This window comes from Bos grunniens, chromosome 10, assembly GCF_055505025.1.
Source record: "Bos grunniens cultivar Pamir isolate PY7600 chromosome 10, Bosgru_T2T1.0, whole genome shotgun sequence".
NCBI classification, from domain to species: Eukaryota; Metazoa; Chordata; class Mammalia; order Artiodactyla; family Bovidae; genus Bos; species Bos grunniens.
Window position 1 is genome coordinate 30,916,359 of NC_141174.1, and position 72,089 is coordinate 30,988,447.

Genomic DNA, 72,089 nt, shown 5'->3' on the forward strand with positions numbered 1-72,089 from the left:
ACCAAACATCAATTCTGGCAACAAATGCAACAAGCTAATCCATTTTTTCATGGCAGTTATGTTTAAAAGAAATCTCATAATCCTGTACATTGGTGGCTGTACGTTAGATCCTGTTTTAAAATTCTGTATCAGTAAATACCTAATTCCTCAGAATTTGAAGTGAATTAAATACTTAATAAACTCTGACACAAGGAAGCTTGAAATCTTAAAACCTGAGTGAGATCTGACAGTCAAATGTGCTGTTTGTGAATATATTAAATCTATACTACACAGGTCAGAAATGTTCCATAAACATTTGTTTTACCTCTTGTCTGTTGAGATTCAAAAGTGGCAAATTTAGAAATGATGTTATCCTCCAAAACTAGCCCGGATACTAATCATTCTCTTTCCAGCCCTCAAGATACAAATTTTTTAAAGAATATGTTAATACTGATATTAACATAATTAATATCAATTAATCCTAGCCTAGACTCCTGTCTACCTCTTCTACCTTTTAAATATGGAAACTATTCTTTAAAATAGACTCAAATTATTTTGACATCCTTGATGTATTTTTTATGGGCTTTGAAGGAGAAAGGCTGATGTGCCCTGTTGTATTGTAGTATAGGGTCTCAACCAGGAGCCCATGAACCACTACAATACTGGAAACTTTGAGGAGTTATTTGCATTCTATGCATTTTCCTGGGTGACAAATTCCTAGGATTATTCATTCTCAAAGGGCCTGTGACCCTAAAAGGTTTAGAAGCATTGCGATAATTTGTGCCATTCATTATACCTAATTAAAATAGTACTAACTTTGTTCTGCAGCTACCCAATTTCTTACACAAATCTAACTTCAGATAGTACCTTACAAATACGAATGTTACTAAAAGTTCTTTACTGGATGAGGAGGACTATGTTAAAAAAAAATGTTTTTTAACAATTTTCCTAAACATTCAGTTCAGTGAGAAAGCTATTATAGAACACTGGCTTTTGGAACAATGAAAAGAACTGAAAGACTTCTTTTTCTCAGTTGTTTCTATGCTGGAGAAGCAGTATTTTTTTTATCATCTAACTTGCTAGAAAAATCAAACAATCTGCAAAAGCAAAGATTGGTTCTTGCTGGTTTATGTGATGCAACAGTTCTTATTAATATAAGCTAGGTCCAAGGAAGACTTTTCTATGGCTTTTTAAATAATTAAGAGTAATCTTCCTCTGTCCTCCTCACTGGCATCTTCCCACTCCTTTTCCCACATTTTCCCATTTTCAGCCCACGTTTACACAGTTATTAATTGGCTTGGTGAGGTAATGCACTAAGCTTTCTTGCTCAAGAAAATGGAATTGGCCTGTTTTGGTTTGAAAAAAAAAAAAGAAGCCACCAAGAGGGTAGTAGAGGAAATGAAGCAACATTTCCATAGGGGAGTGACATAAAAATGTCACTCTGTTGTTATATCAAGTTAACCTTTTCCCCCACTTTTATAAAAGTGTAAGCTGTCAACTACAATTTCAGTTTTAATAAGAGTGTTTCTAACTGGCAAACTCCTACCTGCTGGTAATATAATTAGGAAAATATGAGAGCAGAGGACACTAAATACATAAAACAGGGAAAAGGGAAAGAATCTGTGTCAAAGGGAACAAAAGTGGAGCCAAATGCCTTCCATCATCTTTGTGTAGCATTCTATTGGTAATAACACATAACTGAGACTTACTGTTCTGACCCAATGAAAAAATACAGTATTATTCTCATAATATTTAGAAAATGTATTCTTAAATCTTTCAAGCATATTCTGAAGTATTGTGTATAAAAATTAAATACAACTCTAAACTCATACCACATTATAGAAAGAAGTAAAATTAAGCTTAAGTTTTAAACTATAAAGTCTTTCTAATGCCTAAAAGAAAAACTTAATTAGAAGACTAGATCACTTAATTTAAAAATGGTCATCTCACCAGCAGTATTTGAAAGCAAAAGTATATGCAACTCTGAAAGTTTGCTTTGAAGAAAAATCTAATGAGAAACATTTATATATGGAAATATTTACATAATATTTTCTAATTCCAAATCCTAACATAATACTGTACAAATGGCAATCAAAACATTAAAGGTTTAAACCTCTCATTCAAACTTTATGAATTAGAAGTATACAACACCATGAAATTCAAAATTAAAACAAAAAAACCCTGTAACCAGTTTCATCAGTTCCTTCAGAAACTACAAATAGAATTTCTATATGAATTTGTTCTGTAAAGATGGTCAGTAAAATTATTTAGAAAAAATTAAAACACAGTAATCACTTAGCTAAAATTAGATATTAACACTGGCAGTGTTTTTTCAAGAAAATACAGATTTTTGGTAAAATAAGGTTAGATAGATGTTTTTACTTTTTATTTTTTTAACTTTTTTGTCTGCACCATGTAGCATGTGGAATCTTAGTTCCCTGACCAGGGATTGAACCCACGCACCCTGCATTGGAAGCCTGGAATCTTTCTTAACTACTGGACCACCAGGGAAGTCCTAGATATATGTTTTCAAATGCCTTAAACTCCTATTCCCAGGGTTGGATACTTCTAAGAAATACATTAACCTTATTTCTATGATTTGCTGCTGTCAGCAGGAAGTCTAAGCCATTCGTTAAAGGCAGTCAAGCACACTGAAGAGACATGAGCCTCATCAATCCAATTTTATTTCTATGCAAAGTAAAATTTTCTTTTGAATAAGATTTTTAACTCTGAGGAGAATAAAACAAAAGGGTTTTCAAGTGACTAAGGAACTGCAGATAAGCTCTTCGGGCAGACCCACCTTGTTCAGGAAAGTATCTGGCAGAGAGCAGGTGGGCAGTAGCTATTTCTTGGATGAGTGATCCAGTTATGATACTAACATACATTAGATTATAAATTCTATTCAAATGTAAACTCCTTGAGAGCAAGGACCTGTTCATTTCTTGATAGTTCCAAGGTGCTTACCCTAGAAGAGCATGTTGCAATTAATACTTAATTTTGTAGAAAAGGTGAATGGATGGATGATCACTGAAAGTACTGCTATAATTCACATTATTTGAATTACATAGTTGATTTGTTCTTTAACCCAAATTTCTTAATTTTATGAAGTTAGTAAAAAAAAAAATTAAGTGAGCAGTACACTAATTGCACAGAACTCTAATAACAAATTAATGCATCATAATTAAAAATGAGTTTGAAACAGTTCTAAAGCTGAGTAAGAAAAATACCACTTAGATTTTTAAAATTAATGCTAATATTAAGAACTGCTTCTGTTATCTGTAAAAGTATACTCCCTAAGAAAGTGGAAATTAAGAGAGCCTACCTTGCTAAAATATAGCAAGAGATCAGTGAAATTATTAATGTTATTAGGGTAGCAAGAATCTGCTATACAAAATGAATGTCCTATTAAAAGCAGCAAAGTTAAAACATTTAAATGAAAGTACATTTGAATAGTATGTTATCATCACACAAGAACTTTTTCCCTCCAAAGAAAATATCAAACATATAAAAAAATAGAGGCATTGCCCTGAGTCGCTAATTAGCACACAAAAGGGGATAGGAGGTCAAAAATTTAAGTGGTACAAAAGGGAAATGCACGACAGAGGTGCAAAAGTGCCTTTAAAAAGTGTGCTGGTTCCCCACACACCATGAGCCCCAGGAATCAAGAAAACACACACTCTGCCGTTATAATGCTTACTTCCTTCCTGTACTTTTATAATGAAAAATTCTATCTAGTATGGCAATGTTGACTCACATGGAAAAGATTTAGTCTTCTTAGATCATGTTTAACACAGTTTTCTCTCACTTCCAGGCCTAATTTCAGTACTAATAATTCTAAGAGAGGAATTTTTAACCTCCTCTTTTTAAAAGACTCTCAAATTAAAAAGTCACTAAATATACTACAATGGTTTGAAATATAGCTTTCCATCACATATTTCAGTTATGATTTAAGATTTTGCATCTCAAAATCCTGTTCAAGTTTTTGAAATTTCCATAACTAAAAACTTGAGTCTACTTAAAAAATTAAGGAATTATAACAGGAATTTAATTTTCAGTACTCGTAATCTATACTAGAAGCACTGGTGTTCATTAAATGTACATTAGGATGCTTACAAAGTTGTAACTTAGAACATTATCATACTTTGTACCCTACCACAGATTTAGACATTAAGCATTTATGTGTAAGTAAAGTACAGAATTGCATCTGTAATTTCAACTGTTACGGATTTCTAAATATAAATAATACTTGTTTTTCTTCATGCTGGCTTAAGACATAAATTAAATACAATTAAGTTACATTTAATCACCTCACAAATAAGATGGATAATGGAAAGATTTTGCTGGTATGTAACTACTTAAGTCTGAGACATATCACATTATTGTTTCCAACACTTCTCTAACCTTACATTAGTTTTGAAGGTTATATATACAAATATGTATATTTCCAAGTTAGGAAAAAAAACAAATATAACAAAATTATACTACTTTTTATATACAGTTTTGATTTTATATTTGGTGTTGTATTTAAATCTTACATTTTAAGAGGTTTGTAGTGGGGAATCTGGGAAAGATTGAGGGAAGGAGGAGAAGGGGACGGCAGAGGATGAGATGGTTGGATGGCATCACTGACTCAATGGACACGGGTTTGGATAGACTCCGGCAGTTGGTGATGGATAGGGAGGCCTGGCGTGCTGTGGTTCATGGGGTCGCAAAGAGTCAGACACGACTGAGCGACTGAACTGAACTGAGTGGGGAGTCTGCTTACTGAATGATTAAATTAAATGGTGAGTACATACAATATTCAACCCAAAGAGACAAAAATACAGAAGAGCACAGAGCAGTAGTCTTTTCAATGTGACAGATTTTAAAACGTACTTTCACATGCTTAATCAGAGGAATTGAAACCTAAATTAGGTTATTTTTATATCTACAACTCTTTAAGCTGTTGGAACTTATTTTTAAAGGCCAACTGCTAATTATCATCAACATGCAGTATTTCAAATCACTAAATACATCTTAACTACCTGGATTCTAAAGACATGGGCCACTTAAAGTCACAGGCACGCGTGCGCACACACACACACACAAACGCACACGCCCCTACCACTGTTAGATTGTCAAGCTTTGACAATTATTTTAATTATACAGTAGGCAAATTCAAGCTGATACACATCTTAATGAAAAAATAAGTAGCCAGAAAGAAACCCACTTAAAAATAGATCAAGGAACAACATAGACTTAAATCTTTTATAGTCTTTCTAATAGAAGGGAACCAGTTCCATCTATGCCTTGAGTAACAGTATTTTCCAATTAAGAGACTAACATCTTTCCCCATAAGAAACTTCTCATTTACAATGGTATGGTGTTTTAAAATAAGGGCGGAGTAAAGGAGGAATTACACATACATGATTAAATTTCTTGTTTGTTAAATCAAGCTTTATTGATAAAATGGAATTCAGAATATCTTACTAGGAACAGCAGCAGGCCCAGCCAATCATGATAGCAAAAATGTGGCAGTCTCCTACTATTTGTAGGAAGCTGCTGCTTATCAATTAGTAATTAAATGTAAGGACTTGTAAAAGAGGTGCAAAGAATCAAGGCATTTTAGCCCCAAGATTGATATTCTTATGAATATATTCTATTACCTGCAATACTCATGGCAACAAGGAGAGAACCTAAAAGACAGTTAAATGAAGGGATCAACTTTATCAACAATTCCAATCCCACTGCCAAGAACATTAAAATAGTTTGCAATTAACTCCCTGGATATTCAGCTTTGTAATAATATTCTGGAATAATTCTCCATAATCAGGTGCACATGTGAGTGTCTAGCTGACACGGCTGCTGCTCTTCCTGTCCCAACCCCAAGTCCAAACACAACATGACTTGAAAGGGCTATATATCTGTTGCATCACACAATAAGCCAAATATTTCTTATAACTTCGATAGTGATTTAAAGCAGTTCATAATTAAATATGAGCATTTTGTACAAGGACAATTACACTTTACAAAAAACAAAATCATACAACAAAAATTGCTGGAGTCTGATTTACAACATATGAATTATGGTTTGAAATCACGTTTACATAAGTCTCAAATTTACAACAACAAAAAAAATCAGTTCTGGGCTAGCTGTTGTACTGCTGAAGTTCTCTGGTGTAATCATTCTCACCCATGTCATATATGCCCTTCTTTAAAGTTGAGGATGGATGTTTAAAAGGTTCAATGAAGTTGAGCTGTACTCTCCTTTGGAGGTGAAGGTAAACTCCATGGCTAGATGAGCAGTTTTACCACATATCATCAGTTGATGTAGAGTCCTTTATTGAAGGAAACAAAGCAAAACAATGAACTAAATTAAAACTTAAAGATGCATTATTTTCTGGGTAATGCAGAAAGATAAGGTTTTGTAAGACTGATCTTTAGAATATAAATGTTTTCTATAGTATATATGTACATGTGTTTATGAAATATCAATATATAATCTGTTCCAAGAATTGTTACAAGGCAAAAGAATTGGACACAACTTAGAGACTAAACAACAAGAACCTTTTGGTTTGGTTTTGGAGTAAAATATTTAATATAAGATTTTACGATGAGGTTGACCAAATGTATTTCTAAACCAATAAATTACCAGAAAGAATTTTATTTTTCTCTTCAATAAACCCAATTTATTTTTAGAATATTATCTTTATAAATTTTTATTGCATGAAAACCTCAAGTAACAAGAGATTTGAGGATGCTTCATAATGCAGTATATAAAATATTTCAGAGCCAGGCTGAAATGATTTTAAGTTACCAGTTTTTTGTAATCACAACAGTACAATCGAATTGTAATAGAAAACTTAATTGAAGAATGTTGCTGTTGTTTAGTCACTCAGTCATGTCTGACTCTTTTGCAACCCCATGGACTACAGCCCATCAGGCTCCTCTGTCCATGGGATTTCCCAGGCAAGAATGCTGGAGTGGGTTGCCATTTCCTTCTCCAATAGATCTTCCCAACCCAGGGATCAAACCTGCATCTCCTGCATTGGCAGGCAGATTCTTTACTGCTGAGCCACCAGGGAAGCCCTAATTGGAGAATACAGCATTCTAAACATCTTTATATAAACAGAATTCTCTACTTTAGTATTTAAATGGAATGTGTAGGGTTCTTGGCAAAGAATGGGTATTAATGGAGATGGGCATTCTGAGGTTCTGTTGCAGCTGCTTACAAAACTCAGAATCAATTCAAGAAACTGAGCAGAGATACTCCCAACTTCAAAAAAATATTTAGTGGGAAAAAACTTCTGAAGTTGATTGCTTGAAGAGGCTTAAAAAAATAATTAAAAGGGACTTTCCTCCTGTTTGAGTTAAATGGCCACTCACCATGATTAATGTCCTCAAGCACTAGGACTGTGATACAGGCAGAGTTTAGAGCAATCAATCAGGGGTGTGTGTAAGAGAATGGGTGCAATAAACAGCTCTGCAAAAATAGGTAGCAAGGATATGCATTTAGAGTGGAAGGGAAGGGAAAGCAGAGGAGCTAAAATGTTACTTACGGTGTCATCATTTTTGTATGGATTCAGTCTATTGTAAACGGCTTCAATTACATTCCGCCTAAATTTAGAAAAAAAAAATACAGAAAGTTAATTCTTCAGAGCACAAGACTGCTTAATAACTCATAGCCAGGTGTTTATTAAAATGTCAAGGATAATCATTCACAAATTATTTTACTTATATTTCTTACTGCCAATAACTGAACCTTATCTTAAGATATTTGGGCCCCATTGTTAAAATACAGGTGAATTTATTCTAAAATGTACCATTCTACTAATACAATTAATAGAAGAAAAAAGTCATGGCTTGGGGGAAAAAAATCAGTCTATATGGTCTATGTCTATTTGAACTGGCATTTAGTTTTTTATAAGTCAAAAATGATGATACATTTCTTAAAAAATAATATATTCTGGTTAAGAGTTGAATGTTTTGAAGTAGATATAACTTCAACGTCTGTTATAGTAAAATAATTTAGATATTTTACATATAGGTTTCTGCTTTTCATAATGCCCCTTTAAAAAAGCTCTATTAAAACTGAAATGTCAAATATGACATTTCCCTGGCAAGTCTAGTAATTACTTTTTGAATAATATTTTATTAGAAATAAGAATCGGTAGTGGTACTTCTGAATTATAGCCTCCCCACTTACAAAACTGACTTGAAGCAATTTTATATTCAATCATTTCACAGAATATCTTATTGGAAGAAACAATTTCCAAGATATAAATGCTTCAAACAGGAAGTTTTGAACAATTACATGATATTTTTAAAAACATGGCTACACTCACAGAACAAGTAGAGAAACAAGGAAATTTGTCAATATATCTTTGTAGATCAATTACATGGATATCTGAGGTAAAAATGTCTTAAGCCTTGAATTGTAAAACTGTGTAAAGTCTCCACTGCAGTTTACAAAGATGTAAGGTTAATATTTAACACAGATTAAGTCCAGTTCTATGAACTAAAGTGCAGAGAGAAAAAAAACAAGAAATGCATCTACCTATCTTCCTTCACACCAAAACCCAAGCAACCAGCATCGACATCCAAAAACATCAGGAAAATCAGATACAGAGAAATGGTCCAGGTGCAGGAAGAGACAGATGCTCATCCATGGGGTATTCAGTTATCCAGGGATTAACAAAATCAAATTATAGTAGGAATAATACTGACACCTGGAATTTTATAGTACTATGCAATTTAGTTTAAAATTTTATTTTACTGTATTATCTCATTTACACTATTATGAAATAATCAGTGTAATCTAAGCCTCCACTGAAGACAGTCTTCAGTATAATTAGTTACAATGATATTCTGATATCTATTCTAGATAAGCACCATATATCATTAACACTGAAAAGCAATGAACCACAAGTTAAACATTCTAAAGTCACTTTAGAAATTATGTAAATACAAATCTGACCTACGGACGCCAAACATTTTCATGTACTGAGACAAATGCTATGAGTATTCAAAATGTAACTTACTTGCTTGCCAGTTCACCCCCTGGTGGGAGGCTGGGTATGTTCTCACTCGCTAATGTGCGCATCACATGGACTAAGTCAGGGACGCCTTCCCCCTGCTTCTTTATGATTTCTGGGAATCAGAAGTACTTTTTTTGTAAGTGTTATTCAAACTTAATAATAATAATAAAATGAAACAAAGATAACTTAGGTTTTTAAAGATGGCATATACCACATCTGAGATTTTCTAAACTAGTACAAGGAAAGAAAAATCAAATTGAACTTTGAAAATTGATGACAAAAGGATGTATAAAACGATACAAGAGATACAATACTTTCCAGATTAACTTCAAAGACCAAATATAAACAAGATTAAAAATGTGAAAAAATTTCGTATTAAAATCAATAAAGTACATAATCGGGGATACGTGTGTACACATGAGGATATTCCTCTTAAGATGCCAGCTAGTTACTTCTGAGGAGATTAACTCCTCTAATTAGACTGGAAACATGTTTCCTGAATTTTGCTCTGAAAATACAATACACAGATTAAAAAAAAATAAACAATTTCAAGATCTTAAAAAAGAAAAAAGAAACCCTATAAGTATGTGGGATTTACTGATGATACACTAACACAAATCATATTTACATGTTTATATTTACAAAATGATACTTAAGTAGCATGGGCAGAATAGGTCATACACTTGAACACTACTCGCAGCTTAACTTCTGTCTAAAGTATCTTTAAGCAATAAACAGATAAATACCATTTCCTGTTGATTATCTGAACAAAGCCTACAGAATGGAAAAAAGTCTAAATTTCATGGTAAGTTTTTTTAAAAACAAAAAATTTGATAAACCATACAACTGTATTTAAAATTGTTAATTTTAAAACATTGTTATTAAATGGGAGAGTGATATGATCTACAGTATTGCCACGCAGATGCATATTGTCATTCATACCACAGAATACCAACCCATTGTGCACAACTTAAAGAGTGCTCAAATTATTCACTTTAAGTCCAAGAAGTCTTTACCTGGAGTTTTAGCATATTTATTCTAAACATAAGATCATGCCAAGAGTATTTGTGGTTATATGTTCGATTTTTTGTTTTCCATTATTTACACTAAGAAATTTTCTTTGTTATCATTGGATATCGTTCTCGTTCTCAATCTGTAAATACCGTTGAAAATAACAATGCATGTAAAGATCTTTCATTCTTCTATCAAGTTTCAAAATATTAATTCATCATTAAAGGCACATATTAAAAGACAGACGCTGCTACCCATACTTCTTTAAATGGCTCAAATTGTCCTTTTTAGGATTAAGGCCAAATTTTACCATCTCTTTTTTTAAACCAGTCTTAAATCTGAACAAAAAGCAAGGATCTCAGATTTGGTTTGCCAAGTTCCTTTATTGTATAATCTTTAACATCTAGTATATTTATTCTACAAGATTCTAATGCTGGAAATTTGCTGTACAAAAATAAAGGAATTTGATGTTTACCTAAACTGCACAATTTCACAATCTAAAGCTGTAATACACTTAACATACAGTCTCTGCTAAGCCAGTACAATTATTGGACAGATAACTAGATACAATATAAATGAACACTGATGATAAATTCAACTGATGTTTTCAAATCTAAAAACATTACCTTGAATCATCTATATTTGATGTATTATATACCTTCTTTGTTAAAATATAAAAGTTAGGATATTTTAACTGTGAAGAAAATTACAGGAAGACAAATTCTTTAAAAAAATAAGACTTTAAAAACAGTCATATCTCCTATTTCACATGGGACAATATATTTAAACTATCTGAGCATTTAACACTACACTAGCCTTACTTCTTTCTGCTTTAAAAAATAAAGAAAAAGGAATTTTTAAGAAATAGTCCTTTAACTGTTCTTGGACCATACATTTCAATTAGAATTGTAAAAAGACAGAATGCTTTTATTAAAGAATATATGTGTACAGAAGATCTACGTTTCACATGCTCATATATGCTGCTCCTCCTCACTTCCCTCTGCCAAGTCTGAGAAATTTTATCAGTTATCTCCAAATTAGAAACTTTAAAGCTTGTGTAGTCAGTAGCAAATAAAAATATATAAACAACACAGATATCCTCTTAAATTGGCTTAGAAGGACCACAGCCTTAAGTGGTATGGTTTAAATTATGAGCTACATCTTTTCACAACCCTAGAGAATCAAATATATTTCGTAGATCATAGGAGGAGAGCTTTTAAGCCTTTGTCCTTTTCTGTGGTGTGGACAGAGAAGCCAAAAGTATTCAATGCAAATAAAATGAGGTTTAGTAGGTCACAGCAATTTAGTGAAGGCATGTATTTAAAGAAAGAAAAATAGAAAAAGATATTCAGTGCCTGTTTTAAAAGCTGACTGCAGTATTTATCACTTTTTAAGACACAAAACAATTTTTACAATGCAAATAGCTACATTCTTTCTACGTTTTTAAATATAGTAGTGATTTTAATTAATATAATATTTAGATGCAGTCTCATCAAATCTACCTTGGTAAAGAATATTGTATTTCTGACATAATAATCTCCAATTGAACAGTACAAATATAACAAAACTTCAGCATACCCAAATATTGAGTATTAATGTAAATTTTGTTCAGATGGCAATTCTTGCTTGATAATAGGCAATATAAAACTTCACATTATAACATAAAATTACCTATCTAAAGCAATTATTTATAATTGCATCAAACTTAAGAGTGCACACTAAAGAGAAAAAGCAGCAATTCATTTCTAAAATTTGACTCGATTTCTTAGTAAATAAAACTAAAGTCGGTATTTCTTTAAATCAATAAGAAAACATGTACACTCAAGTTAAAGTGCCAATAAATTAAATATCAACATATCCCAATATATATTCCTCTTCAGATTTTGTATTTTTCTAAGAACAAGCAGTGTGAACCAATGTGCTGTAACTTGGTAGCATTCTAAATATTTTCTTACTGTATTATGTATAAATAACTCAAACTGATATGAATTATTTAAAACCAAGAATTTCCAAGACCCTTGGTAATAGTGAGGAGACAAACTCATTGAATAGTATGCTCAGTAAGTGAAATACTAAATACTACATATATACTATTAATAGATATATCACTATCAAGTAGGGGAGAGAAGTAAAAAACAAAATAGCAACTCTAAGACAGTACTGGAAATCAAAACCAATCACCATTCTAACACCAGACTAATTATAACTGGTATCAAACAGTAAAAAGAGAGAAAACAAAATTAAAGTGCATATTAATTTTAATAATGCAGGCACAACAGGATTTAAGTATATAGTATATCAATGTTTACATGGTATTAAAGGTCTTTAATAGTGTATCAATGTTTACATGCTATTAAAGGTCTTTAACGTGCAAAGTAATAACATTAGAAGCCCCCCCCAAAAATGCATTTTAACACTATCATAGGCATGTCAAGTTTTTCCTGCTTAAAGAAACTGTATAATCTACATACTTATTGCATATATGCAATAAACTGTAATTCTCTGGGGATACTTAATATTTATACCAAATAGCAGCTGCATCAATAATTATTTTAACACTTTTCAAATATTTGAAGGCAGCCTTTCTAATTGTCTCAAAGTAATCTGCAGAATTATGATAAATACACTTCTGTAATTTCCAACTTAATTTCTTGATTTTATTCAGTATTTACATTTCTGCCAGGTAGAGACCTAGTATGTCTTCTATTCAGGTTTATGTTGTCTAGGTGAGGCAGTTTATGGCTTAGGCAAGAAGCTTTGAAATAGTTTAAAATAAATTTTTAAAAGCTGTGGCACATGAAAGGTATTAATAACCAGGCTATGATCTTCAAGTTCTTATTTTAAAAGTCCCAAAGATGTTAAATTCATAAACACAGCTTTACACAAAAGATGGCATTCAAATTATCACCATCATAAATAATCTATTTATAATAAACCATAAATCAGACTTTCCTGGCATAAAATTATTCATGCCAGTGAATTAATCAAGAATTTGAAAGCATACAAACACTTTACCAAGTATCCTGAACAGAATGTACTGGGCCATACTTGTTATTTCTAATATAACTGTAATAGGACAGTAACAAATACCTCAACAGCTACTACAGAAACGCCCTTTCCACTTCTGTACACTAAACACCAAATGTCGAAGTCACGTACGTAAAGACCTAAAAGTTAACACGTTATAAAAGTTTGATTATGCTGAGGTTTTTCTTTAATAAAGCTACTTATTTTTTGTTAAATGATCCACCTTCTACTCTGCTTTCCAGGTATTTGTCCAACTCTTCCTCCTTCTTCACTGCTTCTGGCGATACTTTGGGTGCATTTGGAAAACAGATCAATATCACACTCATGTTGTCTCGACTTCCCTGGGAAGAAAAAAGTTTGAGAAAACATTTTGTTTCCTTTTTGCTCTTCAAAGCCTTGAGAACCTTTACAGCCATGTCAATTATGCTTGTTCTAGTGAAAACATATATTGTTTATAAGGAGAGAAAAATATATATGCACATGTGGAAGGGCACCCCCCCAAATACATATGTAGTACCTATGGTATATAGAATAACCAACACTCCAAAAGACAGGAAAGAAACACTACAGGTTAAACTCTACTGCAACAATAATTTTTTAAAGTTCTATAAAATAAATATTTCTGAACATTTACTGGTGGCCTACTTAACATGAAGTGATACCTAACACAAATACACATACACACATACATTGAATTCAACAAGGTAGAAAATACTAGTGATATTCTTTACAACATGATTTCATCTGTAGTTACACATATACCTGACAAATTTACATTTAAAATAAATTGTGAGACTAATTGATTTGCTTCATAATAAGTAGAAATATAGAATTAGAAATAAAACTACATATATAAAGTTTATAAACCAACTTTTAATTTTCATAATTAAAAAAAAAAGGCTTAACTTTTAGGAAGTACATTCATTTAGACACCTACATATTCAAAATACTATAATTACAATACTTGAATCAATTTTGGCCTCCCCACAAATCAGACTTTTCCTATTATTAATAATAACTGGGAGTTACCTTCTATAGAGCATAATGCAGAACAGATAAAGTGGAATCTGAGTCATAATTTACTAATATCTGAATCTGATAAGTCTCTTAAGAAAACAGCTTTTAATTTAGTTAACAAAGTATTGAATTCTCAAGTGCTAAAGGATAAACCTAACAAATGAATGCTACTTTGTCCCTTTTTTATAGTAAAAGGGACAAAGAACATAAGTGGCATTGTATTGTTCCTCCTAAATTCAGAAATTAACAGTGTGCACTATCAAGTTGTCGTTCTATTGATTTTTTTAAAACATATTTGTTAGATGTTACATAAACTTGATTTGTGTTGGATGTTACATAAACCTGATTTTTAATTAAGATTTTAAGTATAGCTGGCAGTTGTGCATATAAAACTACGAACAGTATTATGTTGACTTACTATTTCTGAGTTTTAAAAGAAAATCAAATATATAGCCTCCAAAGTTTTAGAAAATCAGCATTTTTTAAACAAACAAAAGAAAACCCACAAAGAATTAGTACGCATTATTGACAAAATACAACAGTGTGGCAGAAAGAACACGGCAGCCAAGTCAAGGGCTTGCATTCTAGTGCTAGTGCTGCAGCTAAAGGAGTAAGCTGTGTAACATTTTAACCTTCTTAAAAAGGGAGCAGCATGTTTATATGTATACATTAGCTCATTAATTTCATTCCCCAGTCTTATGAGTTAGATACTATTTTTCTCCATTCAAATAGCTGAGAGGGGCTGAACAATTTGTTCAAGACTGTACAGTACAAAAGTAACAGAGGTAAGATTTGATTCCATGTCTGACTCAAGGGGCTTCCCTGGTGGCTCAGAGGGTAAAGCGTCTGCCTGCAATGCAGGAGACCTGGGTTCGATTCCTGGGTTGGGAAGATCCCCTGGAGAAGGAAATGGCAACCCACTGCAGTATTCTTGCCTGGAGAATCCCATGGACAGAGAAGCCTGGTGGGCTACAGTCCACGGGGTCACACACGAGTCGGACACGACTGAGCAACTTCACTTTCACCTTCTGACTCTTAAGTCTGCAGAACCTTCTGTTGCTCATCTACACAATCCCATTTGATTATCCAGACAACCCCATAAGACAGGGTAATAATATCTCTCTCTTGAACAATTAAAGAAACTGATTTTCCAGATAGTTTAAAGAGCTTACCTGAAGTCATACACAGTCTCATACCAAGTTCTTCTGACTCCATGTCCAAGGCTATTTCTATTACATAACACCAAATCATCACTAAATCCTCTCTGTTGGTGCTACGGATTCATTAGAGCAGTCTCAAAGTATTTCCATAAATATACTGAGATATCACATGGTAAAATATTAAAATTCTAAAATGCCTTTCATTTACAGACAATGAGGCTTAACTCTCCCCATTCCTCTTTTGAAAACATTCACTTTGATACAGTCTTTTTACCTTTGATAATATTCCATATCAAAAAACTCAAGTAATTATGGTTACTAAAAAAGATTAAACATCCAGATAACTCTTGCATTTATGGTAACTGGATAATTTATTTCTAAGAAGTATTCCTATATTATTTTTGTAATTGATGAAAAGTATCCTGCAACTGTACCAAAAACTTATTTCTGAGCTATAGGCTCTAAGATGATTTTATACTATAGTAGTAATTAAGATGCCATAAAATCATTTTGTCTTTAAAAAAAAAAAAGTCTAGCTACCTTATACAAACAGGTGTCGACTACTTCATTGCAAACTTTCTCAAGGTCATCAGTGACTTCAAGTCTGGATCTTACAAAATCACAGAGCTCTTCATTTCCCATGACATCCCAAATACCATCACATGCAAGAATAATGAATTGATCATCTTCTTCAGATCTTTCAATATCATGGACTTCAGGCTCTGGTGAAACAAGCTGCTCTGTAGGACCTTTTCCATGGACACATTTGTAATCAAAGTCCCCAAGGGCCCTCGACACAGCCAGAGAGCCGTTCACACGCTGAATCATTACAGAACCACCTGCATTCTGAATTCGTTCTTTTTCCAGCGGATTACTTGGTTTGTGATCTTGTGTGAAGAAGTAAACTTTCCTGTTCCTACAAAGTAAACCTCTTGAGTCTCCACAGTTAATGAAATACGTGTGTTGAGGAGAAATTAAGACACCCACAGCTGTTGACCCACTCCTATCAGCACCATGTTTCTTCTCTGACATAACTCTCATATGTTCATCAATCTCCAGGAAGCCTGTTCTGATTCCATTCTTTACATTTTCCACAGAAGGTGCTCCTGCAGACCCTTTAAAATCCTGGTTATTGGTGATGTGATCTAACAAATGCTCACAGCAGTATTTGGCAACCTGAGAACCAGCATGCCCATCATACACAGCAAAGAATGACCATGTTTCAAGTCCACTTGGCAGACCGATCACAGCAGTATGTGCATCCTCCATTTCAACTCGCCAGCCTTGCATGCTGCTTAGCCCATATCGCAACCCATTACCCTGCCCCTGGGCATTATGTTTTTCCATCTTTGGTTTGTCTAAAAATGCTCCCATTATGTCTTGATTCTCTAGGTCTGCAAAGGAAGAGAAACAAAAAAGTTAATAACTGTCTTATAAACAAACTATCAATACATATCCAACAACCTTTAAGAATGAAGGAAATACAAATAAAGTTTAAATATTAGTTGAGTATTCAGGATTTTCCAAAGTTTGGTTCCAAATATCTAGTTTTATTCCTATTACACAAACCTCTGAAAAAGTTAAAAAAAAAAAAAAATCTACTTACAAGGATCCAAATTTGCATGCTCCTTCCCTTAAACCTTTCCTCCTGTCAGTGCCCTTAACCGGGATTTCCTGCCTTTCCTCCTTCCTTATATAAGTAAGTATACCCGTCCTTTATATTCTAGCTCAAATTCTGTTTTCCATAGGTTTTTCAGTCTTTGATAAGCCAATAAGTTATTAAATTACTGTAAGTGGTTCATCCTCAATTTTCAAGCTGCAAAGCCATTATACACACTTTATCTATTGTAACCTAACCTAGTGGTAATAACACGTATCATTATTATAGCACTTTATAATCACTCGGTATAAATAGTAAAGGAGATCAAAAGGTCTAGGACAGCACTGTGGACAAGTCTGAAAGTTTGGCTAACCTTTCCCAATAATCAAAAGCGAAAACCTCTGGCTTGGAATGGGCTTACAAGGCAGGAAGACAGTGTTCAGGATTCAGGTTGGTCTTTACTTGAGTAATAGCCTCGGAATGTAGAGACTTGGGGTCCAAGTTATCAAATGAGTCACAACTGAATGCAATCTGAAAGGAGGATAGGATGAGGTTTAATGAAGGTGAAGAGAGATGGGTAGGAGTGGGGAAAGTACCTAGGTAAATTAGGATGAACTTAGGAAACTGGGAATCTGTGATACTACGATGCTAAGGTCTGAAAAGAAGCTGGAAGAGAAAGAGGAAGAAGAAAAACAACTCAGGAACATTTCCTGGCAACGTCTCCCTCCTCCTTCATCCTACTAAAGCCAAACTAATACACAGCAGAGAAGTCTGGCTGATTGGTATGATACAATGATCTCCTGCCTACTTGTCCACTTTCATTACGGTTCCACTAATGGCAGTTAAATAACGAAAACTAGCCATTAGTCCTTTCTTACGGTGGTTTTCATCAAATTGATACACAATATGGCAAGGGTGAGTGTTTTGATGGGACAAAAGACACAATAGTAATGACATCTTAATAGCAGACAATGTGTAAGATGAACTCTAAATCATTCTAAGTTTTGCAAGCGTTACTTCAATTTATTCTCAACAAAACTCTGAGGTAAGTTATAATATTATGTTCAGTTTATATTAGGTTGATGAAAAAGTAATTGTGGTTTCGAACCCTGAATTTTAAATCATCGTAACCAGGCTCAAACACATCTTTATTAATCAAAATAGAAACCATTACAATCAAACATTTTTGCCAACAAGAAATGTTTGTGTATTCTTGTAGTGCAAAAATCCATGCTTGGGGGGTTCCCTGGTGGCTCAGTGGTAAAGAATCTGCCTGCCAATGCAGGAGACATGAGTTCGATCCCTGATCCGGTAAGATCACACACACCTCAGAGCAACTAAGCCCATGTACCACAACTACTGAGCTTGTGCTCTAGAGCCCAGGAACTGCAGCCACTGAGCCCAAGTGACCCAACTACTGAAGTCTGCGCATCCTAGAACCTGTGCTCCAAAACGAGAAGCCACCACAATGAGAAGCCCCCACATTGCAACTAGAAAGTAACCCCTGCTCTCTGCAACTAGAGAAAAGCCCACACATCAATGAAGACCCAGCATAGTCAAAAAAATAATAATAATAATAATAATGAAAAATCCATGCTTGGGGATTCAATCAACTCTTGGAAAGCATTTTCTGCCTCCTGCTGACTGTGGAAACTATTTTCCCTGCAAAAAGTTGTCAAGATGCTTGAAGAAGTGGTGGTTGGTGAGAAGTCAACTGAATGTGGCAGATGAGGCCCAATTTATTCAACTTCTGAAGTAAGTTTTTCAGAAACTTTGGGCCCTTTCTGTTGACCACTGCCAGCCAGCTGCAGGCACTGCAGTTTTTGGTGCATCTCATAAATCTGCTGAGCATACTTTTCAGATGTACTGGTTTTACCGAGATTCAGAAAGCTGTAGTGGATCAGATGGGCAGCAGACCACCAAACAGTGACCATGACCTTTTTTGGGTGCAAGTTTGGCTTTGGGAAGTGCTTTGGAGCATCTTCTTGGTCCAACCACTGAGCTGGTCGTCAATGGTTGTCATAGAAAATCCACTTTTCGTTGTATGTCACAATCCAGTGGAGAAATGGTTCATTGTTGTTGCATAGAATAAGAGAAGACAACACTTCAAAATGATGATTTTTTTTTTTGGTTTTCAGTCAGCTCATGAGGTACCCACTTATTGAGCTCTTTCACTGTTCCAATTTGCTTCAAATGCTGAATGACTATAGAATGGTCAATGCTGGGTTCTTGAGCAACTTATCATGTGTTTTAAGAGGATCAGCTTTGACAATGGCTCTCAAATGGTCACTGTCAACTTCCCGTGGCTGGCATCCTTGTCTTTAAGGTTCTCGTCTCCTTTGCAAAACTTCTTGAACCACCATTGTACATTTTGCCAGCAGCTCCTGAACCAAACGAGTTGTTATGGGCTGTCGCCACTGGTTTATGACCCATTTGAACTCAAATTAAAAAATTGCTAAAATTTGCTTTTTGTCTAACATCATTTCTATAGTCCAAAATAAACAGTAATAAGTCATTAGCAAAAAAACAAAGTAAGAAATGTGCATTATAATTACATTTATTTAAGAATGTATTCCAATATCCAATGGCAAAGTTCAACAATGCAAAATTGCAAGTTACTTTTGCACCAACCTAATAGATGAATTTTATTGAGACTAAAAAACTTGGCCAATGTCACTCATCAGAAAAATTTAGGGGAATTAGGACTCAAATTCAAGTCTGCCTCACTCTAAAGCACCGTTTACTACTAAGGCAATGGTCTCAGACATGGTTGTACAAAAGAACTTACCTGTGGACCTTTAGAAAAAAATCAAAATTAAAAAAAAAATAGAATTTCCAAAGTAGGATTGCAACCTAGGCAACTGTGTACCAGTGGTAAAGATTAGAGAGATGGAAAGCCTAGATTAGGAAGATAGAAGATGATAGAGCTGTGGTGAGGTTAAGTCATCTGCTGAAGGTCAACAGCAAGTTGCCTCATCTCTGTACCTCAATTCCTTTAGCGAGGCTAAAGGGGAGGTGGGAGGGGTTACAGCCAGCCCTCCATATCTTCGGGTTTCACATCCGTGAATATGGAGGGCTCACTAAATTCCCTGTACTACCCTTATGGAAGGGACTTGAGCATCCACACATTTGGTATCCACAGGGGCTCCTGGAATCACTCCCTGTGAATAATGTTGGACAACGGTATACTTAAGACACTCGATATCACTAATCTAGCATTCTTTCTTCATCTGTACAGTGGGCATATTAACACTTACCTCTGAATGTTGCTGCAAAAGTTTAAATGAGGTAATGGGTGCAAAGTAGTTACATTGAGTATAGCAAAAATGAGGAACTCTGCAAATGGAAACTATTTAATTATTACTACATTCTCACACACACAGCCAATCTAGATTCTGTTATTACCTAATAGGGACCTTACACTTTTATAGAAAAGGCCAGTAGTTATTTCCTAAATATACACATGAAACTACCAAACAAATGATTCATTGAAACTTTTGAAAAAATATATATTAGGAATGTAAAAATATAACAAACCAAGTCAATCATATGATAAAATTTTAGGTCCAGCTCTGCTGCAAATGCAAAAATACAAATTAATAATTTTGTGTCTGGAGTCTCACATACTGAAAAAAAGCCATTTAGAAATCTTACCTCCTTGAATTCTGAATAATTTGCAGAAGGCTGGTGAAGCGGTTATATAAAAATAATACTTATCAGAAATTATATATAAGTAAGTATCTTCATAACTGTCATAGTACTTTGTATTGAAATGTTCAGATCGGCTAATAATGCTAGTGTTGTGATGCAACCTAGCATGTGCTCAGAGTTGACTAAATAAAAGTAGGCCAAAATGCAGGCTTTAAAAAAACAACATAAAAGGCAGACAGGCATGGAAGACAGTCACCAAGGAAAGCAGAAACTTCTTTTAGTGTCATTTTTTCCTGTGCCTACTCTATTTAATTTGTTTTCTAAATTTCTAAACTACCAAGGGTAAATGACCAAAAAAAGAGGAAAGAAGAGGTAAAGAAGAAGAGAAAATAAAGGGAGAAAAGAAATCTCAACTTTTAACTTTTATTTTTGGGACTAACAGCAAACAATAGGGCACTAATCGCAGTTTCTGGCAATGCCAATCTCAAATACTCAAGCTAAATAAAATATATTAATAAGCAAAGAACAATAAGAAGATATATTTTTAAAGATTCAGAAGTTAAAGGTGGGAATGGGCAGGAGGGGAGGGTGGTGAACTCAGTATCCATTAGCTCCAAACTAGAAAACACCCATCAATTTATGAGATGACACTGAATGAGTAAAACAATTGCAGGCTGTCAACCAAAGCAAAAAGAAACAAACCACTCTGAAAGTAGGTTCATGGAAATGAAAAACAATTAGTGAACTAAAATTTTCAATAGAGACAATGAATAGCTAGATACCACAGTTAAAACAATAAACAGAAAACCAATAAATGAGATCACTTCAAGGAATTCTTTTAGAACTCAGAAGTTCTTTCCTCATCTTGATTCCAAACATACAAACCCACCCCCGTATGTACCCATCCTACCCTCAGACCTTTCTTACATTAGAGTACTCCATCCTCTCACTTAAGTTAAATCCTTCCATTATAGTTTTGGAGACTAGGCTTCAAAGGAATCTTATATGACTTATATGTCTTCCCAGGAACCCAACACTACTATTCTCTTTGACTCCTTTTATTCCTCTCCCTTCCTACTGCAGTACAACTTTTAAAGATATTCAAACGTTACCCATTAAAAGTAAGTATTTAGATGACTCACTCCCTTTAGCTACCTCCTGCTTCTTTCTCTACAGTTGAGACTCATTTTAAAAGTGTTGACGCTCCAAACTGTTGTCTGGCCATTCCATCAAAAGAAGTTCCTCCAAACTTAATCCAATGGACATCTGGCTGGCTGCTCACAGCAGTGATCAACACAATACTCTCTTTAAACACTGTTCCCACTGGCTTTTCAAGATGCTACACACTCCAAGCTTTCCTCCTACTCCTAGCTCTTCCATCCATGTCTCCTGTACCTCTCAAGCCATTAAATATAAGCATTCAAGGCTTAGATCTAGGTTCTCTTCTCACTCTATGCTGGCTCCTGAGGTACCTTTATGCATCTTTTTTTTTTCTTTCACAGCTTTTGCCAATGCATGTTACCATCATTCATCAAAATGAATAGAAACCAAGGACATACCTTTGATATCTCTTTCTACTTCATCTCCCATCATCATCAAGGTCCATGGATTGTACTACTTATATTATTTAAAATATATTTTAGATATATTATTTACATAGATTTTCAAATCTGCCCAGTTTCTTCTCTAACACTAGTCTTCAAGCTATCATTCTCTCTCAATGCGTTATTCTTCGAGGTAGTGTGTGCTCCGTTGTGTCTGACTCTTTGTGACCCCCATGGATTGTAACCCACCAGGCTCCACTGTCCATGGAATTTTCCAGGCAAGAATACTGTAGTGGGTTGCCATTTCCTTCTCCGAGGGATCTTCCCAATCCAGGGATTGAACCTGGGTCTCCTCCCCTGCAGGCAGGTTCTTTACCATCTGAGCCACCACAAAAGTCCAACATAGTGTTTTAGGTCAATTGTATTTTAAACAAAACAATGCAAAATAAGACAAAATACCCCAAAACAAAAAAACAAGCTCATAAAAAAATATCATATTTGTGGTCACTAGGAGTGGTAAGAAAGGGAATTGGATGAAGGCAGTTGAACGATACAATCTGTTTAACAGTTACAAGATAAATAAGTACTAGGGATGTAAGGTACAATATGATTAATATAATGAATGCTGCTGTGTTTTATGCATATATATATATGTTGTTAAGATAGTAAATCCTAAAAGTCCTTATCACAAAAAATTTTTTCCTTTTTTAAATCTAGCAAGGAGATCCAACCAGTCCATCCTAAAGGAAATTAGTCCTGAATCTTCATTGGAAGGACTGATGCTGAAGCTGCAACTCCAATACTTTGGCCACCTGATGCAAAGAACTGACTCATTTGAAAAGACCATAATGCTGGGAAAGATTGAAGGCAGGAGAAGAAGGGGGACGACAGAGGGTGAGATGGTTGGATGGCATCACTGACTCAATGGACATGAGTTTGAGTAAACTCTGGGAGTTGGTGATGGACAGGGAGGCCTGGCGTGCTACAGTTCATGGGGTCGCAGAGAGTCAGCTATGACTGAGAAACTGAACTGAACTGAGATGACAGATGTTGAACTAAACATTACCACTGTGATTATCATTTCATGATGTATGTAGGTCAAATTATGGTGCACACCTTAAACTTACATAGTACTGTATGTCAATTATATATGAATAAGAGTGGAAGAAAAAGATAATACAAGTTTCACCATATCATTCTGTATTAAAAGTTATTCAATGACTATCCTCTCTTTAGGGGCGATAATGAACTGCTTACTATGGCTCGCATGAAATCCCTGAGTGGTCAGGAGCTCATCAACCTTTTCCAGACTTACCTTGCTTCATAATCCTCCCCACTCCATAACCACTCCACCCCAACAACATTCTCTACTCCAACCATATGGCTTTCTTAAACTACCTGGCACTTTTCACCGGTTCCTTCCTCCAAAATAACAAATAAATGCCACCCCCTCTACTTAAAAAGCCAATCCTTCCCTCTTACTCATTCTTAGATCTTAACTCAAGTATTAGGTCTTCAGGAGAGACTCCTTCAAATACCCTGGATCAGCTCCTTCAGCATGGAGCACACAGCAGACCTTCAACAAACACAATAAAAGAACTCCAAAGAAAAAAGCAGATGCAAATAATAAGTTTGCTAATAGAAAGAGTACACCCAGGGAATAAATATAAACATAAAAAGTAAGGCTTTCTGATGGAAAAAATAGGCTACCTACTGTTTTGCTGTATTAAAGTCAAATAATATGGTATCATTTGTTTCTTTTTGTTTTTAGTCCCCAGGGTGAGGTGTGTAGGAGGGTGTTAGTAAAATTTTGTTTTTCAATATATAATCCAATAAATGCTTGAGTTTTAATGTTTCAAGTGTGGTTGAATATAATATATAGTTTTGGTTTAAGCATATAGTATTTTTGATAAGTTTTCTGTCATTATCTGGCATAAAAATATTTACAGCACATAAATATATGTAAATTATCATTTTAGACAACACCTTCACGAATTAAAAAAAGATGCTCATCTTATTTTATTCCTTATGCTTGCCTTTGTCTGATATTAAAATTTCAACCTTTGACTTTTTTATTTACTTAGTATATTTTGCTTACCACAAAGTTCTATATACTGGGACATATTATCCAACGAGTTTCTTGTTTTGATTAATCTCCTGAGAGCATTAACCTGCCTTTAAACAGATTTTATAGGAATAGTACATGTATAATACCCCTTTTCAGTGCTGGTATATTTGATAATATCTTTCAATTATCTTCATAATAAATGCCAACTTTGCAGGATCTAGATTTCTTTATCCTCAGCATTTACAGGTATTACTTCATTATTGCCTATCATCTGACATTGAAAAGAAGTTTGAGGCCAGCCACATTTATTTTTTATTTTTGGCATGTTTTGTCTAAATTTTCATTTTCGTTTTAAAAAATATTTTAACTTTACTGGAGTATAGTTGATTTACAGCTTCCCTGGTGGCTCAGACAGTAAAGAATCCACCTGCAATGTGAAAGGCCTGCATTTGATTCCTGGGTCAGGAAGATCACTGGAGAAGGGAATAGCCACCCACTCCAATACTCTTGCCTGGAGAATTCCATGGAGAGAGTAGCCTGGTGGGCTATAGTTCACGGGGTCATAAACAGTCAGACATGACTGAGTGACTAACACACACACACACACACAGAATTGATTTTACAATGTTGTGTTAGCTTCAGGTGTACAGCAAAGTGATTCAGTTAAACATAATATATATACATATATTCATTCTTTTTCAGATTCTTTTGTCTTATGGGTTATCACAGAATATTGAGTAGCGATCCCTAGGTTATATAATAGGCCCTTGTTGGTTATCTATCTTACATATAGCAGCGTGTGTGCACTGAATCTACTTAAGTGCCTAGAGCCTATGCCCTGCAGTGAAAAGCCACTGCAATGAGAAGCCCACGCTTCTGCTCTCTGCAACTAGAGAAAAGGCGGCATGCAGCAACGAAAGACCCAGCACAACCAAATGTAAGTACTTCAATAAAAATAGACACAAATTTTTTTAAAGGGAAAAGGAACAAAGAACATGGACAATGAAATTCATGAAATAATGCAAGTGGCCAATAAATATATGGAGCAATGATAAATCTAACTAGCCATTAAAAATAAATTTGCTTTTCACACATTAATAAAGATCAAAAATTCATAACTATTGGCAAAGGAGTAAAAATATATACTTCTCATAGGTAGGAGAGCAAAGTGGTACTTTTTTGAAAGATATGCACCATATACATTAATTTTAAACGATGACTTCCATTAAAATCATGTTGTATATTCATCCTTTGAAGTGCTCCTCTGTTCCAGTTGTGTTTTTAAATACATTACTATAAAACAGAAAATTAAGAGGACCAAGCCACCTGCTAAAGATAAATTTCTACAATACAAAGCACCTGAGGAAGCTGAAACTGTGAGTCTCCCAGGCTCAAGTAACAGAGATGCATAGAAGGCTACATCCCATAAGGACAATAACAGAAACTATAAATGCCCCCGTGCAAGGCTGGGGCAGAAACCAGGCTCACGGAAACAAAGGCCCCAGGTGGAGGGGCTCCTTGCCTGTAAAAGGAGCAGGGGAAAGCTACTTACTAACCATTGCATGGAAATTTAGTTTACATGTAGTTACATGTTCCTTCAACAGAAGAATAGACCTTCTTTTGCTTTGTGTTTCTTGGAGACATAAGCCTGATTCTGATGTTATCAAGAATCAAGGGAACCAACCCTCTAATATAAGACATGGTTTCAGGTTGGAACATGCAAAACACACTAGGTAAGGGTGAAAAGAAAGAAAACAAACAAACAAACAAATCCCACTTAATATGAAACCAAAACACACCAGGACAACTAAACTAAGACGGACAGCCCACAAACACCAACAATTGCAGGAATTCAACCTAGAAGAAAAAGTAGCAATCAGAAAATAAAATGTGCACATTTAGTATCCTTCCAAAGCTAAAATACAAACAAAAACAATAGACATGAAGGCGGAAAAAAGATAAAAAACAGCCAGAAACCAAACCAGAATAGGTGGCAGTGAGTGAGAGCAAGCAAGAACCTGAACATGAGAAAGTATTCACTGAGAAATAAAAACAACCAAGGTCACATAAATCAGCTGAGCAAAGTCAAAGCGTAATTAGTAAATTGGAAAATGTACCTAGGAATTACCTAGAAAATAACACAGAAATTAAGGAGAATTAGGAAAAAGCAGTATGTAAAGATATAAAAGCTAATAAATTTTCTAGAACTGAAGAAAGATGAGTCTTCAGATCAATAATTTATTTAAAAGAATACCTACAGATAACACAACATACACACACCTAGGAATATCATGGGAATGTGTTCAGAATATCAAGTATGGTAAAACAAACAACAAATACTAACATCTACATCATACTTGAAATATGCAGGGCTCCAAATGCTTTCTATGAACATAATCATCATGACAGTCCCTGTGATAGATACTACTTCATTACCTCTGTTGAGAACTTGCCCAAGGTCACCGAGTAAATAATGGTGACAGGATATGGAAAAGGAATATTTTTTTAAATTACCAGAGGAAAACATTACATACAAAGGCGTAACAATTAGGTAGAGACCAGACTTTCAGAGTTCCAAGTTTGCCAAATTTCGTAATACAATGAAATAATATCTTGAGGGTGCTGATAGGAAGGGGGGAAACTATTAATCAAGAATTTTTATTTGAAAAAAAAAAATGTGTAAAATATACTCTCAGACAAAACCTAAGGACATTTACAAGCCATACTCTGTTGCTAAAAAAATTACCAGAGGATACACTTCAGCAAGAAGAAAGGTAAATCCTTTAAATACAAGGAACAGTAAGTACAAAATCTAGTAAAATACACCCCATAGATTGTAGCTTGCCAGGCTTCTCTGTTTCTGGAATTCTCCAGGCCAGAATTCTGGAGTGGGTAGCTGTTCCCTTCTCCAGGGGATCTTCCTAACTCAGGGATCGAATCCAGGTCTCCCGCATTGCAGGTGAATTCTTTACAGTCTGAGCCACCAAGGAAGCCCTATAAATAAGGAAATGAAATTTATGCTACAAAAGGGGAAATAGAATTGTAGGGAATGATACACATGATGGAGTGAATGTTTGGTGTTTAATCAAATATAAGCTCATAAAAAAGTCAAACATACAATGAAACAAGTTGTCATGAGTAGGAATTAACATAGCATATATAACTCCCTTAGTGTTGTAGGAAAAATGGGGTGTGAGAGGATGGTCATATTCCAGGTCTCGAGTGAGTCTGTGGGACAGGCCACCAAGTGAAGGGTTCTTGGCTTCTCATTGTAAAGAATTCAAGAATGAGCCTGAAATTAGGGTTTATTTAGAAAGACACACACTCCACACACAGAGTACAGGCTGTCCCTGAGGGTCAGAGAGGCAGCCCCAAGGCATGGGGTCCTCTAGGAAAGTGAGAGCCGCTCTGGGAGATACACATTCCACAGACAGAAGGTGGTCGGTTTGAAAAGGTGAGAACTTCCTGCCTCGGGGTATGGGGGTGGCCAGTTTTTATGGGCTGAGTAATTTCATAGGCTAAGAAGTGGAAGGAATATTCTAACTATCTTTGAGAAGTGGCAGATATTTCTAGGAACTGGGGTACCATCCACTGTTTGGCCTTTAAGGGCACCCTCAGAACTATCACCGTGCCTGTAGGTGTGCCATTTAGCACATGCTAATGTATTTCAATGAGTGTGTAAGGAGGCACTAGGTCTCTCGGAGCTGAGTCTTCTGCCTACCCTCTTGGGCCTTCTAGGTTCCAACCAGTGTTTGTGGTATCCTGCTCTTCAGGGTTCTGTCATTCTTTTAATGGTTGTGCCCTGCCCGTTTCCTTCCTGTCTCATAAGGACTTCACATATTAATAATAGAATTAGTGAATTTAAGATACAAAATAACTATATATGAAGTGTTTAATAAGATTAAAAAAAACAGAAAATGAAAAATAAGAAATTTAAAAATTACCAAATTGGTAAAGAATTAAATGCCACTTTTAGAAGTTATAAAGATTGTTTTTTAATTGGTTGGGTATGTAAATTTGGTGCAACCACTATGGAAAACAGTATGATGGTTCCTCAAAAAACGAAAAATAAGAGTTGCCATATGATCCAGCAATCTCAGTCTTGGGCATATACTCAGACAAAACTATAATCTGAAAAGATACATGCACCCCTATGTTCACGACAGTGGAAGTGTTAGCCGCTCAGTCGTGTCCAGCTCTTTGCAACCCCATGGACTATAGCCTGCCAAGCTCCTCTGTCCATGGAACTCTCCAGGCAAGGATATTGGAGTGGGTTGCCATTTCCTTCTCTGGGGAAGGTTGGGGGGGGGAGGGTCTTCCCGATACAGGCAACGAACCTGGGTCTCCTGCATTGCAGGCAGACTCTTTACCATCTGAGCCACCAGGGAGCACTATTTACAATAGCAAAGTCAGGGAAACAACCTAAGAGCCCATCAATAGATGAATGGATAAAGAAGATGTGGAATATACATACATGAATATATGAAATGGTATATTACTCAGCCATTAAAAAGAGTGAAATAATGTCATTTGCAGCAACATGGATTGACCCAGAGATTATCACACTAAGTGAAATAACTCAGAAAGACAAATACCATATGATCTCACTTATACATGGAATCTAAAAAATGACACAAGCGCATCTACAAAACAGAAGCTGACTCACAGACACAGAACAGAGTTGTGGCGCCAAGGGGGAGACAGGGTAGGGGAGGGAAGGACTGGGAGATTATAAATCAACTTCAATAGAATTAAAAATAAATCAAAGTAAAAGAACTGTTGACATTAAAAACTCAAAGGATGATTTAAAAAACCGATTATAAAGAAATGCAGTAAATTAGCTCATTAAGTTGAGGAAATGTGAAAATTACATTCACTTCAAAAAACCTACAACCAATGGATGAGAGAAAAGTGAAAAAGAAAACTAAATTCTCCAACGATAATCAGTAGTATAAATATAAATAGTCCTCTAAGAAATTTAAGACTTGGACATTGCAGTGCTCCTGGAAACTCTGGAACTATTAACTAATCTCTCTATTCATGTCAACTACCTGTAACATAGGAGTTGTAGAGTTCCCTAGACCCTATTATCAACATTTATTCCACTGAGAGGATCAGAAGACGTCAGTAAAATAATGGTACCTTATACTATACAGTAAGGCTTAATCTCATTCAACAAATGCTCTTCTGGTATCTCATATTTTCTAAATATACTTAAACAATAGCAATCTAAATTTTCACATCTTCCTTTAAAGATAGAAGTTTCGTACATGGTACATCAGTTTGCAGTTCACAGGTCAAGGTCTTTAGAATATTACTCCAATCTTGCTCAAGACTAAAAATATTTTCACAGGTATCTCTGGTTAAATATTCTTGTAATAAAGCTCAATTTATAGACTAGTAGTTAAATCAACAAGTACTCTTAAGTTTCTCCTTCTACAGTATAAATAATCTATAAAACAGTCATATATTACATATACAGTAATTCTTTGTAAATAAAAGAATACTTGCTATTAAAGCAAATTATATGCAGTCATTTTGTAAACTTGGTTTCCAATATTAAAATCATTCACATAAATCAGATAACACATTTTATCTGTTAAATAAGAAATCTCAACTCCTATAAAGAAAACATATTTAACTTATATGCAGAGTACATCATGAGAAATGCTGGGCTGGAAGAAGTACAAGCTGGAATCAAGATTGACAGGAGAAATATCAATGACCTCAGATATGCAGATGACACCACTGTTATGGCGGAAAGTGAAGAGGAACTTTAAAAAGCCTCTTGATGAAAGTGAAAGAGGAGAATGAAAAAGTTGGCTTAAAACTCAACATTCAGAAAACTAAGATCATGGCATCTGGTCCCATCACTTCATGGCAAATAGATGGTGGAAACAGTGTCAGACTTTATTTTTTGGGGTTCCAAAATCACTGCAGATGGTGATTGCAGCCATGAAATCAAAAGACGCTTACTCCTTGGAAGGAAAGTTATAACCAACCTAAACAGCATATTGAAAAGCAGAGACATTACTTTGCCAACAAAGGTCCGTCTAGTCAAGGCTATGGTTTTTCCAGTGATCATGTATGGATGTGAGAGTTGGACTGTGAAGAAAGCTGAGCGCCAAAGATGATGCTTTTGAACTGTGGTGTTGGAGAAGACTCTTGCGAGTCCCTTGGACTGCAAGGAGATCTAACCAGTCCATTCTAAAGGAGATCAGTCCTGGGTGTGTTCATTGGAAGGACTGATGTTGAAGCTGAAACTCCAATACTTTGGCCACATGATGCGAAGAGCGGACTCATTTGAAAAGACCCTGATGCTGGGAAAGATTGAGGATAGGAGGAGAAGTGGATGACAGAGGATGAGATGGTTGGATGGCATCACTGACTTGATGGACATGAGTTTGGGTAAACTCCGGGAATTGTTGATGGACAGGGAGGCCTGGTGTGCTGCGATTCATGGGGTCGCAAAGAGTCGGACACGACTGAGCGACTGAACTGAACTGAACTTACTGAACTTCTCTTCATCAGCTGTTTCTTAAAAAAATGTATATATAAAACATTATAAGCATATTTCTGATAAGGATTTCTATGCTTTATTATAAGCATATTTCTGATATAGGATTTTAAACATATCAGCCAAGTGGTCAAACACAGGTACTAACAGTTCCTATTAGTTTGTGTTCCCTTCCCCCCAAAATTTCCTGCTTCATTACAGGATTTTACTGACTTTAAAGCTATTATGTGGGAGTCCAGATCTTTGGGAGGACTGAGTACCCCTAAAATCTCATTAACAATTCTAATTCAACCAGAAGGTCTGCTCTATCAAATCAAGTAAGATTTTCTTTGGCAGCAGCAATTTCTCAATTAGTGCCATTCTCTGGCTAATTCTAGAACTCTGAAGCAGCCCAATAAGGGAGCACTCACAATAGAATTCTGCTCCTTCAATCCAGAAAGCCCAGGGGCACAGTGAGATTTTTATTCTCTGTGGGATTTCTCTAAAGAATAATTCCAAGGTGATAGGAATTTCCCAGTCTGCACAGGTTCAAACTTGAGGATCTTCAAACAATCCAAAAAAAACCTATGACTATGGTTCAAGTTCAACGTTTCTACGAAGTTGTGGAAAGAAAATAAAGGCATCATACTTCATCAAAAAATGGATTCATCATTTGTGTTTCACAGACATATGACTAAAATTCAAAATTTAGAACTGAAAATTTCCTATACTTTTCACTTTTCTTATCTTTTAATATAACATTTTTACCTTCTGTTTTTTCCCTCTAGATCTTACTCTCTTCTAAGCAACCTCCAATTTTTTTATTCTTCTGCCCACAAATTCAATCTCCTTGAAAATTTTATACCATTTCTATTCTTGCTCTTTGTCCCTCGCAAGCCTGAGCATCTATCTGTTTTCCCTTTCTTGCTTTTAATTCTTCCTCATTCTCGTGTTTATGACAGAGTAAGAAGGCAGGGTACAGGCAAGCCAGCTGCAAAGGAAAATATTTCAATGAATTCATGCAAGTCTGAGTTTATGAGGTAAGAGAGAAATGGCTATTAGATCAACATATTAGGGAAGCTAAGGGGCTACTGAGCAACCCACAGTGAAAAGCACTTCTGGAGGTGAGGACCATGTATTCCCTGAAGTTACTAGTGAAGAGTCTGATTTTTGGTTTACATTTGGATAGTGTTTACAATTATTGAATAATTTGTCCTGGTCATAGAAGGAGGAAACAGTCATTATTTAAGCTATAAAAGGAGGTTAAATTATTTCTAGCTGGCTATCTCATGAGATATACAAGATGTTTATCAAGGCTAGAAATCACTGATCAAAAAGTTATCTGGATCCCATTTATATGAAATATCTAAACCTACAGGGACAGAAAGGGGATGAGTGGTTGATAAAGGCTGGGGGAGAAGAGGATGGGGAGTGACTCTTAACGAAAACCAAGGTTTCTTTTGGGTGTGATGAAAATGTTCTAAAATTAAACTGTGGTAATGGTTGCACAATTCTGTCAATACACTGAAAACTACAGAGTGGTAAACTTCATATGGGTGAGTTTTATGTTATTTTAGTTACATCTTAATAAAGCCATTTAAAAAGACTACTATGATTTTTTACCATATGATCAAGAGATGCGGAAAAAAACTTTTGACAAAATTCAACACCCATTTATGATAAAAACTCTCCAGAAAGTAGGCATAGAGGGGACATACTTCAACATAATAAAGGCCATATATGACAAACCCACAATAAACACCATTCTAAATTGTGAAAAACTGAAAGCATTTCCTCTAAGATCAGGAACAACACAAGGATATCCACTCTCGCCATTAGTATTCAACATAGTTTTGGAAGTCCTAGCCATGGCAATCAGAGAAAAGAAATGAAAGGAATCCAAATCGCAAAAGTAGTAGTAAAACTGTCACTGTTTGCACATGATATGATACAATACACAGAAAATCCTAAAGATGCCACCAGAAAACCACTAGAGCTCATTAGTGAATTTGGTAAAGTTGTAGCACACAAAATTAACCCACAGAAATCTTCTACATTCCTATATATACTAACAATGAAAGATTAGGAAGAGAAATCTCGTGACTTCCCTGGTGGTATACTGGGTAAGAATCTGCCTGCCAAAGCAGAGGACATGGGTTCGACCCTGGTCCAGGAAGATTCCACATGACGTGGATCAACTAAGCCTGTGTGCCACAAGTACTGAGCTTGCACTCTAGAACCCGTAAGTCGCCACTCCTGAACCGCAAACCATAACTACTGAGCCTGTGTGCCGCAACTACTGAAGCCCGTGTGCCTAGAGCCCTTGTCCCACAACAAAAGCCTTCACAATGAGAAACCCGCACACTGCAACTAGAGAAAGCCTGTGAGCAGCAACAAAGACCCAGCTCAACCAAAAACAGAATAAATAAATTTAAAGAAAAGATTTTAAAAAAGAAAAATTAAGGAAACAATCCCATTTATCACTATAACAAAAAGAATAAAATACCAAGGAATAAACCTACAAGGAGGCAAAAGTCCTAGGAAACTATAAGATATGGATGAATGAAATAAAAAACACAAACAGATGAAGAAATATACCATGTTCTTGGACTAAAAGACTCAATACTGTGAAAATGACTATACTACCCACAGCAAACTACAGATTCAGTGCTGCTGCTGCTGCTGCTGCTGCTAAGTCGCTTCAGTCGTGTCCGACTCTGTGCGACCCAATGGACGGCAGCCCACCAGGCAGCCTACTAGGCTCCTCCATCCACGGGATTTTCCAGGCAAGAGTACTGGAGTGGGGTGCCACTGCCTTCTCCCCCTTATCACCATAAACAAAAATAAATTCAAAATGAATGAAAGACCAAATGTAAGGCTATAAACTATAAAACTCTTAGAGGAAAACATAGAACACTTTGACATAAATCAAAGCAAGATCTTTTTGGACTCACCTCCTAGAGTAATGAAAATACAAAAATAAATGGGACCTAATTAAACAAATGCTTTTGCACAGCAAAAAGGATCATAAGCAAGATGAAAAGACAACCCTCAGAATGGGAGAAAATATTTGCAAATGAAGCAATGGACAAAAGATTAATCTCCAAAATATACAAACAGCTCATGTAGCTCAATACCGAAAAACAAACTCAGTCCAAAAAGCTGGGTGGAAGATCTATATAGACATTTCTCCAAAGATGACATACAGATGGCCAACAAACACATGAAAAGATGCTCAACATCACTAACTATTGTTGTTGTTTAGTTGCCGCGTCACGTCCAACTCTTTGTGACCCCAAGGACTGCAGCGCATCAGGCCTCCCTGTCCCTCACCATCTCCTGAAGTCTTCCCAAGTTCATGTCCATTTTCATCAGTGATGCCATCCGGTCATCTCATCCTCTGATGCCCCCTTCTCCTCCTCCTCTTCACTAAGTATCAGAGCAAAACAAATCAAAACAACAAATGAGGTACCACTTCACATTGGTCAGAATGGCCATCATTAAAGAGTCTACAAACAAACACTGGAGAGGGTGTGGAGAGAAGGGAAACTCCTACACAGCTGGTAGGAATGTAAATTGGTACAACCACTATGGAGAACAGTATGGAGGTTTCTCTAAAAACTAAAAACAGAACTACCATATGACCTCACAATCCCACTCCTGGGCATATACCTAAAGAAAACCACAATTCAGAAAGTTACGTGCACACCGATGTTCACTGCAGCACTATTTACAATAGCCAGGACATAGAAGCAACCTAAAAATCTCTCAACAGAGGAATGGATAAAGACATAGGCGGGTGGGAGACTGGACCTGACATACACACACTGCTATGTATAAGACAGATAACTCATGAGAACCTACTGTATAGCACAGTGCGCTGTGGTGACCTAAATGGAAAGGAAATCCAAAAAAGAGGGGATATATGCATACATATAGCTGCTTCACTTTGCTGTACAGCAGAAGCTAAACATAGCATTGTAAAGCAACTATACTACTGTAAAGTAATTAGCCTCCAATTAAAAGAAATAAATTTTAAAAAATTAAAGAGAAAAATATAATTATAAAAAAAATTTAAAAGAATTACTATGATTTTATATGGCTTTCTATTTATTTTATTTTGTATAAAAAGGTTTAAAAAGATGACATTATTTGTAGCAACATGAAAAAGACGATATTAAATTTTTTTCAGATTAAAAAAGTTATCTGAAAGTTTCTCAGCTGTTCAGTATCTCTTCATCTTACAGCTTCAATATTTACTTCACTCTTTCAACTAAATAATTACTTAACCTCTGTCAATAAACTAAATTTCACCCAAATGAATTCTAATACAAAATATTGTTAATTGAGTTAAATATACACTAATTTAAAAGTCCAAATTAAAATCTTAAAAATTAAATTTCAAAAAGCAAATCAAAGTTGACTAATCAAACCAATGAAAACAAGTCAGATAAAGCTCTTATGCTAAATAGTATTTCCATAAAGCTCATGACACAAGTCATTTAGTACCCAAATTACAGTCAGTTTACACAGATATTAGCAGCAGTTTCAATTTCACAAAGTGTGAGACAGAGCTTGCCACTTCTGATGTTTCCTTCATGTTTCATGATTTTTTAATTTATCACCACCTTCCAGACATGCTATGATGTGAATCACACTCTCCATAAGATACTCTTCTTACACTTCTGCAAAGCTATGTAGAAATTACTATACAATTTTTTAAAGTAAACTTTAGAAGTATACAATTGCCTGAAGAATACCTAAGCTTAATTAATCAGTGACTTAGAGGATTTAGTGACTATAAAATTAGATACTGAGCTATTTCTACTAAACATTATAGTATAAGCAAAATATTAAATGATTTAGATGGCATAGAGCTATTTAGTTTTTAAAGTTTCCTAAGACTGTTCTGGTATTCACAATCTCAATTTGCCTCATCTGTTAACCATTTTAAATTTCTCAGTTTTGGGTAACTTGTCTAGATATTCAGAAGTGGATTCAATTCCCAGTTTGCTGTTTTTTAATCCTTGCATGTTTGAAGATTCACACACTGGCCCAGAAAACAATAGCTGACTTCCTCAACCAGTTCAGTACTTTTTCAAAGGAAACATGTCTCTTTTGTTCATAGGTATCAATATTTAGCATTACATAGTGACATCTGATTAATATATGACATCATTATCATGACTTCTCCCTTGTCAACAGCACTAGAAACTGTTTTCTGTCAAGGAAAAGGTATTCTCATAGAAGTTGACCTATAAACAAATTGTATCCTACCATTTCCGTTGTTATTCTACAGAATGCATAGTTCTAATTTACCAGTCAAAAACTTGATTTTCAGATTACTGTTCACTAATGACTTTTAAAAGTTTCTCAACATCATTAGATACACATTCATTACTAAAATGCCACATGAGATATGCTGAAGGAGATAAGAGAAAAGATGTAGTTTTGACTAGAAGCTACAGCCTATACATTCTCTTTCCCTGGGTTGTTATTCATTTGCTCATTCAACATTCATGTATGGGTTTTTTTTTTTTTAAAAGACTTTTTAAAAAAGACTTTTCTATGTGAGAAGCAAAGGGTAAGGAAATTTAAACTCAAAGGATTAATTTCCGGGAGCCAAGTGTGATTTCAGACAAAAATATCTTGAACTTAAGTCTGGGAGTTTTACAGTATAAAATGAACAATCCCATTTGCATTTAAAGAGATCCTTATTCTACTGACTGTAGTACACCAGTACAAGATCACTCTAGATGGCTGACTGGCTGTTAAAGTACTTGCTAACAGTATCAGGAAGTATTTATACAGACAGAGAAAATGAAGATGACATATATGGAGTAACAGAATTAAATTATGGGTTGACCACAAAACACAAGCTGCCACTTCTAAGATCTGCCTCTTGATGTCCAAAACAGCCTTAAAGACTCCTGGCAAAGACAATACTCTACTGCTTTATGAAAAGCAGTAGAAAAGTAAAAAGTAAAAAGCAGTAGCAAAGCAGTAGCTTTATGAAAAGTGAAAATTCTGTTACTATCTATTTATATTCTGAAGCATGACAGAATACTGCAAAAATGTTTTCCAACAGTCTGGTTAAGTTTTGCAATTCTGTTTGTAAAACTAAACACACAAAAACATATATACATTGCCACTCCATGCTTAGCCTCATTGTTAATATTTTCATTACTAAATTTTGTTAACAAAATAAGCAAGCTGCATCTCAAACAGCTGTTGTTGTTGTTGAGTCGCTAAGTCATGTCTGACTCTTTTGTGACCCCATGGACTGTAACCTGCCAGGCTCCTCTGTCCCTGCAACTTCCCTGGCAAGAATACTGGAGTGGGTTGCCATTTCCTTCTCTAGGGGATCTTCCTGACCCAGGGATTGAACCCACATCTCCTGCTTGGCAGGTGGATTCATCACCACTGAGCAACCTGGGAAACCTGCATCTCAAATAGACATGCCAAATATGACACAATTTTCTACCACTCATAATCAAAGACAAGGAGCAATGCTAAAAAGCCAAGACATTCAAAGTTGGTAATGAACTATGGTCTTATTCTCTGAGGGAGTACAACAGTTCCTATATAGCATATTTTAATATAAAATAATTAAGCCACATACAGCATGACTCAAAACAAAACAAACAAAAAACCTATTTATCTACATCCCTGCCTGACAAGAGTATTATCACAGATGAACACAAAGCACCAGGCTAAATTTAAACTGGATTATCTGTGACCTATACTGTCTCATAGTCTGCTATATTTCTGGCTCATATTCAATTTTCTTTGTCCTGTGGGTAGGCATGGCAACCTACTCCAGTATTCTTGCCTGGAGAATCCCATGGACAGAGCAGCCTGGCGGGCTGTAGTTCACAGGGTCGCAAAGACACGACTGCAGCGACTGAGCACACACACACATGTTCATCAGAAAATGAGCAGGGAGACTACAAAGAATAAATAATCATATATTGAGCGCATATTTAAAACAAATGAAACCTGATCCCTGTTTTCAAGGAATTTACCTTTAATAAACCTTATTACGAAATGTTCTATTTATAGTATAATATCTATTATGAGCCCTTGTGTTTAAGACTATCTTCTTAAACTAAGAATTTAATTTGAATAAAGGGCTGATGAAATCATTTATGTCAGTGGGTGTCACAGAAGTGAGCATGAATTAAATAAGCCATAAGACAAAATTATGTATGACTTGTAGGACTAGTTGTATTATAGCTTTAACTTACAAGTGCTTTTTATATAAAAAATTAAAGTTGTTTTTGATGAAAAGTTCTAAAGGAAGCTGACATGACATGTGATACTGTCGTTTTCAACTCTAGTTTATACTTACACCTCAGATTGTAACTCACAAGATTCACTCTTGTGAATTCATAATTGTCTAAAGTTATTTTCACCAGGAAGCAATGAAACTGCAGTGACACACATATATAATTACTTGAAAAGTCCAAGGACATGTATTTGGCTTCTGTTATTAGCTGTGAAAATTAACCTTTGTCTTAACTTCCTCACCTGTTGATACAAGTAGTAATAGTACAATATCTATCTCATACAGACAGTTATAAAAGATTTAATGAGCTAGTACTTCAAAATGTCTATGATAATAACTGGCATATAAGTGGTCAGTAACATTAGCTCTCATTGTTACAAGCTAATGTCAAAGCCAGAAAAAGTTAAGAGGCACACAAAGAATCAAATTCGTGATTCTGGTCTCGTTAGTATCATGCTCCAATTAATGGATCTAAGCAATCACAGACTCCTTATATACAATTATCCACTCAAAAAATTCAATAAAGAAAACTGTACTGTCTATTTTCTAAATTCTAGAAACAGTTAACAATTTGATAAAGCTTAAGTTTAGCTTAGAGATTTATATGAATACAGACTATTCATATATTAGCCATTTGTTTAAAAGTCAAAAGTTGATAGTTATTTCCATTTTTACTTATTTAAAAAATATTTTATTTAATTAAAAAAATTTTTTGCTGCACTGGGTCTTCATTGCTTCGGGCTTTTTCTAGTTACTTTTTGCACTGTGCAGGCTTCATTCACTGCAGGGGCTTCTCTTGTCACGAAGCACGAGCTCTGGGCATTCAGGCTCGGTAGCTGCGGCATGTGAACTCAGCAGCTGCAGCCCATGGGCTCTACAGCTTGGGCTCAGTAACCGTGGCACATGGGCTTAGTTGCCCGGCAGCATGTGGGATCTTCCTGAACCCATGTCTCCTGCATTGGTAGGAGGATTCTTAACTACTGGACCACCAGGGAAGTTCCTATCTCCCTTTTTAAACTGATAACATTGTCTAGTTGCTGTGATTCCACAATTCCTTTCTGTTTAAAAGAATGCCTGATTATAATAATTGCAAATATAACTCTGGAAAGGGATGAATGGGATGGCTATGAGTCCTATTTAAACCTCAAAGCCAAAACACAGGAAGGTAAGATGAAATCCTTAGATTCAGAGTCAACATAATTTTCTACACTAACATAACAACTCTGACACCGTTCAGATTTGCACAATCTTCATGCAGTTAAAAATGTAGGTTTCGGGAGTTCCCTGGTGGTCCAGTGGTTAGGACTTGTCTTTTTCACTGCCAGGGCCCAGGTTTAATCCCTGGCTGGGGAACTAAGATCCTGCAAGCCAAGTTATGTGGCAGGAAAAAAATATATATATAAGCTCAACCAAAATAATATTTAAAAAGAGAGTGAGAACAGAGTCAGAAATATCTGCCACCAGAAAGCCTGTAACTTCTTCTACCTCTGCTACAGCAATCACACCTACCTCCAGGTAGATTTTGCCTAATAAAAAATACCTGAATGTCCACTATCCACAGGCCCTGTGCCAGGCTTTGGATACAGTAAAGATATTGTATTTTTCCCTTCTGAATTTTATAAGTAAATTGAGCACACAATTATAATTAAAACACAAATACTTCATAGTAAAGTATATGATTAAAGCTGTACAAATAATAGATGATACTATGGAAGTACAAAGAGAAGAGAAATGAAACATTCTGGAGATCAGGAAAGGTTTTGTGGGGGAGAAAATACTAGAAATGAGCTTTGATAAAGAAGAAAACAAAAGCTGGTGAAGGAGGGATAAGAATTCTGAACTATCAATTAGCATGAGCAAAGCTCCACTGAGAGGGAGAAAGTACAGGGTGTGGCCCAGAGATGGCAAGGGTGCCAGTTTGGTTGAAATAGATCAGTCCTGAGGTCCAACTATGGAGAGTGTCAAAGCCAAACCAGGAATTCTAAACTTAATTCTAGAGGCAAAAGGAAGTTACTAAATATAGAGCAGAGAAATAATGTGATGAAAATAGTATTTTAGGAAAAATTGCGTGATGCTTTCATGAATGGAGGAGAGAGATGCAGTACAAGATGTTAACAGGAAAGACAAGTTTTGAAGTATTAAACATGGTTTGGGAATGAATTAATAAGACCTGAACTGTTCCAATACAATTTTTCAATCTTAAATAACCCAGGACCCACATACAAAGCCTAAATGCCTTTTTTGAAGACTATTTTTTTTTGTTTCATAAGAACTGAGTTACTTAGAATAATCTATGTCTCTCACTCTCTTTTGCATCTTTTCTGTAGTAATACTCCTCTTGCCCGTTTCTAATCATGAACCGTTTCCTTTTTAAAACTCCAACCCATGTCCTCCGTCATTCACTGATCATTCTTGTCTGAACATTCACCTTTGCTTTATTACTTACTCTTTATTCTCTATTTAACCATCAACTCCCACCTAATCATTAACCTAATTTATCTCCAGCTTCATATAGTCAAATAAATCTACTCATATGCAACTTTCTTTTCTATTATCTCTTAATTTTTAGTGTACTCATATACGAAGTCTATATGCCCACAACATTTACAACCTCTTCTAAAGCCTCCACTCAATCTCCTAGTTTGTCTTTCAGGCTCACTGCTAAAGCTATGCTCAAAGACCACCCTCTCATACTCCCATTCCCTCATACATACACCCACTCATACTAAGTTTCTATTCCCCTAAGAATCTCTAGATTTCATATACTCAATAATAGCAGCTACCACTTATTTCTTCACAGTAGAAAACATGTCATGTGTTTTACACGATCATCTCATTTAATCTTCGAGATTACCTAATGACAGAGCTTCCCTGGTAGTCCAGTGGTTAAGAATCTTCCTGACAATGCAGGCGACATGGATTCAGTTCCTGGTCTGGGAAGATCACACATGCTGCAGACACACTACTAAGTCGTGCGCCACAACTACTGAGTCACCATGTACTGCAATTACTGAAGCCCATGTGCCTAAAGCCCATGCTCAGCAACACCGAAGCCACCACAAAGAGAAGCTGGAGCACAGAAACGAGAGTAGCCCCCGCTCACCGAAACTACAGAATGCCAGCGGACAACAGTGAAGACTCAGCGCAGTGAAACAAAGATTACCTAATGAAAAAGGTTTTTCCATTTGACTTTGACAGATGAAGAAAACTGAGGCTTAGAAAAATCAAGTAGCTTGCTGAAGATCACCCCACTAGTAAGTTTCACCATGTTCTCTAGAGCCTTCAATATAGCTCCACTGACTGAATGCACTCAGAAACATTTCCCCAAGTCCTTCATTACAGGTGATCAACTATTTGACAATTAATATTGATTCCATTTCTTAGTCTGAACAATGATAGTTGAACACATAAAACTGTTTATCTCTGTTGACTTTGAAACTTTGGGAATGAGAAAATGATCTTAACTTCTTAAATTTCTATGGAATGTTTTAAAAGGGACTCTTGCACTGGAAGACTTATACTACATAAATTTGTAAGGTTCCTTTTAATTCTAGGAATGTGTATCAGAAGCATAACATTCAGCTTTTCAAATTTTGATTCCTAGGAACAACAAGGATAATCTAACTGGGAAAAGTCTGCTCAGGAGTTTTGTATTTACAGATCTGATTCTGGCACATTACTTACACTCTCTAATCCTACATTTCTTCATCTGCAACACAGAGATAACATCATATGCTTTAGACGGTTGTGGTGAAAATTAAAGCCTCATGCAAATAAATGGTTAATAAATTACAGATTTTATTATTCACTTTCCTATGTATCTAGACGTAGTTTGGTTTCATAGGATTTTAATTCAAATCATATCAGACATGAAAAAAGCCTAGTGACTTTCAATCCATATCCTAAATACGAATACTACATAAACTAAGAAAATGGAGTCCAGATAAACATATTAAGAAATATAAAAACTGAAACTCCCTTCTTTATCATTTACTCAACAAATGTTTAAAACATCTCTTAATTTATAAACATAGTATCAACAATCCGTGAACACACATTAACATTCATTATCTTTCCCTCAGTTTTCTACAAAAATTCTAAAAACTCTTATCACATTTTAGATAAAGGTATACAGAAGCTCTTAATTACTTTCTCTAGCTCCTTCTACCTACCTCAGCAAAAGAAAAGTTAGGTAAAGATACACAGATAGCTAGGACATCGAAAAGTCAAAATCATCAAGAAATATATTCTAGAGATTCATAATAAAATATAAAATTATTACTTGTGCATAAGAGCAAATTAGGCATTGGAAAGAACAAAAGAAAGAATATAGGTAATCAAACTTGTGATTCTGATATTCAGTTCAGTTCAGTTGCTAAGTCTTGTCCATCTGTTCGCAACCCCATGGACTGCAGCATACCTGGCTTCCCTATCACCAACTCCTGGAGCTTGCTCAAACTCATGTCCATTGAGTCAGTGATGCCATCCAACCATCTAATCCTCTGTCATCCCCTTCTCCTTCTGATACAGTTTAACCCAAATTACTTTCATATAACACTAGTTAATAATCCCAAGTCAGAAAATTTCCTGGCTAACAGTGAAATAGAAAATGAAGCAATTCAATCTTTAAAAGTTTGTCACCAACATATGAGATGGAAGACAGAACATATTCTGGAATAAAGTTACTAACCAAGGTACAGGAAGGCACAAACTTTTACCTAGTTGCTTCACAATACCTTTTCCTTCCCCTAAGGTCCATATATTTCACAGGGCCACACCTTGTTTTATCTTCTATTTGACTCTTACAGGACTCCACTTGCACAAATATTCTGAAAGGGATGCCTCCTTCCTCTGATTGGGTAAGGATGGAAAGTAGTCAAGAGGACCACTCAGAGTCAGGTGCCCAAGTGTCATTCAGGGGATCATCAAAATATCACCTTACAATTAGTTATTTAATTGTATCTACATGATCACCAACTCACATCTTAAGAGATTAATCCAGCACTCAGGCATGAGCATTTCAGGGATAACAAGCTCCCTATGGACATATGTCAGTCTTTAGTTTTAAATTTTCAAACAAATAAGCATTTGCAGTTAAACCAGAATCAGCTACACATGCTATTAGCCATTCTAATAAAGTCTAAGTGCTATGTGAACAAATTCAAAGACTGTATAGGTTTTTTACTAACTGCTTAGCAATATTTACCATGTGAAAATACACTGTACTATAGATTTCTTTGAAAAAACTGCATATTAGAGAACAAATTTTCAAATGAAGGTTTATTAACGAGTCAAGATAAGCAAGACCCAGCTTGAACTGACAGGAAAACCTGCACAATGTGTTCTTAAAATGCCCTTCACATCAAATTACCAAGGGTCCTGTGCTTGTTCAAACCTGTAGGCTCAACCATCCTTTGTCTCTTGTGGAATCTCCATCCGCCTTCCTCCCAAGAGCTTTTCTAGACTTCTCACTCCCAACAGAAAAATCAGCAAAGGCCACCCATAGGAATATCTTTCCTAAATAATAATCACTGACTTAAAATTCTTTCAAGAAAGACACAACCCTGAAAGAAAATCAGTGTCAGAATGCTGAAACATCTAAGTGCCTGGCACATAACAGGCATTGGGTCAAAGCCTATTAAATACACAATGTTGAGAATAAGAAACATTCGATAATCTACCCCTTTGGCTTTGCTGATGTTTGGAACACAACCACGACCAAAGAATTCTTGTCTCCTAGAGCAGTGTTTCTTTCAACAGTTTATACTGTACTTATAGACATCAATTTTGTTCTTCAAACTAAAATATAAACCACTTTTATATGTTAACACACACACACATCACATAAATAGAAATTCTGATGACTCAAGTATTCGACCATCCTATTTCTCAAATATATACTGAAGTTTACCAGTCTTAATATACCTCTCCCATAAAATAATTACTTCACTGATGTGAAAAATATCTAGTGATATCTAATCAAAAATGTCTTAACTTCTATGTGCAGTTCATTATAGTTTCCAAAATGTAGTACAGCTGTACCTTGCAGGTTAAAAGTAATCATCACTTTATGATTGAATGTTTAACAGATACTTTTGAGTTACACGTAAGAACAGACCTAAAACATCAAACAAGAAATGTTACTTTGTGCTTCAAATTGTCAAAAGAAACAAAATCAATCAATAAAATCAAAAGAAACAAAATACACTTAACAAAACACGGAGTGGGGTGGGTCACTATTGCCCTAGTCAGTTTCCTAATCTCTAAAGAGTTACAGAACCACAGACTTTGGAAAAGGCCCAATATGTAAAAAGATAAAAACATTAAAGTGAAATTGTCCGAGTTAAAGAGCAGGTGGGGAGCACTCCCTGCTGAACTCCTGAGAGTTCTGGAACTCCTAAGGCTCAGAAGAGCACTGTTAAAAATCTGATTCTGTTCAGAGTTCTTTGCACCTAAAAAGTGGTTGCGTTTAAAACCCCAACGTGCAAGCTTGAAAAGATTAAACCTTTTCCTCGGAAAAACTTTTTTAAAATTTCTAATTTCCTTTAGTAATGTCAAAATCATCTACTCCGGGAAAACAAAAACCACCTCCCATGGGTTTTTACATCTCCCATACTCTTCCAGTCACTTCTTAAGATGCATTCGGCTTATTACTCCAATCAGAAGAAAATTTAGAGTTGGGAGTGGGGTGGTGGGCGAATAGACTTCCTGGCTTGCACAACTTAAGTATGACCTTTGTGGATTTTTAAGCACCGCGGTACTTGGGGGGAGGGGGGGGGCGGGAAACAAACCTCAGGTGATGAGATTTTCAAAACATATCTAAAACTGCGGTTGGCAAAGGCTCTCCACAGCCAGCTGTCCTTCAAGAAAATACTTAACATGTACAAGCAGAGCAGAACCACACCTCAACTAAACTCTAGCATCAGGAACTTTTATACGGTTAAAAAGATAAATCAGTTCGATTTACTTCAATGGATTTGTTCGATGCCTAAATAATGAATGAACTGGAGGCATCACTGACTTGAGTTCTGAAAGAACCTCACTCTCAGCACGGTCTCCATAAAAACCTGAAGCAAATTCCCCCAAATTTAGTGTTTCGAAGCCAAGTCCGGTCCGAAGGAAGCCTCTCCCCGCTTCTATCTCTCGGCCTCGCTCCAAGGGTTGGAGCCCAGGCGGGTGGAGGGGCCGGACGCCCCCTCCCCGCTCGGGAAAAGTTCCGCCGGCTGCTCTCGGGACAGGCCGGGCCGCGGGCCTCGTCCGCGTCGCCGCTACTAACATCGAGCCGGGCCTGTGCGGCCGGAGGGTCGCGACCCCTCCCCCGGCCGCCGCCACAAACGCCCCGCCCCCGCCTCCCCGCCACCGCCCTCGCGGAGCGTTAACCCCTCGCCGCCCGCCGCCGGGCTCCGGGGAGGAGGCCGGGCCAGGGGGTGGAGTTGTCGCGTCTCCTCCCGGGAGCGCCCGGGCAGACGCCCGGCTTGTTTACAGGCCCCAGGCCCCAGGCCTGGCCACCGCCGCGCAGGCCCACGCCGCCCTCCCTCCCGCCCGCCGTCGGCCCGAGCGTCGCGCTTACCCGGAGCAGCCGCGGACGGGCAAGTCCCTGGTCCGCCGAGGCGGCGGCGGCGACGGCGGCCGGGGAGGGGGCGGGAGGGGGGTCACCGCGGCGGCGGCCGGCCAGGTCAGGCCGGGGAGGGGGCGGAGGAGGGGAGGAGCCGGGCTGCGTCCGGGCCCCCGGCTCTCGGCGCCCTCGCGGCTCAGATCATCCGGGCGTTGGAGCGGGAGGCGGAGAGCGGGTCCGGGAGGAGGAAGAGCCGAAGAGTCATAGCTTTCGCGCCCCACCTGCCTGGCGCCCCCCACCCCCCCTCCCCAACCACCGGTTCCCGAGCTGCAGCCGCCGGAGCACCCGAAGCTGCAAGCCGGGCGGGCGCCGAGACCACAGCTCCCTCCCTCCCGCGCGCGCTCCCGCCCCTAGCGCCGCCACCGCCGCCGCCTCGAGCGCGTCCCCGCGCAGGCGCGCTCTCGACGGCGCCGTGCGGCCCTTCCCCCACGCCTCCGACTGCCCCGCCCCGCCCCACCCCTCCCCGTCGGCTCAGCCCTCGCTACAGATGCGGCGCGGTGGAGCAGCTGGAGAGACCCGGATGTCGTTGGGCAGGAACCGCAGCGCCGGGCGGCAAGCGGGCGGGGGGGAGGGGGGAGGGGGGGGGGGGAGGGGGCGGGGGGGAGGGGGGAGGGGGAGGGGGGCGGGCGCAGATGACGTCACTGCCCTACCCGGTATCTTTCGCCGCAGTCGGCTTGCTACCCCGGCCTCAGACCGAGGCTTAAGGGAGCATCGCGAATCCCGGATCGGAACCGGAACCGGGGCCTTAATCCCCCGGCGCTGGGTTGGACGGAGTGTGCGATTGTTAGGAGCCCCAGGAATCGAGATGCCCTCCAAGCCTGGCAGCCTGCCGACGGGAACTCAGACGCTCCCCAGGGGCATCCCGGCCTCCCGGCGCGGCGCTACCATCTGTCTGCAAATACACAAACCGCTCCCTGCTTAGGCGCAGTCCACAGAAGCCGGAGGACAACCCCGTGCTTTCGACTTCTCTCGGGCACGATCGCGGCCTGGTCGAGGCCTGGCTGCTGCGGCTCAAAAGTTAACTCGGTGTCAGGCCGCCGCCAGACCCCCTCCTCCAAGGCTCCACGCCTCCAGAGCCACCCTACCCCCAAGGGACCCTTGGAGACACTCGCAGGTACCCCAGCCACACCTCACATCTCGAAGGGCAACTACCCGTACACCGTACTGCCATCCACCCACATACGAGTGCAACTGATACACACACGAGGCACATGCTCTGAGTTTCTGGCCGGTTTCCAGTCTGTAGCTCTTGAGGGTCCACATTGTATTTATTTGCACTTGTTAGACAGTCACGTGATTCTGTCACTGAGGACTTCCAACGACCTCCAGTGAGGTTAAAGAAAGGAAAGATATTTCAAATTCCGGAAGACAATAAAAAGGTAACAGCTGCTTATATTAAGAGTTGGAGATAAACCTAGTTGAAACTGAAAGTTCAGGTGACCAAAATCCAGCTCAGCTAGCTAGACCACGGAAAACCGGACCCACGCTGTTTGCAGACGCTGGGGATAGAATGACAAACCCTAGGCAGCCAATGAATCAGAACTGAGGAGCAGTACATCACCAGCAGGGTCTCCTATTGGCTGGGGTGTCCTTCCTTTCTCTTGTCAGAGACTTAACCTGTTCGGAGATTCGACCTACACCACATTTGCAGGAACAGAAGTTTAAAGATATGAGATTTAAAATTTTTTAAAGATTTGAGATTTTAAAAAAGGTAGATTTGAGATCTGAGATTTAAAAAGATGCTCTGGTAAATACAAAGAAAAACTAAACACTTCATTATTAGAGGCAGGTACTTTAAAAAGAACAACTGAAAATATTATCCAAATAGTGTTCTGGCAGATAAGGTAAATTTGTGATGGGGCCTCTCTATTTTATCCCAGGATCTTGTACCCTACTTTGTATCTCCTAAAATACAAGTGTTTAGTTTGTATCTCCTAAAACCACTTTGTTGCTCCAATTCTTAGATCAAAAGCAACCCATTTATTCTGTCCCTGTCATTTAGCTTAGGCTTCCCTGGTGGCTCAGCTGGTAAAGAATCCTCCTACAATGCCAGAGACTTGGGTTCTATCCCTGAGTTGGGAAGATCCCCTGGAGAAAGGAACCGATACCCATTCCAGTATTCTGGCCTGAAGAATTCCATGGACTTAACAGTCGCAAAGAGTCAGACACGACTGAGCGACTTTAACATGAAGTAAAGTGAAGTCGCTCAGTCGTGCCTGACTCTTAGCGACCCCATGGACAGTAGCCTGCACCAAGCTCCTCTGTCCAAGGGATTTTCTAGGCAAGAGTACTGGACTGGGTTGCCGTTGTGGCTCAGCTGGTAAAGAATCTGCCTGCAATATGGGAGACCTGGGTTGGGAAGATCCCCTGGAGAAGGGAAAGGCTACCCACTCCAGTACCTGCCCTGGAGAATTCCATGGGCTGTATAGTCCATGGGGTTGCAAAGAGTCAGACATGACTGAGTGACTTTCACATAGCTGCTGTAAAAGCTGTCTGGAGTTTTTTCAACATTTTTGGGAAGATTCTGTTCCTTTCACTTTCAGGTGTGGGACCTAATAACAGTATCAAACAATATCACCCAAAGATCACTGGCAGGCCACTTCTTCAAGGAACTTCAGTGTTATTCTACCAAGTATCTTTGGGGTTAGGATTTCTTAGAGTAAGATGAAGATAGGATCATTTCCAGGTATACAAAGTAAAAATAAAGTTCACTTATATATTTGGTCCCAGTATTATCTGAGGATATATTTCCTAATTAATTCTCCCCACATTTGCTAAAAGAAAATAGAAGGAAATTAGATCAAATATCTTTGAAATTGTACCTAATTGGAATCCATAATGCTTCAGGCATGGATTGCTAACATCCATGCTAACATCCACATGCTCACAGCATGAGTAGCATGCTAGTGGACTCATTACCATTCTAAAATGGAAAGCCCATGTGCCTACCCCTATTTGGAGCACCCTTAGAAAACACATTTTCTTATTCATAAGACAGAACCTGGGTCACCAGCAGCACTGTTGAACTATAAAGAGCTCGAAGGTCTTGCCTGTCATTCTGCTTCCTTCCTTTAGGCTTCCACATCTTTCTTCTCTCTGTTCTACACTTATAGAAGAATCTGAGTCAATTATAACGGAAGAGGTAGAAAAATAGGAAATATGAGCATAAATAATTTTTTAAGGAGTCTGTAGTGTACCATAGACTGCCAGTCAAGCTGCACCTTCCCACTATTTCTTATTTCTGAATACAGTTTGCAGGAACATTCAGGTATTGAAGGTATTCATGAGGAAACTCATAGGTTGTAAGATTAACAGTTTAGAATTTGGAAGAAAGATATCTTAATATGATCTAAATAAATGTGTAGATGTGCTTGATGTTAAATGTTAAATGTGCTTGATATAATAGCCTCTTCCTTATTATTAATGTTATACTACATTTTATATTCCCTAAATATTGTACTAAATATTCCCTAAATATTATGCTAAGGGTAAACAAAATTAAACTATTAGAAGAGGGGAAAGTGACATTGAAAAAAGAAGGTTAAAATTTTCTTCTCTTTTCAACTATAAGGCTTTGCTTGGGCCTCCTACACACATTTGGGATGTTCATAGTCACTTTTGGCAAAACATCAGTAAGAATATATTGCCCTAATCGTACTTTGGTAATTTTTACAGGTATATTGTAAAACTGTTCTACTCTGCTTCAGAAATCTGTTTGTATTTCAGTTACCAAAGAGGAAGGTGATTTTCTGAAAGGTTAGTTTTCAAGTCCTGGATTTAACTGTGTGCCATTAGACTAGTAACTGAGAGGCTTGGGGATGAGGACAGGCAGTGATGAATTGGAAGCTTACTCTGGTCAGCAGTACTCCTGTCTTTTCCTCCATAATCAGGATTTTTTCTTAAGGTCTACATTTTTTGTAAAGCCAAATTACTATTGTGAATCCATCCAAGATAGTCACCTAAGACAGCCTGGCTTGGGCTTCTCGAAATGATCTCAGTGATGTAAGTAGTCCCTCAGGTGAGGACCTGTGAACCCCTCAGCCGAATCATCCATCCGTTCACACTGAGGCCAGTCACTACCCAAGAGCCGCAAAGCCAAGCAGAACATACACTCAACACGCTTCCTCCTCCTCCTTCACTACCTGTTGCACGTATTTTTCTCACAGATATCCTCTTCTTATGTCCTCCTCTTCTCTCTTTTCTCCTTCTTATTCTCTCTTTCTTCTGTTCTCTTCTTGTCTCCTTTGCTCTTCTTTTTTTCATTTTTCTTTTCTCACTTTTCCTGAGCCTAGTAGAAATTACAGTTTCTGCTACCCACTTTCTGCTGAAGAAATACATATGAGCTGCTAGGCCCCTATACTAATTTTGTTGGGAGGGATGAACCCCCCTCACCTGACCCTCCTTGCTCCATCCTCTCTGACCATAGCAGGTCATGAAAATCAGCTGTTTAAAGGACAGTCACAGAATGAACAGGATTAGAGAATCTTGTCCTGTATGACATCACTGAGGTGGCCCCACTGGGGTGGGGCAGACAGGAGCCAGCAGGTTGGAGCTGCCATTGTGGCTACTCCTGGGCCCTAGAGAAATGTGGCCACTGGGAGTGTCACAGGTCAAGCCCTGGCTAATCTTTAGGGTAGGATGTTGCCTTAAGAGACTGTAGGTGGCCCCAGCCCCACACCATCGTGTGGACCTTATTAGACAAGTTCATCTGTTCAGTAGCTGCCTATTATGTGCTAGGCACTGTGCTGGATACTAGGGGTAGTTTATGACATCAGTGAGCAAAACTCTCAGCCCCAAGCAGCTGATGTTATAATGAAAGATATAGACAAAGAAGTAAACAAATGAACAAGGAAATTACAGGTTGTGATCAGTGCTGTGAAGGAAATAAGTAAGGAAATAGACTGGCGAGAGGACTTGAAACAAGTATACAGGGAAGACCTTTCTAAGAAGGCAGGATTCGAGCTGAAGGATGAGGAGTCAGCTTTGTAATCAACCAGGGAAGAGCTTTCCAGGCTGAAAGATCACCAGAAACCAAGGGCCTGATGTGGGAAAGGGCTTGAGAGAATAGTTGTCTGCAGACCAAAGAGAAGTTCAGAATGCTCAGGCAAATATTTTATAAAGTTGCTCAAGTTTAGAATTATAACTTAAAATATTTGAGATACTTAATCCAGTTTACAGCTAGGAAACCACATTGAGTAGAGGGGCACAATTCATACAAAATAACTTGCTGAATTGATCTAGTCCCAAAAGGCAAAGCAGCTTTGAGAAATCAAAATTAAAAATCAAAGGACTTTCATTCAGCTATTGAAATTAAGAAGCATTCTGCAATACCATAAAGAGGTCCCTTCAAACTGTCCAACGGGAGCTAGAAATGAGTAAACTGAAGTTTAGAAAAAAATGTTTTTCTCCCAGTTTAGATAGCTATTCTTAATAAGACTTAACAAAAATTTGGACTTCTTGAGAACAATTTTTCCAGGAGTTTACTGTCTGTTGTGGGCATTGCAGAAGATCTCACACTAAAGCATACTTTTGAAAGCTGCACATATTTTGGAAGAGAAGGGGATGACAGAGGATGAGATAGTTGGATGGCATCACTGACTCGATAGAAATGAGTTTGAGCAAGCTCCAGGAGTTGGTGATGGAAAGGGAAGCCTGGCATGCTGCAGTCCATGAGGTCGCAAAGAGCTGGACACGACTGAGCAACTGAACTGAACTGAACAATGAATGCCTAGTTGAAAAGTAGTGATGGAATGACCGTCATAATAAAGATTTTTTTTTCTGTATCTGACTCTACAGTTTACAAAGCCCTGTCACTTAGACCAGCCAATTTTATCATCAAAATAACCCTTGGGCAAGGCAAGAACTGCTCTCATCCTTTACAGAAGAGAAAACTGAGGATCAGAGAGCTAGCTAGCAATTGCCCAAGGTCATCAAAAGTAATGACTGGTACCCAGGTTTTCCCTTGTATCCTATAGACCAACCCTAGCTTTTATATGTAGTAATAAAAGTAGTCAGGAGAGTCAGGGGTAGAAAGAGCATGGACTTAGAGTCAACGATGGTGTTCAAAACTGGTTTATACTATCTCCTGAGAGCAGAGTGTTAAATTTCTAGGAATTTTGCCAGTTTGTTAAACACAGCCACTGTTAAAAATTAAATTATATAAACCTCCAATTATATTTTAAACAAAGATGATATATGGTATTGAAACAAACTCACAGATATAAAAAACAAACTTATGGTTACCAAGGGGGGAAGGGGATAGAGGGATAAATTAGGAGTTTGGGATAAACATACACACACTACTATGTATAAAAATAGATAACCAACAAGGACCTATTGTACAGAACAGGAAACTATATTCAGTATCTTATAATCTATAAGGGAAAAATATCTGAAAAAATATGCATATGTATGTGTTTATACGTATCTATAAATGAATTACTTTGCTGTACACATGAAACGAACACATTGTAAATCAACTATACTTCTTATCTAAAATAAGAAAAAGATAATATATATTAGAAACATATATTTTAAAATATCTAAATACATGCTGCTATTATCTCTGCTCTTGAGGTACTTACGTGTATTGTGCCTGAATGGTAGAAATACTCTATGATGTGTTACTGCACATCTCTTCCCAATGCCACATTCAGTGACTTCACTTTGGGAGCTTGAAACTGGCCGTGGAGGGAGCATTTACATGATGGCAATCGGCAAATGCCACAAATCAAGAACTGACATTGCTTTGTTGATGGTCTAGATAGAAGAAAGTGACAGAGGAACTGTTAATAATGCAAATTAAATGTAAAAAGCATGTTGCTAAAGCTGTTAGGTGGTGAATGGCACAAGGACATTCAACTCAGCAAAGAAGTCATATTGTTGGTAAATAAGTTCCCATATACATCTTTATTGTGTCACTTTTATCTTAGATGAAAATATTAAGGGGACGACAGAGGATGACATGGTTGGATGGCATCACCTACTTGATAGATTTGTGTTTGAGCAAGCTCCAGGAGTTGGTAATGGACAGGGAAGCCTGGCGTGCTGCAGTCCATGGAGTTGCAGAGTCAGACACAACTGAGCAACTGAACTGAACTGACTGATGTCAGAACTACATTTGGGTGGTCTATAGGATACAAGGAACAGCTGGTTGTTAAACATTTACCAGCATACCACTGGGTCTGCTGCACTATGCCAGCTGGGCCACTTACAGATTTGGTGACCTTAAGCTTGTCACTTACACTATTAGCCTTGGTTTCATTCTTCACAGAATACTTCCTCTCAGGATGTATTGTGATATTTAAAACAGATGAGGTGCTCTTGACCACCACACCCTTCTTTCTCCTCCTTGGCAGATCCTTCTCTCACTAGAGTTTGTATATAGATACATTCGTTCTCAGTCTCCCTTGCAGCCTAGGGCAGCACCCCAGCCTGTATGTCAGCGCACACTGCTATATTTCAACTAGGTTACAGATATGACAAGGTATTGATCCCTTAAGCCTTCAGAACATTTGAGTGAGGCTCAGCTGCTGAAACCTGAGATGGTCCCATCTGGCTAAAAGCAATTCTACTCAGGCACTCTCTATGTCATAAAACATTGCTTTATTTATTTCTGTCACTGTAAAAAGAGTTGGGTAGCGCTGCCTTAAGGCAGGGATGTGTGACGCAATTCTGACCAATGGAACCTGAGGAAAAGTCTTGGGGGTATGGATCTCAGACTGATTTTCCTCCCTAATAAAAAGAGTCACACAAGAGAAAGTACCCTTAGGTGTGTTGTTATCTCTATAGGTGAGCCTGGAACCTCTGGGCTGTCTTGTAAAGGACCAACTGATGAGAAGGGGAATGATGACAAAAGTCTGAATGCTACACCCTGTTGAGCCGTTGAGCCATCACAGCAGTTGCATACTATAAACTTACACTTAAGGGGAATATTAATTTTCCTCCTTGTTTAAGCCACTTTTCTTTTGTATTTGGGGTTTCCTCGGCAGCTTGTAGCTAAAGGGCTTCCCACATGGTGCTAGTGGTAAAGAACCTGCCTGTCAATGCAGGAGATGCAAGAGACGCGGGTTCGATCACTGGGTTGGGAAGATCCCTTGGAGGAGGGCATGGCAACCCACTCCAGTATTCTTGCCTGGAGAATCCCATGGACAGAGGAACCTGGCAGGCTACAGTCCATGGGGTTGCAAAAGTCAGACAAGACTGAGGCAACTTAGCATGCATGCATCAGAGCTAAAAGCACAAGCACCCAAATACTCTAGAAGAGGTGGTACATCCCCAACACACAGTGAGTGTTCAGTAAGGTTGTCTAATAACCAGACTGAATCCTTAGCCTATAGAAAAAGCATGGTCAGCTGTAAACTTATTCTCTAAACATTTGAGGGATTTGTTCACTACTTATGGTTCACCTTTAAAGTTTATCTTGATTCTTGCTTAAACATGCATTAAATTGGGTACTAAAAGCAGTCATTGAAAAATGAAGTCATTTAAAGCTTGAGGGCAACTGGACACAGAGATGTTGATATGAATTTTCTTTTCTTGAAGGATCTTGGAAACTAGAGCTCGGTTGCCTGAAAGATGACATAATCCTTTCATGTTCTGCAGAGCAGTCCTAGAACCAGTGCTTGGGAATTACAGAGAAGACAATTTTAGCTCAGTATCAGGGGAGTAAATTTGGCTTTGTTCAACAGTTCAGTCACTCAGTCGTGTCCGACTCTTTGGGACCCCATGGACTGCAGCGCCCAGGCTCCTCATTCCTCCATTATCTCTCAGAATTTGCTCAAATTCATGTACATTGAGTCCGTGATGCCATCCAACCATCTTATCCTCTGTCATCCCCTTCTCCTTCTGCCTTCAATCTTTCCCAGCATCAGGATCTTTTCCAAAGAGTCAGCTTTTCACATCAGGTAGCCAAAGTATTAGAGCTTCAGCTTCAGCATCAGTCCTTTCAATGAATATTCAGGATTGATTTCCTTTAGGATTGACTGATTTGATCTCCTTGCAGTCCATGGGACTCTCAGGAAGAGTGTTCTCCAACACCACAGTTCAAAAGCATTAATTCTTCGGTGCTCAACTTTCATTATGCTACAACTCTCACATCTGTACATAACTACTGGAAAAACCATAGCTTTGCCAACCTTTGTTGGCAAAGTGATGTCTCTGATTTTTAACACACTGTCTAGGTTTTCCATAGCTTTCCTTCCAAGGAGCAAGTGTCTTTTAATTTCATGGCTTCAGTCACCTTCATCAGTGATTTTGGAACCCAAGAAAATAAACTCTGCATTGCTTCTACTTTTTTGGGGAAAAAAAGTGGCTTCTATTTGCCATGAAGGGACTGGTTGCCATAATCTTAGCTTTTTTAATGTTGAGTTTCAAGCCAGCTTTTTCACTCTCTTTTGCCCTCATCAAGAGGATCTTTAATTCCTCCTCACTTTCTGCCATTAGAGTGGTATCATCTGCATATATAAGGTTGTTGGTATTTCTCCTGTCAATCTTGATTCCAGCTTGTGATTCATCCAGCCTGGCATGTTACGTGATGTATTCTGCATATAAGTTAAATAAACAGAGTGACAATATATAGCCTTGATGTACTCCTTTCCCAAATTCAAACCAGTCAGTTTTCCAGTTCTAACTGTTGCTTCTTGACCTGCATACAGATCTTGGCCTAGAATGTGCCAAACTCCATACAAGGCCTCCTTATGAGTGTTATTTAATTCTCACAATAACTTTGCAAAGGAGATACGTTTTGTCCATTTTATAAAAGAGGAAACTATGGCTAAGAAAAGTGATTGTTTACAGACCTAGGACCCTCTAATTCCACAGGGCTGCTTTTTCTGTTACAGAAGCAGACTGGGCCTTCTCCTTGAGGTCCTTTCCATTGCATTTTCTTATCCAGGAAAACAGAACAATTTCAACAATGATGTTCTAACTGAAGATGTCTTGGTGAGATGGGAGAGGAGTTATATTGCATGTTACATGGCAAAATATTTCCAAGTTCCATGAAAAATGATCACTTACCCTGAAGTTTTGCATGGGCTCGGTAGTTGTGGTGCATGGGCTTAGTTGGTCTGCAGCATGTGAGCTCTTTCCGAAACAGGGATCTAACTCATCTCTCCTGCATTGCAAGGTGGATTCTTAACACTGGATCACCAGAGAAGCCCTAGATTGTTCTTCTTATAGTGCTTCAAAAGGACTCCAAGCCCTATGTATTTTATGTGTTATAGTATTTCTAATTTTTATATTATATACTTAGGTCATCTATTTTATTTGATCAATAAAACACTTGGAACATGCTAGGCACTACTCTCCATCCTAGGGACATTGGGGTGAAAAAGAAAGGCAATTTTCATGGAGCTTACATGGGGTCAATAAAAAACAAACAAGGTCATTGCAGAGGGATAAATACTATGAAGGAGGGAAAGAAGAGTATGATGCGGGCAAGCGGGATGGTAGACTAGTCGATCAGAGAGAGCCTCTTAGTGGAAGTGGCAGTTGGCCAGGCCTGAATGACAGGAGGAAGCCACCATGTGAAAATCTAAGGGAAGAGTGTCCTAGACAAAAGCAAAGGCTCTGGGGGTGGAAGGCATGTCAAGGACCAGACAAAACTCTGGGATGGCTGGGGCATGGTCATGGAGGGAATGCTATGTAAGAGGGTGCCTTTAGGCCACAGTAAGGATTTTGATTTTAAGTGTGATGGAAAAACCACTGGTGGTTTTTATGCAGGGGAGTGAAGTGATCTAATTTGTTTTGCTCTTGCCACAGTATGGAAAAGAGATTCAGAAAAGCAAAAGTGGAAGTAGAAAAATCCTTTCATCTCAGTTTCATAAATCCTTAAAGAGGAAGTGAAATTAGCTTTCAGCTTTAAGTGGCTCAGAGTGATTACATTTTGGTGGTAGGAATGTCTTTTAGAGAGTTCTTGTCACTGGGGCTCATGTTTTCGTTCCCTGGGAACTATACTTAGATATTTTTGCAAATGACTCATCAAGTAACCTTACTTGGTAAGTTCAGTGAAATGTAGCAAAGAGTACCTTGTAGGAAAAGCCACATTAAGAGTAGGTAAAATAGACCCTCTTTTAAGTGATTCAGCTTCAGGTGAATAATTACTGTCCTCAAAAATATTCTCTAAGAACCTCAGTACTCTCCCCCTCTCCACTCACCATTCTCCCAACACACACCTGAAAGCTGAAGAATAAAATTCTGCTAGTTAATTTATACCTTGTGCTATCCAGTGGGGATGATAGTTTAGGTGTCCCGTAACTTAAGGCAGATATTTACATCTTAATGTGAAAGTTTTTACATCTTTCGTAAAAGTAAAGTCTTAATACTCTAGAGGAAAGTTGCCTTGACACATATTGGTGAGATAATGTAAAAGAAATTTAAGAAGGGATTTTCCTCAATAACACCAAAGATGAATTCTCCTTCTACAACCATACCCAGGTTTGATCTTCTTGCTCAGGGAGCTGTGAAAGAAATACACATGTTTAGTCTTCTTATTGGCTACCAGGTTTTCTTCATTTAACTTAATGGCCATGTATTTAGTAGTTTTCCAAGTAAACCTAGAATAGGCCTTTGGGAAAGGACCATGACTAATTTTATGGTTAATATTATGACTAGTGCATTATATTTATCCAGGGCTTCCCTCGTGGCTTAGCAGTAAAGAATCCACCTGCCAATGCAGGAGACACGTGTTCAATCCCTTGGTCAAGATTCCCTGGAGAAGGAAATGCCAACCCGCTCCAGTATGCTTGCCTGGGAAATCCCATGAACAGAGGCCTGGCAGGCTACATACCGTCCATGGGGTCGTACAATGTAGCAACTAAACAAGAACAACAACAAATAGATATCCAAAACTAACTTCATAATAAAAATTATTATTGTTATTACATATTATATATAGTTATTACATATTGTACATTACATATATTATATATTGCATTTGTAGAATCTGTAGTTGCCACATTGATGTGCCAGATAATTTCTGCCTACAGTGCCAAATTGAGCCTAGATACTGAATGGTATAAGCACCCACCACTGGAAAGAATAATCCATCATTCCAAACCAAGTGCTGGTTAAAAACCTACTATGTATCAAACTCCATTGAACATGGAAAGGGATGCAGACAATCACTGTTGTAATATATTACAAACCTCCTATTCACCAGCCTTTTAAATACAATGTATCAGTTCTATTAAAAATACCTGTTAGAAATAATTTGTTGTTCAAGTTACATTTTATGACAATTATAAGCTCTTGAAAGAAATAATTAATAAGATACATGACCCTGTACTTTTAAAGCACTGGGTATACATCTCTTGGGGGTCAGTAAAATTACTGACCTTTATCCAAGTAGGCAAGACATACAAAACTCTTTTGTGTTGTTAATCACAACAAAATGATGGAAAGGTTAAAGGGAACAATGTGAGTACTTGAAACATGGGATGCCTAGAGAAAAATCTTGGCTTGATATAAAATACCAGTGACTTATATGGCCTGGTGAGTCATGTGTATCATATCTGGGTTATGTACCCATAAACATTGGCTTAAAGGCAGTCAAACTATTTAGACTGTCATCACTAAACTCATCACATGTCAGTCCTGCCTGAATTCAAAAGCAAAAGCTAAAATACAGAAACGCATGGAATTGACAACGTATAAATTTTCTTCTGTCTACACTTAGATTCCCAAAGGCAATGTTGCAAAAGGGTATTTAAAAGCCCAAGGTTGTAATTCTATCTAATTTGGATTAGTTAGATCCATCTTGGTTATTTAATATTTGCTTGAAGCCCATTAAGGGCTAGAACTTTCACTGACCTTCTCAATAAAATAAATTTATTGTGTAAATCATAACCCACCACCTATGAAAAGAATTAAATTAGTCAAACACCAAGTACAGAATAAAAACATAGTATGTGATAAACACTATTACATATGGCAAGAGATACAAATAATATTTACCATTTATTGAGCACTTTGTTTTCCAGAATCTTTATGTCTATAATCCTGACAATATCTCCTCAAGATAGCTGTTTTTACTATATTTTACAAATGAGAAATGGAGGCTTTAGAGGAATTAAGTCACTTGTCCAAATTCTCAAATTTGAACCCTGCTGCTGCTGCTAAGTCGCTTCAGACTTAGCTTCTGACTTAGCTTCCGACTTGTCCGACTCTGTGTGACCCCATAGACGGCAGCCCACCAGGCTCCGCTGTCCCTGGGATTCTCCAGGCAAGAACACTGGAGTGGCTTGCCATTTCCTTCTCCAAAGCGTGAAAGTGCAAAGTGAAAGTGAAGTCGCTCAGTTGTGTCCGACTCTTCGTGATCGCATGGACTGTGGCCTACCAGGCTCCTCCGTCCATGGGATTTTCCAGGCAAGAGTACTGGAGTAGGATGCCATTGCCTTCTCCAATTTGAACCCTATGTGACTGCATTTTTTTTTTTTTTTGCTATTTTTTTTTAATAATACAAAACTGAAAGTTAGCATATAATGTTGGTGTCTATTCAGACATCAAGTTATACAAAGAACCTCTGGCTTGGGAAGACAGAACACAGGTTTTAGTCTTGACTTTGATGCTATTTCACTGTGTACAACTCAAGAAAGTCATCCCATCTTTTTGAATTTCAAGTTTCCACATGTGTAAAATAAAGGTGGGGAACAAAATAATCTTTGCAGTCCCTTCCAGCTTCAGCATTCCACCACTCCGGCAAGAAAACAACCGTGACTCTACAAATGGACATCCATTTCCGCAGACTGATAACAGTAATCCACATTTCTTTAGGAAAGACCATCTCCTCCCCTCTCAGTATAATTCCTTCCTCTGACCTCAGAATCTCAGAGTGGCAGAGGATGAGATGGTTGGATGGCATTACTGACTCAATGGATGTGAATTTGGGCAAACTCCCGGAGATAATGAAGGACAAGGAAGCCTGGTGTGCTGCAGTCCATGGGGTCACAAAGAGTCAGAAACTGCTTAGCCACTGAACAACAACAACAAAATCTCCTCCTTTCTCAGTATAACTCCTTCCTCTGACCTCAGAATCTAGTGCCAGTTTGTGTATATGACCGAGGTGGAACAGTTAGAGCAAATCTCAGGAATTGTTTGGGAGACAGAGGAAAGACACTATTTCTCTGTGATTGCTAGAAGTAATGATGAGGAGAGTTTGGAGTGACTTGGGGCATGCCCAAAGCCAGCTCCTTTTCTTGGAGCATTCAGTTTCTTGAGGCAATAAATTCTCTGTTCTGTTAAGCTAGTTTAAATGGAGGTTTCTGTTAGTTGGTTCACAAATGTCATGATAAAGGTAATCCTTGAAGGATGGGTTAGATTTTCATTGGGAGGATACTTTTCAGTGAGGAGAAAGCTATGTCCAGAATCCTTGAGATGGGAATGACTCTCTTACCTGAACTGGAAGCAAAGTGTGAAAAAGCAATTAGATTTCTCAAAGGAAAAGTAGTAGGAGGCCAATTTGTCAAAGATTTTGAAAACCTCTAGGAGGATTTAATGGGCTTCCCTGGTGGCTCAGACAGCAAAGAATTTGCCTGCAATGCAGGAGATCCAGGTTCAGTCCTTGGGTCAGGAAGATACCCTGGAAAAGGGAATGGCTGCTCCCTCCAGGGTTCTTGCCTGGAGAATTCCATGGACAGAGGAGCCTGGTGGGCTACAGTCCATGGGGTTGCAAAGAGTCAGACACAACTGAACAACTAACACTTTTGCTTTTCAGGGGGACTCTAGACTTGATGGTTATGTCAGACTTGTTTTTCATAAAAGGCCCTTATATTTATTTGTTTGAAAAAAGTTCTATTTCTCCTCTTCCAAGTCTTGCTGTTCTCCCATCGAGATCTTGGGTGAGTCTTTACACCTGCCCCAACAAATAGGATGTGACCGAAGTGACACTGCATTGCTTCCAAGGCTAGGTCATAAAAGGCAATACAGTTTCTACTTAGTTCTCTCTTTTTCAGCGTGTTTACCCTTAGAACCACACGGCCATGTTGTAAAGGAGCCCAGGTAACCTGGAGAGGCCATGTGTAGGTGTTCTAGTTGACGGCCTATGTAAAAAAGAATTTGGCCTTTGTTCCCCATTCCTAGGAAGCAGTCTCTAAAACCTTGGAATTTCCCAAGTGATAGGACAGTTTTTATTATTCATCATGTTCCTTGATATCTTATGCTAATGAAGTGACTAATGGTCGGCTCTTAGATAGTTTAAATAAATTAGATGACTCAGGATGGAAGCTGCCCATTCAGAAAAACCAACCATGTGATAAGGGGGTTGGAGTTTTGAATTGGGTGATATTACACCAACCTATGGGCTTCCCTGGTGGCTCAGATGGTAAAGAATCTGCCTGCAATGTGGGAGACCTCGATTCTATCCCTGGGTTGGGAAGATCCCCTGGATGAGGGCATGGCAGCCTAACTCCAAGATTCTTGCCTGTTAGAGGAGCCTGGTGGGCTACAGTCCATGGGGTCACAAAGAGTCAGACACGACTGAACAATTAAGCACACACACACGCAATGTCAACCTAAGGGGAGTGGATGGGAGCTGGAGCTTGAGTCACATGGCCAATGATTTAATTACTTATGCCTCTGTAATGGTATCTTAATAAAAATTCTGGACACTGAAGTTTGGGTAAACTTCTACAGTTGGCAATACTCTGCATATTTTCACATATGGACGTGCTGGCAGAGTGACATGTCCTAAATCCGTAGGGAAAGTTCACATCTGGAACTCTCCTAAGCCTCACCTATGTGTCTCTCACTTTGGCTGGTTCTGATTTGTATCCTTTAATTTAATCATAAGTATAGCACTTTCCTGAGCTCTGTGAGTCATACAAGTGAATTATCCATTCTGGGGGTGTTAATGGGAACTTATGAATTTGTAGCCAGCTGGTCAGAAGTGAAGATGACCTGGAGATCCCCAAGCTTATGACTGGTATCTGAAGTGAGTATAGTCTTATGGAAAACTATGCCCTTAACCTCTAAGGTTTGTTCAACTTTGAGTGGTTGGTATCTGAAGTCATTATAAGTTGTGGCTTAAGTGCAGGCTGACATCAAGAGAATCAGTCATCAGATGTGTGAGTCAATAAGCCTTCAGTTAATTTCCTAGTCATCAAGTTACTGCTAACCTTTGGGCCTTCCAGCTGATGTTTTAGACAATATAGACCAGAAAACATAGTCCAGATGTAGGACATCAGGCCTTCCAGGTAAAGTAGGACCTCAGGCCTTCCAGCTGATGTCCTAGACAACAGAGACCAGATACATCTCAACTGTATCCTGCCCAGATTCCTGCCCCATAGAACCCATCAGCATAACAAATTATTGTTTTATGTCACTACATATTAGGGAAATTTCTTACAGAGCAAAAGATAACTGGAACATATTTTTGTACCTGTGAGTGGAGTGGGATTGTAACAAAACTCAGAACACAAGGTGACAGCTTTCAGACCACGTGGCAGGCAGAAGGTGAAAGGACAATGAAGAGCACTGAAGTCTAGTCTTGAAGACACTGTTAATGGAAGTTTGCGATCCTCAAGGAGCTTATTGATAAAGATTAAAAGAAAGTGATGAAAATGTTATCGGAAGTTAGAGGAAAACAGACTCTTTTCATGCGAATGCAAAAAATTTAGCAACACTGTTGGCTGGAGTAAAGTAGAACAGAGGGAATTTAGCTAACTGACTGGATTATCTAGCTAAGAAAATTTCCAGGCAGAATGATAGATATGACCCATGGCTTTTTCTAGGTGCCTTAGTAAAATGTGAGAGGAGAGAGATAAACTAAAGAAAGATCTGTAACATAAAGGAAGAGCCAGGATTGCTGGATTAAAAAAAGACAAAACTATTTTTCATTCCTAGTCTCTCCAGACAGCAAATGATGCCAAAGTAAGAAATAGTATCTTGGAAGAAATCTAATCAAGCGTTCTTTTAGGAAGAGATTGTCTACAAAAGAAGTCAAAAGTGTATCTTTAAGCCTGTTTTTAAGAATTCAGAAAGATCTAATGTGGTGCCTCATAGACCATTTACAATAATCACGAGTCCTTCTAAGAATCTTAATGGCCTGCCCCATAGATCCTCTCCATTAAAAAATAGTGTCCAAGAAGCTTAAGGGTGTTTTCCACAGCAGGCATACATGGAGCCCAACGTAGGGAGACTTAGCTCAGTGGAATGGATTCCAGTACAAACTGATACATAGAAATCCACAAAGTTTTAATGGAATTTTATGAGCTTGTTAAAAAAGGAAGCAAAAAATTAAGAGAGAACTCTGCATGCCCAAACTACTATGGGCCAGAAGCAAGCTGAGAAAATTACTTATCTGCAAATTCAAGTTAGTTATGAAAAAGCAAGAGTAATACAGAGAGTGGAACTGAGAGCTTAGGGAATAAAGCAAGGAGCTGTGGAGCATCATTTCTAGGTACAATGACTAAGCCATAATTAAAGAACTGGCAACATGTGCCCAAATGGATTTTAGTATTGATATGGGCCAGTGACAACTTTGTTCTTATTTCTCCTTTTTTGAATGGAGTATCTATGGCAATTATCTTAACATTGTATTTGAGATATGTTCAGGGTAGATAATTTGACTGTTTGCAGGTCTTTAGATCAAAGGATCAAAGGTACTCATGAACCTATGCCCAAGGAACAATACACAAGAAACATCATTCATTCCCAGAGCTGATTTAGATCATGAAATTCTGAACTTTGAACCTGGTGCTGCTGCCTTAATGGTATAATATTTTAGGGATTCTTGGGGAAGGGGTTGGGGAATTTTGCATGTGGGAAGAGCTGTGAACTATTGTGGTTAGAGGATGGACTGTGGCAAATTGCGTTTTCCTGAAATGACCAAAACAGTATTTCCAGTCCCATGTTCCCTTAAACCCCACCATCCCCCCATAAAGAGTTTTTCCTTGAAATAGGTAATGATTTTGTAACAGTCTTAACAAGAGAATACAGCAGTAGTGATACTAAGTCTATTGATTAAAATGATGACCTTAGGTTTTAGAAAGTGCTACAAGATGCCACTGAAAATGGAGTAAGGACCTCTGAAAATCTCCTCTATAAAAGCAATGAGAACACTAGGGAAAATTGTCAGAATCAGGACTCTGATTTTCTCACGACTTTGAAAGTAAACTAAAGGCTTGCCAATGATCTTAGGAATATTTACTCAAGAAAAATTATTGAATCTTGGTAAGAATCATGAGCTTTCTGGTGTTTCAACTCACTGTATTTTCATATTCTCCTCTCTAGCTCCATGGTGGCTTGAATACCAACAACCATGCAATTATGGTAAAAATTAGCAGCCTCACAACCACTGACGGGGGTCAGAATGGAGCAGACTGGTCAGAATTTGACTTCCTTCAAAGCCCAATTCCCAGAGAATTGTCATCAATGACCTGCATGTTGCTTCCCTAGAAGACCTCATTCTCACCGTTGCCTTTATTTGACCTGACTCAAAGTTTGCTCAGCACAAACAGCTTTTTCTCTGGGGAATTTTGTAAAAAATAATCAACAATTTTTAAAATTAATATATATCTTTTAATTGGAGGCTAATTACCTTACAATACTGTGATGGTTTTTGCCATACAGCAACATGCATCAGTCAAGGGTGTACATGTGTCCCACCATCCTGAACCCCCTCTCCCACCACCCTCCCCTCAACAACATTTTGAACACCATGGTAATCTGAAACAGTTGGTAAGAGCTGGAACGAACATTAGGCCAATCAAAAAAGATTAAAAGGAACAGTTTGGGAGTGAAATGTCCATAAGGGGGCTTCGAAAATTGCCAACATACTCCTGAGACTCTAGACGTCCAACCAGATATATAACTGCATATTATGCATCTTCCCAGGGGTAACTGCATGCTCAGGAAAGATCCAAGAAAGCCCTAAACTGTCACCTCTTGCTAACTTTGAATCTCCTCAAAAGCAGGCAGGAAACCAATGGCAGGGCTGTTTACTGCCTGACTGAGTGGCCCCAGTATGCGTACAGACCCTTAGCAAACACTGGAAGACTTAGCAGTCCCGGGCATTTAAGGAGATTTCTGCCCAATGATTAGTTGACTACTAAGCTAGCTGAGCAGAAACTTCAGTACACATGACAAACAATATATTTAGACTTTACAGAACTAGTTCAGAAAGTTGTTAAACAAGCAAACAACAATCAGCTGTAAAAACAACCTGGGAAGAGGGACAAATCTGATTTCTAGTTGCCATATTGCTTTTGTTCTCCAGTGGCTCAGTCATGTCCGACTCTTTGCAGCCCCATAGACTACAGCATGCCAGGCTTCCCTGTCCTTCACTATCTCCCAGAGGGTGCACAAACTCATGACCATTGAGTCAGTGATGCCATCCAGCTATCTCATCCTCTGTCATCCCCTTCTCTTTCCCAGCATCAGGCTCTTTTTCAATGAGTCGGCTCTTCTTTACTCTTTCCCAGCATCAGGCTCTTTTTCAATGAGTTGGCTCTTCTCAAGTGGCCAAAGTATTGGAGCTTCAGCTTCAGCATCAGTCCTCCCAGTGAATATTCAGGGTTGATTTCCTGAATATTCATTGGAAGGACTGACTAGTTTGATCTTCTTGCTGTCCAAGGGACTCTTAAAAGTCTTTTCCAGCACCACAGTTCCAAAGTATCAATTCTTCCGCATTCAGCCTTCTCTTTGGTCCAACTCTCACATCTGTACATGACTACTGGAAAAACCATAGCTTTGACTATATGGACCTTTGTCAGCAAAGTGCTGTTTTTGCTTTTTAATATGCTGTCTAAGTTTGTCTTAGCTTTTCTTCTAAAGGACAAGTGGCTTTCAATTTTGTGGCTGCAGTCACCATCCAGTGATTCTGGAACCCAAGAAAACAAAGTCTGTCAGTGTTTCCATTTTATCCCCATTCTATTTGTCATGAAGTGATGGGACCAGATGCCATGATTTTAGTTTTCTGAATGTGGAGTTTTAAGCCAGCTTTTTCCCTCTCCTCTTTCACCTTCATCATCAGGCTCTTTAGTTCCTCTTTGCTCTCTGCCATAAGGGTGGTGTCATCTGCATATCTGAGGTTGTTGATATTTCTCCCAGCAATGCTGATTCCAGCTTGAGCTTCATCCAGCCCAGCGTTTCACATAATGTACTCTGCATATAAGTTCAACAAGCAGGGTGACAATATACAAGCCTTGACGTACTCCTTTCCCAATTTGGAACCAGTCTGTTGTTTCATGTCTGCTTCTGTTGCTTCTTGACCTGCATACAGGTTTCTCAGAAGGCAGGTAAGGTGGTCTGGTATTCCCATCTCTTTAAGAATTTTCCACAGTTTGTTGTGATTCACACAGTCAAAGGCTTTAACGTATTCAATGAAGCAGAAGTAGATGTTTTTCTGGAACTCCCTTGCTTTTTCTATGATCCTCACTCATTATTAGAGAAATACAAATCAAAACTACAATGAGATATCACCTCACACTGGTCAGAATAGCCGCCATCAAAAGACCTACAAACAATAAATGCTGGAGAGGGTGTGGAGAAAAGGGAACCGTCTTACACTGTTGGTGGGAATGTAAATTGATACATCCACTATGGAGGACAGTAAAAAACTAGGAATAAAACTACCATATAACCCAATAATCCCACTACTGGGCATATACCCTGAGAAATCCATAATTGAAAAAGACACATGTACCCCAGTGTTCATTGCAGCACTATTTACAATAGCTAGGACATGGAAGCAACCTAGATGCCCATCAACAGATGAATGGATAAAGAAGCTGTGGTGCATTTATACAATGCAATATTACTCAGCCCAAAAAAGGAATGCATTTGAGTCAGTTCTAAAGAGATGGATGAATCTAGAGCCTACTATACAGTGTGAAGTAAGTCAGAAAGAGAAAAACAAATATCATATACACGGAGTTTGCAAAGATATTACTGATGAACCTATTTTCAGCAGCAATGGAGATGAAATAGAGACTAGACTTGGGGACACAGAGCAAGGAAGAAGAGGATGGGACCAATGGAGAGAGCAGCATTGAAACACACACAGCACCATATGTAAACTAGATAGCCTGGGGGGATTTGCTGTATGACTCAGGGAGCTCAAACTGGTGCTTGGTGACAACCTAGAGGGGTGGGATGGAATGCGAGGTGGGAGGGAGGTTCAAGAGGGAGGGGACATATGCATACATATGGCTGATTCATGTTGATGTATGGAAGAAACCAGTACCATATTGTAAAACAATTATCCCTCAATTAAAAACAAATAAAAAGTTTTTTAAAAGGCCCTGTGCTTGAGTTAATGCTCTGCTATCATCATCTTGGAATTCTTAATAACTTTTTAACAAGGGCCCCACATTTTCATTTTGTCTTGGGCCCAGCAAATTATGTAGCTGGTCCAGGATATTAGACATAGATGTAATTTTAAGAATCACACGGAAATGCAGAATTCCATGGCTAACTTTTATGTATATAATTTTTATTCATTTGTTTGTCCATAGAGTTGGTCATAAATTTTCATTAGGGCCAGGAAATAATCAAGACATGTTATAAGTAATAAGACATGTTATAAATAATGACGTTATAAATAATAAGACATGTTCCCAGTCTAATGGAGCTTTTACTTAAAAGCAATGTTTTTCAAACCATTTTTGACAGTGACCTAGCACAAATATCGGAGAAGGCAATGGCACCCCACTCCAGTACTCTTGCTGGAAAATCCCATGGATGGAGGAGCCTGGTGGGCTACAGTCCATGGGGTCACTAGGAGTCGGACACGACTGACTGACTTCACTTTCATTTTTCACTCTCATGCATTGGAGAAGGAAATGGCAACCCACTCCAGTATTCTTGCCTTGAGAATCCCAGGGACGGGGGAGCCTGGTGTGCTGCTGTCTATGGGGTCGCACAGAGTCGGACACAACTGAAGTGACTTAGCAGCAGCACAAATACGTGTGTATATGTGTATATAAGTATGGAAAGAGCAAGAGAGACAGAAAGAGAGAGAGACAATTGCTTCACTTTACACATAATATATGACATTTTAAGTTTATCAATTTGTATATTATATAAATAAACTGAAGAAAAATGAAACATACAGAAACCCTTCCTATAGAAAATGAACTTCAATTTTTTTCTTTTTTTTAATTGAAGTATATTTGATACACAGTAGAACTCTGATTTTTTTTTTTTTTTGGTATTATCTTTTTCTTTTAAGCAGGGCTTCCCTGCTGCTCAGTGGTAAAGAATCCGACTATAATGCAAGAGATGTGAGTTCAATCCTTGGGTCAGGAAGATTCCCCTGGGGAAGGAAATGGCAACTCCCTCCAGTGTTCTCACCTGGGAAATCCCACGGACAGAGGAGCTGGGCAGGCTACAGCCCATGGGGTTGCAAAAGAGTCAGACATCTCTTAGTGACTTAACAACAATAAGAAATTATTTTAAACACTTTTGGTATAATTTACTAATTTGGTTTCACAACCCACTAATGGGTTGAAAAACCTTGCTGTAGAGGAGTAACTGATGAATAAATGAGCAACTATAATACGTGCACTGTGATAAAATGGGGAAAAACTGAGTACCACAGGAACATTGTAAAATGAATATGCAGACTCTTCTGAGATCAGAATAAGTCAGACACTTAAGCATACAATTAGTATATGAAGTCCCTTGACAGAAATATTCACATAAACTGTGGACTGAATCATGTTAACAGGGAGAAAGAAGTTAGTGGTGGTGTGAGGCTGGCAGGGAGCAGGAAATGATTTTGAGCAGAAATAGCATTTGTTCTAAGTCTTGGGTAAGAAATTGTGTTCTCAAGCAACTTTAAGTAATTCAGTAGTGCCTGGTAATTTTGTGTGGGAGGGTGGTCACAGCAGTAAAAAATTGTGGGGGAAAGGTGGGGCTTGGTGCTAACTGGGGTCCTTGCATTCTATGTTCAGGTTTTTCTGAAGGGCATTGATGAGCCATGCAAGTGTTTAGTAAGCATTTTGGAAAGATTACACTGATGGAAATATGGAATTTTCACTTTAAGGCAGCAATCCTGGAGGTTTAACATTATGCACATAGTTGGAAATCACTGAGGAGTCTATAAACATCTAAATACATACTGGAAATGACAGAGCCAAAAAGCAAGTTGCATTCATTCCTGTAGCGATAATGACAAACCCAGTGACTGTCAACCACAATTAAGGAAAAAGTCATAAAGAAATGAACAGGAGGAGCTCAAGAAGCCATTGGAAGTAGATCACTATCTTTATGCTTAACGTCTGCAGCAGTTAGCCTTCTAAAATGCCACAGCAATCCTCATATCATGGTATTCACATCGTTGTGTAATCTCCTCCCCTTGAGAGTGGGCTGGACCTAATGACTGCTTTCTAACAAACAGCATGTGACAAAAGTGATGAGATATCCCTTCTAAGATTAAGTTACAAAAGACTGTGGTTTCTGTCTTGCTGGACTTCTCTCTTGCCCTCTAGTGTGTTAGCACTGAAGAAGGAAATCATCATGGTGTGAGCCATCCTCCAAATAAAGAGGTCCATTTGGCAGGGAACTAAGGACAGCCTTCAGCCAATAGCAAGCAAGGAACGAAGCCTGTCTAACAGCTGCGAGAAACTAAATCCAGCCAACAACCACATGAATGAGTTTACAAGATCTGTCCCCAGACGAGCCTTGAGATAAGCTAGCACCTTGACTGAAGACTGAGAACGCTAGAGCCAGAGCACCCAGCTAAACCTCACCAGATAACTGACCAGAAACTGTGAGATAAGACCCAAATATTGGCTTAAGTCCCCAAAATTTGTGGCTAAATTTAAAACAGCAATAGATAACTCATATAGCATCTAAGCCCATAATTTCTACCCCTTCTCCTAGCAGTATTATAATGTATTGATGCTTGAAACCTTTTTTTTTTTTTTTTGCAACAAAGATCTTTCTACCTTCCCAAATGTATACAACATACATATTTTTTTTTTAAGTTAAGGTAAATAAAAATAAATTCATCTTGATGCAGTGTTGAAAATTTAACCACATCTTTTGAAGTAGTTAGAGAAATTCTGTAGTGTCCTAAACCCAGGGTCTATAATTTTGAAAACTAAAATGGACTAAATAGACTGTCTCTTCTTTTCCAAAGATGTCTAACTAACTAGAATGTTGAGTCCAAAATTGACACTTGCAAATTGCTAGTTCTTAATTGAAAATCAAAATGTAGTAAGGACATTCCTACAAGTTACCATAGACCTAAAGAGTTCAGAATTGTAAGTAAGGAGAATGTAGGTCCTTAGTATTTTACCAGGATAATTCTTTAATTCAGAAAATACATATTTATAAATATGCAAATTTTTTGGGGGGGGAGAAAACATTCTTAAACTCAGGTAAACAGGGTCATGGCCCTGCCAAAATGGTCATATCTAATCCTTGGAAATTGCAAATAGTAAAAGGAACTTTACATAGTAAAAGTGTGAATGGCAACTTTAAGCTCATTAGTGGTCAGGGTATATTTGTAATGCAACTTTTACAATCATGAGACTTTTATAATTAGTGAGACATTTTTTAAACCTAGGATCTGAACTTCTCCAACATTCACAGACTTTCCTTATCATCATCTTTCTCTGATGAGTGAACTTAGATGCAAGAAAGCATCACAAGGGGAAGCTGATTACAACCCAGTGATGGTAAAACATACTTCAGGGGGACAGTGAATAGATACAGTGGTACCAGAGCCACAGTGGAGAGGGGATCCCAGGGCTACCATGACAAAGTACTGCAAACTGGCTAGCTGAAACAACCAAAATGTATTGTTTCACAGCTTGGGGGCCTCAAGTCAAAAATCAAGGGCCATGCTCCCTCTGAAGTCTGGAGGGAAGGATCTCTTCCAGGCCTCTCTTCTAGCATCTGCTAATTCCTTGTTATGGCAGCATTACTCCAGTCTTTACAGGGTGTTCTCCCTGTGTGTGTCTGTCTCCAAATTTCCTCTCTTTAGGAAGATACCAGTCATTTTGGCTGAGGGGCCCTTTCTACTTCATCGTGACCTCACCTTAACTCATGACATTTGGCATATTTCCTAATAAGGCTTCATTCCGAGCTACTGGAGGGCTTCCCAGGTAGCGCTAGTGGTAAAGAATCTGCCTGCCAGCGCAAGTTAGACGTAAGAGACTCTGGTTTGATCCCTGGGACGGGAAGATCCCCTGAAGGGGGGCACCGCAACGCACCCCGGCATTTTTGCCTGGAGAATCCCATGGACATGGAGCCTGGCAGGCTGCAGTCCATAGGGTTGCACAGGGCTGGACATGAGTGAAGTGACTGAGCTTGACACACACACTGAGCTGTTGGAGGTTAGGACTTCAGCATATGATTTCGAATTTCTGGAGGACGAAATTCAACCCACAATAGGGATGTTAGTCCCGGGAGACTAGAAACAAGGTTTATCAAGAAGGTGTGCAGAGCAGTGATAACAGCTAGCTTCTCAGGTGGCTCAGATGGTTAAGAAACTACCTGCAATGCAGGAGACCCGGGTTTGATCCCTGGGTTAGGAAGATCCCCTGGAGAAGCAGAGGCCACCCACTCCATATTCCTGCCTGGAGAATCCACACGGACAGAGGAGCCTGACAGGCTACAGTCCATGGGGTCACGAAGAGCTGGACACAACCAAGTGACTAACACTTTCCATTCTCACAGGTACTCCCCGAGGTCGGTGTCTTTGGTTCAGCTTCAGAGATGAGGAAACAGGCCGAGAGGGGCTAGGCAGTTTCTCTGAGTTCACACAGTTGATAGGGCCAGAGCTGGGTGTGTACCCAGGTTTGTCGGGCTCCAAAGCCCAAGCTTTCATCACTTTGCTCTGCCATCTCCAAGAATAGTTGAAAGAGCAGAAGACCCGGTTTCTAGGCTCAGTGGCTTCCCTGTTAGCTCAGCTGGTAAGGAATTCTCCTGTTATCCAGGAGACCCCAGTTCAATTCCTAGGTCAGGAAGATCCCCCGGTGAAGGGATAGGGTACCCACTCCAGTATTCTTGGTCTTCCCTTGTGGCTCAGCTGGTAAAGAATCTGCCTGCAATGTGGGAGACCTGGGTTCCAGATCCCCTGGAGAAGGGAAAATGTTATCTACTCCAGTATTCTGGCCTGGAGAACTCCATAGATTACAGTCCATGAGGTCACAAAGAGTCGGACACAACTGAGCGACTTTCACTTTATTCACTGCCGTATAATAAGCATGAGACAGGCAATAAATCACTTAATTTCCCTAGGGCTTAGTTTTCTCTTCAGTAAAATGAGCCTAATAATAATATCTGGGCAAGTACAAGTACTTCATAAACTGTAAAGCATTCTGCCATGGTAATAAATGTTATTAACAGCAGCATCAGCATAAGAGAAAGACAATTAACATGTTCTCAGTGGAGAATGATGATATATTTATGTTCCCTAGGTTTTTAGTGTTTATGTTTATTTTATGACCATCCACCCTCCCTCCCTACATGGGCCCTCCAACAGTCCATGTACATCTATCTTCTGATCTCCTCACCAGTTCAGACCTCCTGCCTTTAGTGATGATGATGATGATGGTTAGTTGCTCACTCATGTCCGACTCTTTGTGACCCTGTGGACTATAACCCACCAGTCTCCTCTGTCCATGGAATTCTTGGGCAAGAATACTGGAGTGGGTTGCCATTCCC

The 72,089-nt window shown here is 38.2% G+C and overlaps 1 protein-coding gene across 11 annotated transcripts; it reads right to left on the bottom strand.

Annotated features, from left to right (window-relative positions):
• Window positions 1-5,393: 5,393 nt before the first annotated feature.
• Window positions 5,394-50,173, bottom strand: PPM1A (protein phosphatase, Mg2+/Mn2+ dependent 1A). 11 transcript variants are annotated; one of them, XM_086320423.1, is made up of 7 exons: window positions 45,429-45,800; window positions 17,233-17,342; window positions 15,752-16,605; window positions 13,258-13,375; window positions 9,000-9,108; window positions 7,518-7,575; window positions 5,394-6,296 (listed from the first exon to the last, which is right to left on the bottom strand). In XM_086320423.1, exons 3-7 carry the CDS (start codon window positions 16,583-16,585, stop codon window positions 6,267-6,269), a joined length of 1,149 nt encoding a protein of 382 aa, XP_086176549.1. In that variant the 5' UTR covers window positions 16,586-16,605; window positions 17,233-17,342; window positions 45,429-45,800; the 3' UTR covers window positions 5,394-6,266. The 11 variants fall into 11 exon arrangements, with proteins under 11 accessions (XP_086176549.1, XP_086176545.1, XP_086176550.1 ...); XM_086320419.1 differs by having other exon boundaries at window positions 17,185-17,342; XM_086320424.1 differs by lacking the exon at window positions 45,429-45,800 and adding an exon at window positions 44,650-45,182.
• Between the last annotated feature and the right edge of the window lie 21,916 nt (window positions 50,174-72,089).

Coding starts and splice junctions, on each gene's coding strand:
- PPM1A (XM_086320426.1), bottom strand. CDS start 49,811: ATGTATTTCTTCAGCAGAAAGTGGGTAGCAGAAACTGTAATTTCTACT. Junction 13,376..15,751: donor TCGACACCTGTTTGTATAAG/GTAGCTAGACTT, acceptor TTTTCTTCCCAG/GGAAGTCGAGACAACATGAG. Junction 7,576..8,999: donor GGGGGTGAACTGGCAAGCAA/GTAAGTTACATT, acceptor TTCTAAATTTAG/GCGGAATGTAATTGAAGCCG.